This window comes from Alosa pseudoharengus, unplaced genomic scaffold (genome assembly GCF_046254945.1).
Source record: "Alosa pseudoharengus isolate Yale_2024_CS ecotype anadromous, Long Island Sound unplaced genomic scaffold, YU_APseudo_1.1 YU_APseudo_1.1_scf_2, whole genome shotgun sequence".
Lineage (NCBI taxonomy): Eukaryota > Metazoa > Chordata > Actinopteri > Clupeiformes > Clupeidae > Alosa > Alosa pseudoharengus.
The window spans coordinates 46,233,890-46,305,978 of NW_027468663.1; the positions used below are offsets into that span (position 1 = coordinate 46,233,890).

At 43.0% G+C, this 72,089-nt stretch overlaps 1 protein-coding gene across 1 annotated transcript; it reads right to left on the reverse strand.

Moving 5' to 3' along the window:
* Nucleotides 1-634: 634 nt before the first annotated feature.
* Nucleotides 635-37,308, reverse strand: brinp2 (bone morphogenetic protein/retinoic acid inducible neural-specific 2). The gene is made up of 7 exons (XM_076296028.1): nt 37,046-37,308; nt 29,940-30,130; nt 28,603-28,784; nt 24,776-24,881; nt 20,896-21,132; nt 3,731-3,953; nt 635-1,760 (listed from the first exon to the last, which is right to left on the reverse strand). Exons 1-7 carry the CDS (start codon nt 37,306-37,308, stop codon nt 635-637), a joined length of 2,328 nt encoding a protein of 775 aa, XP_076152143.1.
* Between the last annotated feature and the right edge of the window lie 34,781 nt (nt 37,309-72,089).

Consider the following 72,089-nt stretch of genomic DNA (forward strand, 5'->3'; position numbering starts at 1 on the left):
TGTACAGGATTTATCAAGATGACACAGAAAATGAAGAATGCAAATTTCATATCGATTGTTATCACTGTTTGACCGTTTAGCTATTTTTCTCTCCTCCTGGGCTGATGCTCTATGTGGTTATTCCATTCCAAACATAATAATGATAAAATGAAAAAATAACCTGCAGTGTATTGTGACCGAGAAAACAAGTGCTTCCCATAGCGATTCATTTTCTTCCCTTTTCCACCTCTGTAACATAATAATCAACAAGCAATCCATTGCAAAATCTCTTTTTTGAAGGCCTTTTTTGTCCTCAGATTGAGTCTCAAGTCCAGAGATCCATTGATATGCAGTGTGCTATGACTCGAGGATGACAAATCTCCACTGTTTTGTGATGCCGAACAGCCAGTGTGTGGACAATCAGTTCAGGCCGCCCCCACACATACCCACACAGTCCTCCAGAATTGTCCCCAAACGCTTCATGTTTGCCTGCTCGCGGTTAGCGTGGCCAGAGACACACTTGTGAATTTGTTTTTTTGCACACAAACACACACACACACACACACACACACACACACACTCACACACACACACAGACACACACACACTGAAACACAAACAACACACACATGCGTGCCAGAGGGATTTGTCCAGGCTAGCTGCATAACTGCCCCAGCTCGGGCTCCGGGGAGTTGGGCAGCCTGGCGCTGAAGCTCTGCAGGGAGTCCCGGAGGCGTGCCACCTCGCTGGCCGACAGCTTGAGCCGGTGCCGGAGCAGGCAGGAGAAGAGGTCCAGGGGCTGGCCGCCCGGTCCTGGCGGAGACAGCCTGTTGATGCGGTCGCGCATCTCCAGCAGCATGAGGAAGGCGGCGTCCTGCGAACCCTGTGTGTACGGGTAGTCTAGCTGCAGGATCAGGTCCTTGATGCCCTCAGGGTCAAAGTGCATGCTGTAGCCGAACACCTTGAGGCTGTTGATCTTCATGTAGCCCAGGTTGGAGGTGTGGTCGTCCAAGTCCAGCGGCTCGTAGAAGAGCGTCTCGTTGGCGGCCGGGTCGTCCGTGACGATACGGCTGCGCAGGTAGATGTGCACCGTCTCGAAGAAGGACTTCCACTTGCTGCCCATCACCAGCGTCCAGTTCTGGCACTGGAGCGAGCCGTCCAGCTTAGTTCTTTCCCAGTCGGGGAAGTCCTGCTGGTTGACTGGCATGAACCAGCTCTCGGAGTGGCTGCCCCCGAACGGGTTGACGTAGATGGCGGGCACGGGCTCCAGGGTGCTGTTCTTGGTGGCGCAGATCTGGAAGCTGAGGCCCATGAGCATGTGGATGAGGTTGGACTTGTTCTTGTTGCTCTTGAGCGTGAGCAGCATGCGCTTGCGCCAGCCCGGATTGAACCAGCTGCCCAGGCGCACGTCGTTGCTGATGTAGATGGCGTGCACCTCCATGCGGCTGTCCAGCCGGCCCAGCAGGTAGCGCGTCTCTGCGTCCGGCATGTCAAAGTCAAAGTTGACGTAGTGGTCCAGCGAGTTGGCGATGCTGGGCCGGCAGGCGCCCGCGAGCAGCACGCTGCCTGGGTGGCACGCGCCGCAGCGGGTGACGTTGTCCGCCGCGCAGGTGGCGCACGAGGTGCCCTCACCCACCTGGCACGGCACGCTGCCCTGGCATGAGGTGGCCTGCTCAGACGGGCAGGTGCAGCTCCGAGTCTCCTCGGAGAAGGTGCCCAGGAGTCCGTGCTCGCTGCAGTACAGGAGCGACTGTGCGCGGTTCAGCCAGAATCGCAGCGCCCTGAGCGACAGACAATAATTACCACAGACACAATTAATCACAGCAGGACACCTGGCTGCTGGCATTTGCTAAATGGTGATGTGAATCAGGGGGAGGTGGAGGGGGGGGGGGGTGAGAGGGAGGAATTGGGGCAAAAAATGACATGAAAAATCTTTTCCACAACAACACGAACAGTCACTCAGGACCTGACCCTGGTTTTTATTGTCAGGCAATGAGGCATCCTAGTCTGACCACTGATGAAGAAGGATTTTAATTTTGCACGGCTGAGCTCTCCGCTGACAGAAGGCAGCCATGTTCTCTGCGGCAAGGTAAAGAGGTTAGGAACTCACACGCAGGAGGTGAGAGAACGCAGCATTTTACTGATGTTCGCCATCAGCCAGTTCAAAGAGTTACTAATAATGAAGGGGTTCGGCAAATTCATTATCGAGCTACTTAGTACAGAGAAAGTCAACAGCACAAAGCCTTTGCACATCTCAGATACAGTCTAATGCAGTTTCCCCCAGAGGTTTCATATTTCCTCTGGGCCATTTATGTATGTTTGCAACCACTAAGAGGCTTCATTAAATTAAATGGCATGTTTGAAAAGTGTGTTATGCTAATTCGCACAAGCAACATTACATTATTTCCCTATAGTGTGACTATAGGAAAGATAATTAAGTAGTTTATTAATATACACTCAGTTTCCCCGTACATGGATTTAGCCTATTCCAAGATAAAAACACATTTTTTTCAGTGGAGATTTTCATTGAAGTTTTCTTTTAATCTAGGACTAAGATTAATCCATATGTGGGAAACTGGCCCATAATGTCCATAGTACCGTCGATAATTACATAATCTTTTTAGCAGAATGAGATCTCACACCTGTTACTGAGGGTGCAAGATTCTGCTGAGGATCTTAATAGACTCCTTGCTGTGTAGGCAATGCAGTTTTAATAATATTGAATTCAGAAATTATATGGTTTTGCTTAGAAGTCAACCATCACATATCACTGTTAAAAATATTGTTCATGAGTAAAACCTAATCCTCATCTGGGGCCGATAGGGATCTTATAGGGATCTTATTTACAGCGGCGAGCACAAGGGCACAGCAGGCTAGCCTTTGTTAAAGGAGCCAGACCCAGGAGGGGCCTGTCAGGGGAGAGTGGAAGGCTTCAAAGTAAAGGACGTTAACTACAAGCTGTCACTCTCCTGGAGCACTTGATTACAGTGTGCCAACACTGACCACACACTACAAAAGGACCTCTCAATCTCCTCTCTCTCTTTGTCTCTCTCTCTCTCTCTCATGTTCCCTCTTTCTGTCTTACCTTCTTCAGGCTGTGTAAGACCAGTGTTCTTTCTCTCTTTCTCTCTCTCTCTCTCTCTCTCTCTTTCTCTCTCTCTTTTTGTTGATAGTGTTGACTATGAAATAATTGTCTTGAAATGACAAACAGCCCAAGCATGAAGGGGCCTGGCAGCCTGGCCTTTTCTCAGCTTAAATAAACTCTAGATCATGTCACATAATTACCTTGCGGCAAACACAGTCATTAACGGCAGGGCATGGGGCTTGATAGGGAACGGGTAAATACGTTTTTGAATAGGTTTAAAGGCTATGTCGCGCTGCTAATGCTGAATGACAATAATTGTGGTAGTTACATACGCTCCCGTTTTGCGAATGTTAATGACTTATCTGTTAAAGACATGTTGGCATATTTAAAAATGCATTCTAATCCTTTGTGCTAACTGCTAACCACATTAACTTGCTCCCCTTAATCCCCGATCTTAACCATTTCAAGACTATCCATAGTTATACAATCACCCCCTGCATATAAGATATGCAAGGGCATATAACAAAACTGACAAGTGGGCTACCAACAGAGACCTCCAGGGCAATGATTACAGCTGACCACGGCTCACACAGAATTGCTCTGTTGGGGCGCTGCGGGAGCGACTGACTCACAGATTGACAGACAGATTGACAGACAGTAGCCTACCTCTCTCTGGGTAGGCTGATTCTGGGCTGCTTGGGGCAGCGCTTGCTCAGGGTGAAGAGCTTGCGCACGATCTTCTGGGCCTTGCCCGTCACCAGCTTGGTGTTGGCCTCCAGCTGCCCGTATCGCCGCTGGAGAGCGCCGTCCGACGTCCAGAACCTCAGGATGGCCGAGGTGTTGAGGAACCGGTCTGTGGGCAGCTTATTCAAAAAGGACTTGAATTCATCTGAGGAGAGAGAGAGAGAGAGAATTTGTAAGGTAAAGTTATGTTATAAGTGAGCACACAGAAATGTTTTGATATTGATATTATGTTGTAAAATGTAAAATTATAGATTTTATATTTAATGTAAATTTGAATATGCATTCCCAAAGGAACATTTATTGTCTAAAAAATTATCTTTCTTTGTCTCATGTGAAATAAATCAGTTCTTCTTGAGATCTCAGGTGAGAGTATTTTGAGATCTTCAGTTGAATTTAAATTGGACCGTCTCAGTCCAAGTCTGATTTGAGTTCAACTTCAGATCTCATAAATCTTTTTTATCGTGCCTTATTTCTCCTAATGGTCCTTTAGGACAAAAATGTGAGATATCATTTCAAATGTTGCTTTCCTATGTGTTGCTAATTTCTATATACACTATGTAATATGTACGTATGTTAAACGATTTTGTGAATTTCCCTTCCCTTTTCCCTTTTATTAACATTTAGGCCTAAGCAATTAATTCTAACCAGAACCACAACAAAGGTAGCCGCCTTGTGAACACAATACATGGAAATATATGAGTATGTTAATTTTGTGTAATTATTCCTTATACTGACCGCATGCTACCACCAAACAATGCATGGTAACTATCTCACTCTCTCTCTTAGAGCTACACTTCCCTACCACAGTGCTCAGTATAAGTAAGACCCTGAATTATTTTCAAGCTCATTTGAAAAAAATGTCGCCCACAGCCATGGGTTGCTCCTCCAGATAGCAGGTCCAGTGAGAACCTAGGCGTAAGTGCTCTAAGGCTGACCAAGTGTACAGCACTCTCAAGTCTGGGCTTTTTTTTCTGCCCACCCCCTGCGTGTTTCCTGTAGCCATCAGACACACACACATCCCCTTTCATTGCCCTCCTCTCCCGGGCCATTACAGTATTCAATGGTCCTGCAAGTGTGGGATGCCCACGGGTTCTGGCCACTACCAGTAAATGACTGGAATAATGTTAACGTTGGCTCAAAGAGTGAGTGAAGCTCGTTTCGCCCAGTGCCACCCCACTTTTACAACTGCAGCTGTTGCACTCTGCTCAGAGGACCCCTGAGCTTGGCAGGACGCGGGCTTGAATGGGGAACACCATTACAGTACATCCAGTTCAAAGGAGGGCACGCTTCCCATGAAAGGTTTTTGTGTTTCAGATTAGGAGAAGACAAGGTGCTTTCGTTCTCATTAGATATACGGTTAATTAAAAAAATAAAAATAAATAAAAAACAAGAGACCTGCACCCAATTGGCACGTGTGGAGATATGCGGAACAGAATTGTTTATTTCCAAGGCAAGCACGTTATGTATTCCCTACATCAATCGCCAGGCATAAACCCAGGGCCGACATATGGTAATGCAACCTCATAAAACCACAATCTCTCACCTTGTACCTTATCTGTGCAAATCAGAAAGCATTGACCTGCCTGTCAGGTGTCTCTGCAGTGCTAAGTGGAACACTGTGAGTCACAGCTTGGCCATTAATTGGTTTGATGGATCTCTTGCCCACCCTTTACTCTCTCTCTCTCTCTCTCTCTGCCTCCGTCTCTCCCTTTCCCATCACCAATTTATTTCTTCCACTTCTCTTCGTATTCTTATCTGTCTTTTATCACCCATCTTTTCATCCCCGTCACCTCTGAAGCCCCCTGCTCATTTCCCATCCTTCTCTCTCTCTCTCTCTCTCTCTCTCTCTCTCTCTCTGTTTGGTGTGAAGTTCTACTCTCCTTCGTCTTCTTCTCTTCCCTCCCTCTCTCCCTCTTCTCTTCCCTCCCTCTCTCTCTCTCCCTCCCTCCTCACTGTGAGAGAGTATTGCATTGGCATTCGGAGCACTCCTCTTGTCTGCCTATTCTCCTCTTTTCTGGCATTTATGACTTCATGTCCAAATTTATGGACAATTTAGCCCGGTTGAAAATGTGTCAGCGAGAAAGATGAGGTTAGTTTTCGTAATGAGCCCCACACACTCTCAATCTCTGAGTCAATCTGATCATTTAAATGAGAGTGAGACAGCAAAATGGCAGATGTCGAATCATATCCATTTAGCGGTAAACACCTATTAAGCATTGTTTGACATTACGCTAAATGACAAAAGGACTTTAGCAACATATAACCCATTTAAATGACCGGGACGTAAGAAGCTTCCTGTATAAAATGTGACCAAAGTATTCACATGACTGAACAAAAAAATTGTTGACAGCAAACCATTTTCATTGTGTATCATTTCTTTGTAATTTGCTTATGTTTAGTGGTCCAGTTTATTACAGATCTACACATACAGTACTGTATCTCATTCTCCACGTCCCGGGGGATCCTGCAAACTGATGTAGCAGTAGTGCTGCCACTGAGCACAGACTATTTAGGCTTAGTATAGTGCTCATCAGTTCTACCACCTCATATCAAAATCTCAACACACATATCAAAACACAGGGCAAAAGCAATCCTATTTAAATTGCCTATTATAGTTTGGCCTTATGCTTTTTCATCTGATGCAAATAGGCTCTTCAAATTCATTATACTTGTAATGAACTACTTTGCATCTAAATAGCACTAAAAATGCAATTATAATCTTCCAGTCACAGGCTGGACTTAATGTGGCCAAGTTACAGTGGAGCTCTAGAAGGTTGACACTTCTACTTCCCTACTACCTGATCTTGTAAGAAAACACATTATTCAGTATTTATATATTCAGTAAACTTAAGCACTAGCGGGATCATAAATGGCATCAAGGCTGTGGAAGTAGAGTCTGTTGTCCTTCGCCTTAGCTTCTGTATATATTTACAAGAAAGAAAGCAGAGCATGTACTTGTGAAATCTCTACAAGGGTAGAACGCTTTGTGGGGCTAGGTCTAGTTTGATGTCAAAGTAGAAAACAATGAGTTCAACTGCTAGCCTCTTTATCCTTCGACAGGGGTCCCTTTTTAGGTTTCTTTTTTCCCCTTCCTCCACTACTCCTTGCCTCCGGAGATGCGGACATTAATCACGGATTGATCAGAGGGTTTTGCGCTGAAGGGTGCTGAATTATGAGCAGTCTAGAGGAGCTGACGGCTGATGGAGCGCTGATTAGACGCTCCCTCCAGCTGCAGCACAAGGTGAAGGATCTCCTCTCAGTTAATCAGTGAAATGGATCAGCTCGGCTTTTCAAGTCATCACAAATCGCTCGGACCGCCCTCGCTGTCTGTTTTTGTAACGCACCATCCACAGTTTTTTTGGCCTTAATCTTCAACACACGGTATCACATGGCTACACTAACTGTCTGCATTCTATGTACTTAGAATACATGTTGTTCCAAAGTGTAAAAACTATTCTTTCTTTGTAAATACAATCTTTAATTGCAATGCACACCCTCTACCTAAAGGTACAGGCTGTGTATTGCAATTAAAGTTAGTAACATACATTGTGCTACTTAGTATTGTTTATTACTAATAGTAATAGTACTGTAGGATATGTATTAAGAAGTGGGACCACTTCACTTTCCTTCTCCAAGTACTGTATCTTTCTATCTATTACACCTTTCATTATCTTCATCTTAAAAGACTTGATGTGTCTATGCTGGTCTGGCCCAGAATGGCTTTCTTGGTGATCACTGCATATATTGTTTGGTTTATGGACACCTGAGTAGTGATTTGTGAAAAGATGCTGCACCAAAGTTGGTGTATCATAAAGAGCTTGCTGACGATGGGTGCTATTGATTTGCTGCAGCGTTGTTCTGTCTGCTGACGGTGCATTGGATTTGCCAGGGAAATGGCACCTGGAACTGAATTGCTCGGTTACAAAAGAACTCATAAGAGGACCATAAAATACAAATTTGCACTGTCTCACGTCACCATTGCCTTTGCCATTTAGGAAGCCCTTTCAGAAAACAAACCAAATGCTAATCTCTTCCTCTAGAAGTTTCTTCAGTACAACTGAACTTCTCCCTCAGTTGGTGATAGTAACCCTAGGTCCATAAATATACCCTCTTTCTGGTCTCTACAGTAGGATTGCCATCAGATTATTGTACCCAAGTGGGTGTTTCTTTGAAAGCAATGCTTTCCAATCCAACCCTTTGGCTCCTAGAAAACTCGTAAGGAGATCAATCTTAACTAAACCCAATGATTCCCTCATTTCAAGGTTGCAAATGGAACATAAAACTTCTCCTCATCTTCACCTTGATCAATAGCTTTTAAGGAAATCCCCTACAGTGGTATGGCAAGATGTGTGGTTTTGAGTCTCTCTATTTCTCTTTCACTCTCTTTTTCTCTTGTGTGTGTGTGTGCGTGCACCCACATGTGTCAGTGAGTGTGTGAGTGTGTGCACAGCACAATGGCACTGAGCACTTCACATTCCATTAAATCCTGCAACATGACTCTCTGCTGTTGTCATTAAAGGGTTTATGTTGCATGCTGTGAAAATGGTCCAGCTGTGTAATACTCAATATTAAATAGTAATCCAATAATGGGTGAAATAAAGCACCGTTAGATATTGCGGCATGGTTACAACATGAAAGGTTATAAGTCTTTGGTGTTGTGTTGATGGCCTATTATTGCATTTAAAAGCTGACCACATTCAAACAAGAGTTGTGAATTTCAGTGGCATACATTATCGAAAGATGATCTCTTCATATAATGCTGAATAATGGGACTCTATTTTAAAGGACACACTGTAACTGTTACAGACAAATAACAGATATGTCTTTTATATCACAGAATTTCTCTCAAGCTAGCGCAATTTCACCTCTATTAACTTAATTATTGTTTACTGAGTGTGCTAGAACTCATGTTGTTATCGCCTTAGCCATATTGAACAACAATTACATAACAAAACATAACAATTACAACAACACTTTGGCAGAAGATGTTCAGATAATGCTTCATGAAACAACTAGATGACTTGACTTTCATCTTTAAAATGCGCAGAGATTAACTAGTGGTGAAAAACATACTGGTAGTCTTAAAGGCGAACTATGCAGGTTTTTTTAGCTTAATATGCAGGGTTTTTTTTTTTAAAGCTTAATTTACCTTCACTTAACAGCTTCAGAGTCATTGGAATGGTTATATGACTTTTTTCGGGTTGAATGGTGGCCGTCCCACTTCCCCCCTACGCCTGTGAGCGGAAAAACCGCCCTTGCAACTGTGGGCCGGCGGCCTCAGTGTCAGGAAGTATAACGAGTGTAACAAATTGCTTTACTGCATTCAAATACACATACACGCCAGGCACCGGCTAGAAAAAGGTAGCGATGGAGTTTCTCAGACATTCGTCATGACAGAGCCAGCGAAAAAGAAGCAAAAACCGAGAAAACAGTGAGAAAATTGCCAATACTGCATAATTGCCAATACTGTTTCTCTTTAAGATCACTGAGCTACAGTGCCAATACTGGGGGCACATTATACAAACCATTTGACACAATCCAGAGGAACCCTGCCTTTCTATTCAAACCAGAGGAATGCAGTGTCGTCTCAAAAGGCATTAAAACGCAATGTAGCTAATACACAATCATGACAGAATTACATACAGGGGCACGCTCACTTTGTGAGAGGGAGTTTAGGGAATTTCACTTCACTTTAGACAAGCTGAGAACATGATTGTACATTCAGAAATGTGGCATTTGATGTTCTGTTCGGTTCTTTGATGCACACTGGGGGATCTGTGGAGTTTATAATATTAGATATTTTTTTCTCTGAACAACTGCAATAGCACAATTCAGTAATTGCTGCAACAAAACCTTAATAAGTAAAAGTAAACAAAACAATGCAAGTAATAGTTGGTTGAGGGGTATTTGTTGCAAATGTCTGATGTCTTTACTTTACTGACAGGCAGCAAGATAAAAAAAAAAATAGATAATAAATGTACCAACCAGAACTCCATCTTTTGAAGCCCAGTGGCCATATAGACCCATGGAGAAAATAATTCCCTCTCTGAGCCTTAAGCCGACTTTTGATATCATCTAGAAGAAGCAGCCAGTCTCTCTAGGAAGAGGTGCCTTTGGCCTCTTGAGTTAACCCCGGAGGGGGTTGCAGTGAGCCTGGGTAGCTGCCTTGCCCTCATCTAGCAGTACTTAAGAGGTATCATAAGTCTGTGTCACAGAGCCCATGGTACCAGCAGAAAGCCTGGGTGTCATGGGTAGGGTCGCAAGCCACAGACATGACTGGATCATACCAAATGCATTGCCTGGGACTTTCCTCCAGTCTCTTAATTAGACTGCAGACTGCCTGGCTTGTATCAGACAAGGCGAGCGATAAGCCATTTCGAGATGATTGCAATGTCACAGAGCGAACACAACAGACACAGTCGCTGCGCTTGCTTGTAATCTGAGCTACTTTTAAAAATGATTTTACAAGGAAATCTCCTGTTATTTCCTTCCTGGGCTCCAATGTTCACCCACCTACTGTCCTAACACCTATTTCCCCTGAGCCATTATGACCCAGTATTCAATTTTCTTAACTCACATAAATATTTCAGTATACAGCTATGCAGCTTGGCACAGTATTACAATTTCCTGTATAGACAAACAAATAGGTGTTTGCCATGTCAGCTGCTTTTTTTAAATTATATACCGGTATATATATATATATATATATAAACTAATAATATATCTATATATATATAATTTGCGGTTTTTGCCTTTATTTGGATATATATATATATATATATTTGCGGTTTTTGCCTTTATTTGGATAGGACAGTGAAGATTGACAGGAATTGAGTGTGAGAGAGATGGGATATGACAGCAGGTTGGATTTGAACCTGGGTCTCGGTGGACACTTGCATGGTATGAGGGCTGTAGCCTGTTGCGCCACAGCGCCCCCCCTCATGTCAGGTGCTTTTGACTCACTCTAGCACTCCTAGAATGCCACATGCCTTGCAAATGTATGGGAAATTATATGAATATAGGTAAAACTATGATTCAGTGCCTCACACATATTACTGTACTAACACTCATTCTCATCCACTCATCCATACAAAAGTCTATATTTGAGAAGCTAATAATTATGTGCAGTTACCAGGGAGGCTGCCGTTCATCACTCTGGTGGGTCCTACACATTGGTGGTGAGGTATCCCCTACAATATGAAGCACTTTGGGTGCCTTGAAAAGTGCTATATAAATGCAATGTTTTGTTGTAATTATAAGTATGACTTCATTTAGCTTGTTCTATATCAAAAGTTTAAAGCAACACAATGCAGTTCTTCTACCTTAAAATAACACATTTTGATGCTCGATGGTGTTTTATGCCCCCAATGTCGTCTTCCAGGCAGCGCTGCCACCGCTGACTTAAAGGCACCTAATCCTAAACCTAACCCCAACCCTAATCCTAACGTTAACCCATGCCTAACCCTAGTGCCTTCCAGGCAGCGCTGCGTTGAAGACAACGTTGGGGGCATAAAACACCAAGAAACACATTGCTCGTAAACTGACTAACAATATGGAGTCTCTGACATTGGCAATATGCAGTACACCTGCACTATGTAACGTTGTTGTCACGGGTAGGAGCACAACCCTTTTTGTTGTTTATTGGAGAACTGGATCCCTCAGTTCCGCAGCACTACATGGGAATCCAGTACATTGGAAATGGATGAAACGGGCAATTCCTACTTAGTGTTACTTTAAGTAGGTATATCAGAAGTGAGGAAGACTTTGTTTCTTAATAAAGCGCATTTTTGGTGTCACCAGTTTCGAGTCACTATGACTCCAAGAACAAACGGAGGGTTAATTGCCGTCAAGTGTACATGAATTCTCACACTACTCTGATGGCATCTCCGCACTGAATCACTTCACGTGGCCATGGGCTAGAACGCTTCAGGCAACACTTTGTCAAGCTAGTGCTAAACATAGCTTTCACTTCTTTTGTTCTGATTGTATTAATGAGAGACATTTAATAGAGAACTAGGCCTGTGCCCTAAAACTCTCCCAGCGGGTTGACTTGACAAACAGGTGACTGGCATGAAAGGTATTTTTTTTATATTTTATCCATTTATAACAAAATAAATTCTGTTCCCAGTGATCAAACTCAGAAAGAGGAACCTAAACGGTTGTGGCTGATCCTGGGTTAATATGGTTTTGGAAGAAGCACAATCTGCAGAAGCTTATACTATGCAAGAACAAGAGCTGCCACACCTGAGAGACTCCACTGAGGCCTTCTCACTGTCCTAACGTCTAAATCAGGACGCTCCTGCTCAGACCTGTCGATGATAACACTTTATTGAGTGGCCAGGGTCCTGGGGGAGAATGAAAAGGGTCCTCTGAAAGGCCTCAGGCTGTCGCTGCACAGATTACTTCCAGTGGAGGGTGATAACTCATTCAGGAGAGATGTCTTACCTCACATACTCTTTCTTTATGTGCACTCTGCAAGCACTGTCAACTGACCTTGATTTTCTCTCTGTGTGTGCGCATGAGTGTGTGTGTGTGTGTGTGTGTATACTAACACTCTGTGAATGCTAAATCTTTTTTATTTATCGATCACAGAGCATATATTATTCACCAGAGTTGGTGCTAAGGAAGTAGAGGATACCTCCAGTGCAATGTCCTGTGACAACATACCAGCAATTATATGTAATTCTTCAGAAACAATAAGGGGCTTGTACCAAACCATAAATCTTTACTCTCACAGCAAGTCGGGAAACAGAGCTCACTCACAGCTGCCGTGGAGCACTCTTATAGCCCTGGGCTATAGATGTGCTGGTTTGTGTGCCAGATTTTTCAGTAACTCTCCATTGAAGCAATTTAGGGATTTCCAGAGGGTGAGACCAATAAATGTATAGTTTCGGGATTGCATTAAAATGGATGTGCATAGATATTTTTTAAAGATATGTTGGGTGTTTTACAAAGTGGTTAAAAGTTTTCCGTCAATGGCTTTTGTGTGTTTAAGTAGGCCAGTGTGTGTTTTTTTCAAATTTCAATTCAGGGTTTAGGTCTGTTTTAGTCTTCTGCTGACAGATCCATCTTTTACCAATGCTGCACTGCTTCACAAGTCATTTATCTGTAATTGAATGGAAACTTTTGAAGTATCGAGTTCAGAGTGAGTGACCAACTACCTCCTCTGCCTCAGTCACACTGCTCTCCCAGTACCACTGGGGATTTTGCTATAAGAAAATGAACTGAACCATTATGATGTATTTTGAAATAGCCCCCTAAAGTCAAAGCCATTGGAGGGATTTTTCTGTGCATTTGTCAGAGTGAAGTTTACATTTTGGCAGGGCACAGTGAGCACTCATATTGACAGCACTTACAGAGAACATCACAGTGTCCAGTTTGGTAGTAGCAATACTCCACGTCCAAAGCCATTTCTGCTCGTTTTTGACTCCAGGCTCTGATGTAAAAGCACATTCAGGATGGGCTGTGGAATATATTTAATATTGGGGGAGAGATCTTTTTTATCTCTTAAACACTGCCACAGGCACCACAGCCACCATGCTGGCATGTTCTTCACGTATCATTCACAAACAAGAATGTCTGTTGTTGCCATGGTCACAGCACATCTCACAAGCCCCTATAGGCAGTAGTCTTGCAGTTGTTGCCATAATGTGCAGAAAATAACTATTTTGTGTTGGGTTTTTGTTTCGTTTTGTATTACCTGATAAAGGTGCATGAGATCAGCAGGTGAAAAAGGCATGTTCAGATTTGAAAAGATCCTAATTAGCAAGATCAATCAATGTTCTGCTTCATGTTACAATTTCGTAGAAACAAAGACATGTTCACTTTACCTAAAATGATCAAGCTTTGAGCAGTTTTAATATTTGAAAGAAACACATGTCAAACAAGAAGTCTCATTTATTGTAAATCTAAAAATCTGTACTTTAATACTCACATTTTTAATATTATAGAAAATAAAACAATTTATGTGCACTCCAACCTGCACATAATGCCGCTTCAGTGGTATAGAGCCAACAGCCTTGTGTTCTGACTATTCCTGATATGCCTTTATACTAAGTAACTTTCACATAACTCTTGGAAGAATGACACCTATTTCAATTATTTACACTTCAATCACTCTGAGGTGTAAGAAATGCAAACAGAGGATAGGGACACTGGATTATGAGATTATTATCATAGATATCTCATCATCAAGTCATTCAAGGGTTGACTGTGTAACAGTTAATAGTCTTTCTCTTGCTTTTCCATGCACTGAAACTTCCCCCCTACTGTTATTGTACTCATCTAGTACTGTACATAATTATTTACACAAAGTATGCAATATGTGTGTCCACAATGCTATACATGCACACAGAGATGTGTGTGTGTGTGTGTGTGTGTGTGTGTGTGTGTGTGTGTGTGTGTGTGTGTGTGTGTGTGTGTGTGTGCGTGAAAAAGGGGAGAATATGCATGTGCGTCATGTCTCCCCAGACAGACATGTGTACTTAATAGCACACCGTAGGTAATAGCTATGAGGAGTGTGACCTGAATTGAGACATCCCTCACCTGTCTCCGATTACCCCTTGTGGATTTGACGCACCCCACCTCTACAGGCACGCCGTGCCCACCCTGTACAAGATGAACTGCCATTGTCTTTCACATTTGTCAGCAGCGGGAGGGAAGACTAGCCTATTTATAGGGCCATTTGGCAGGCAGTCACATTTTGACGTCTGATACAGTTGCTGATAAATATGATGTTCCTTTCTTGCCTTTTTCTGCCTCTCTTTCTAACACAGAAAAGTTTCAGAGTCGTGCACATAATCTAACCAAACCCACCTCCATTTGTATTCCTTTTCTCCTTGGCCTCTATAGTAAATTGGAACAATCCGACTTTTAAAATAAACAGAAATTGATATATAAAATCCTCGGTTAAGGCGATCGGAAACGGAAGAGACCCAATAACCTTATTTGTACCTTATCAAAAGTTTAATGTACCTTGGCATTCTGAAATTGTATTGTGTCCTTGGTCTCATTTTGTGGATATAGTTATCTTCTTATACAGAATCACAACTTGGATTAAAAAAATGAGTGGTTGTATGTGGCAGAGTATCTTTCGGGCCAACTCAAGCCCTTCATCAGATGTCTGATGAAGGGCTTGAGTTGGCCCGAAACGTCACGGTAAATAAACTAAAACTTGGGAGCATATACTGGTGTTGCGGACTTTTTTCCCCTCTCTCTCATCGTAAGTGTTTTGTCCAGCACCCAGGATTAGATTGGGATGTGCGTGCGTTTTTTCCTCTTTATGCAGAGTATCTTTCCACCTCACCCGATGTCTCTCTCTCTCTCTCTCTCTCTCTCTCTGTCTCCCCCCCCCCCCCCCCATGGGTGCTATATGTATCTGCTGCTGTGGCCTGAAGTGAAATAAGTATCAGCGAGACGCAGAGCAGGTGTTTTCTGCTCCGACATCAGGGGCACCTTCTGTGCTCTCTCGTGCGATACGGGACGGAGGGATCTGAGGAGTCCTCGCCGTGGACCTTGACGGAGTGAGTCGTCCTCGGCTGGGGACACACTGACAGTCTGGGGTCTCCCAGGGGGACGGCAGTGAGCTTCAGGGGTCACTGCTTGCAAGGACACCAGTCTAGTTCCTCAATTGTGGCGTGTGGGCTGGGGGGTTGTTGGCTGGCTGGGTGGAGAGGGTAGGGGGATGGGGTGGACTTGAGTTGGGGGGTTGGGAGTGTTGGCTGACTGGGTGACAGGACTTCAAACACTGTGTGTCCTACAGAGTTGTGTCTGTCACCACTGGGCTGTCCTGATCCATGGCCTTGGCTGTCTACGGCCAGTGAACCCTGAAGCTCTAGAAGAGCAAATTGTAGTGTGTGTGGGATGTATTCTGATTCTCTGTCCTTTTACAAAGTTCGGCGCTCTTGTTTGAAATGCATCACACAAACTTTTTGTCTTTGTGTTTTGTGTGTGTGTGTGTGTGTGTATGTGTCTGTGAGTGTGTGTGTGTGTGTGTGTGTGTGTGTGTGTGTGTGTGTGTGTGTGTGTGTGTGTGTGTGTGTATCCTGCATATATTTCTGTTTGTTTGTCTGTGTGGTATGAGATTGTGTGAGGGCATGGGTGTGTGTCTGTGTGAATGTATTTGTTGCCTGTGTGTGTGTGTGTGTGTGTGTGTGTGTGTGTGTGTGTGTGTGTGTATGTGTGTGTGTGTGTGTGTGTGTGTGTGTGTGTGTATGTGTGTGTGTGTGTATTGTGTTTGAGGGGGAGTGCTGGTGTGAGGCCTCTGATGGTGTGTTTGTGAGCTCTCTAGCCCTCAGCGCTGACGGGAGCTGTCTGCACTGAATGTGGAATCAGAGGGATCGAAGAATCCCAGAGCAGCACTTCTCCCCCCCAGGCTCAGCCCGCACTTTTCATGATGCCTTCATAATAATAAAAACCTTTCCCTATCGCCTGCCACACACTGGGTTTTAAAACCCAGAGTGAAAAAAGGCAAAAGGGATTTCATCACAGCCTGTTGGCCTAACATGAATAAAATATGCAGTGCATTATGCACTAGAGATAAAAAAGAAATACTGTGGAAGCCAACATATCCTACAACGAATCGGTGGAGTCATATGGAAGCATCGATAGGACAGGATACATGCTATCATGGGACAAGTATTGGTATGCAGGGTGTCAGACAAAAGTGAATGTATAAGTTGGGTTTTGGTTGTCCTTGTCCATGAAAAACTCACATTAGCTATATCACCAACGATGTGCACATCAGCAAAATGACACATTAGTTAAAAGGCATGGACAAGACATTAGAGACACATTGGACATCAGCAGAATGACACATTAGTTAAAAGGCATGGACAAGACATTAGAGACACATGGGCATCAGCAGGGACAGAGGACTGAAAAACAGTCAAGTAATGAATAATGGGTGACAAGGTGTTTTGGTAATGGTGGTAATGTGGCAACAACGTGAAGTGGAGTGCTTCTGTTACCTGAACGCTGTAAAGTTCATTATCCTTATACCACCGTTGGCTGGCACTAATTTGCTGATGTAATTCCCACGTTTTGATCGCTAAAATGGTCTTGTTTGTAGGGCTACTTCTTTCCACCACATAAGATCAACTAATTTCTCAACTTACATAAAAAACTTCCGTTACTACCGGTAGTTCTAAAGTTTATGCTCAAGTGAAACTGTTTAACACTGATGGTATGTACAGCATTTCTATAGTGGATAAATGAAGAATAAGCTGTTGTTGATTAGCTGTGTTATATTCTTCCATTATGTTTCCCTAAATATATTTCTGCCATACAAAATGCGTTATCAAGTAATAAAACCATAAATGGGCATAGAATCAGTGAAATTCACCATTGGCCGGACTTTACGGGAGCTGGTGCCAAGATTATTTGTTGTGCCTCCTCTGAAAGAACTGTGTCTTGAAGGCATGCTATTTTTAATTAACATAATGGAGCGTTTGAGACTATTAGGGCTTGAGTATGTGTAGAGAGGGTTGAGGCACAATATCTCTCTGACAGTAAGGAAATGTTGGACTTTTACAGCCTGAATTTATGGTGTGTGTACAATCAATCAATGGAAGTGCTGACATAATTCTGTAGCATGATTCCAAAAGCCATCCTTGTAATGTACACTGTTGAAGGCAATAAAACCGACACATGATTCCATTAAACTTGCTGGTACAACTCTTACCACTATCATAAAGAGTTATTGGAATAATAAAGGAGGTTCACGTGACCTAAGATTTTCTTGCACATTACCTAAAAGACCACCCATTATCACCTGTGTTTCCCTGAAGTTACAAATAAGGTTATAGATAGATAGGTAGATAGATAGATAGATAGATAGATAGATAATATTTTACAGACCAAGCGTCACAGTCACACTAGGTTTTCCACCGGCCGCGCCTACCTCCTCACTCTCCTGAAGCTCCCGCCTCCTGTTCACATTCCCCAGCCTACTGATGAGCTGCACCTGTGTTCAGTCAGACTCACTCCCCATTTAAACCCCTGTCTCCTCTCATTCTTTGTCTGGCCTTGTTTCGGGTGACACCAAGAACTGCCATGAGTGTTCTCTCCTCAGCCAGACTCCTGGACTGTCTTTTCTACATTTCCCCATGCCTACTCCTACGTCTTCCTGGTCTCCTCCTGTGGGTCAGCCACGGGGCACTCGGACTACGCCAGTGTAGTACCTGCTACTCACTCCTCAGTTTGCTTGTTTGGAATAAAGCCAGATTTGTTGTGAACTTCACCTCCCGGTCCTGGGTCTGTGTGCCCTGACACCGGGTTTGACTGATCTATGAGCAGTTCAATAGCTACTGTGCTTTGGAGATCAGATGTTCCCTTCACAAATGTGTGTATTCCCTGGGTCCTGCTGCCTCCTGCCTTTGCCTTACATTATGTCTCACACCCTGTTTCAGGATATTGGCAGACTGCCACCAACTCAGCTGTAGTCTCTTTTTTTTTATCTCTTTTTCTCTTTGTTTTTAATAAAATGTTGATTACCTAATATTGTCTGCTTGCTTGGCTTTTCTCCAGTTCACTGCTGTGAACCTGTTGGGGAACAGGCTGACGTTCCCTCAGCTTTGTATTCTGGGAGGTCCCCCCCCCCCCCCCACACACACAAATGATTTCTTTGAATCTCAAAAAAGTGTTTGCTGTCTGTCCAACTACACATGGTGGTTGTTGCATTTTGCTGTTTTTTTTTTTTACAATACTGTATTCACAGTAACAGAAAATTAATTGGAAAAATAAATATATTTGGTGTCAATATTGCTTACATGTTTACTGTGTACATACTGAAATATAGAGGCTCATTAAACATAGACATAAGAGCTATAGGTTTAGAGCAACAGTGTGTACATGATGCATCCAAAAAAATAATATTACAGACAAAAGTGTGTACAACGTGAGGCAAATGTACGACGGAGTATTAGGGCCACACTTGAAGAAAAAAATATTTGCCATGACGAGATTAAACTCGACATGCCGACTTTAAAGTCGCCATATCGAAATTAAACTCGACATTTCGAGAATAAAGTTAAAATGTCATGTCGACTTTAATCTCGACGTGTCGACTTTAAAGTCGCCATGTCGACATTAAAGCAGTTGCAGTTGATAAATACTGTAATGAGCATCATGAATTCACAGCTTCACTGAATGCTCCTATAGATACCATGGACTTCAAGATGTATATTTGTGTTTGAATGTTTTATTCATATTGGTATCTTCAGAGAAAACCTACTACCAGAGCATAATGAGATGACCTGTTGATAGAATTGATTTAAAACTAGAATGTTGTACTCGGCTCAGATGGCGCAAAAGATAATCCACAAATAGTATGCCACTAATAGATAATTTACCACACACAAGGTCAACAAATAATGACTGGGTTTCACCACACATCCACAGTAAACACCCCTCGTTCAAATAGGCTTTCATACAGTCCCTATGCCTCTTAGTAAATTCCGGATATTAGAGAGAGCAAAACATACTTCAGAAAGAATACAAATGTTATGAATGAAGTGACTTAGCTTGGTCTAATTCTCTAATGTATCCATACTATGCAGAATGTGTATGAAAGAAGGTCTAATTCTGTAATCAAAACTAGGCACAACCTCTGTAATGTATGCATAGTATGCAGATCCTAAGGGTGAATAAAACGAGGAAGCAAGAATTCAGCTCCGTACCGTATATCATTATATTCTTTCATTAGTAATATATTGCAATTTGTATTCCTGTTCAATTTCTATATTGCCTATCAGTATTCATGGTATACCTCTTGTCTAATGTAATTACATAAACAGAACCAACTGTGGTATAAATATTACTGATTGCACATGAAATTTCTAATCTCCCTTCAGTTTGTGACTGAGTTTAGGTATGGATGTCTCCTCGGCGCATTCATGCCTTTTGATGCCGCAGTAAGGGGATTGCGGTGTATTTTAGGTAAATAAAACTGCTCTGCTCGGTGCTGTTGCTGTGCTGTGGTTGGACGAGCAGTGTGCTGGGCCCAGCTCTTCACCTGCTCGGGAGAGATAGGCGCTGCGATGAGAGCAGCGGCACAGTTAACAGGATTTGAGCTGCTTTCATTAATGCCCCATCACAGGCCAGGGGATTCTTTTGAGACAGAGTGAGGGTTTATCTCGCCGATTGAATCGCTCTTTGGATGGGGAAGCACCGGGGCGAGGGGGAAAACATGATGTGCCAGCAATCTCAATCATTCCTCTCTCTCTCTCTCTCTCTCTCTCCCTTTCTGTCTGTCTCTCGCTCTATAAATCTCGCTGTCTGTCTTTCTTCCAAATGCCCGCGTGCACACACACACACACACACACACACACACACACACACACACACACACACACACACACACACACACACACACACACACACACACACACACACACACACACACACACACACACACACACACACACACCAATTGATGTCAACCCAAATTTATCTCAGTGAAATTCAACCGATCCCTGCATGACTAAAATAGTTCCTTTGGACCTTCAGTGAGTTGTGTTCAAGTACAGTCCAGAGTCTGTGCTGTCCAACAGAAGCGTACACCAAACCAACAACTAAAAATAGTAGTGAATTCTCTGTACTTGAGGAAATTATGTTCATACTTTCTATTACTTGTGCTACTACTACCTGTGCTGTCACATGAGAATTCCTTGGAGAATGTGAAGAAGGTAAACAACAAATAGGTAAATATAACAACCACTCCAACGGCTCCCCTGGGAGATTTAGTCTTCTTATCCTTGTGAATTGCCCAGGCTACAAAAGACACATCTCTGCATGGTGATGTATTACATATGCAACCCTTTAAACAACTTTACTCTAATTCAGCAAGAAGATATTCGCCCACTCAAAAAAAATAAGCCAATAACGCATTATCTAAGGAAGCAGATAAACTGAACCAACAGTTCTATCGCTGAGAAGGGCAAGGGGAAGCACCATACAGGCACCAGGTTTGTCAATACCTTAGAGACCTGGCCTACAAACCACTTTGAATCTCCAACAAAAGCCAAAGACAGAGCAGAACAGACGTGACTCCGTGGGAGAGGTGAAAGGTGAAAAAACCTGTGGCTTACCTGACCCCATGAACTCATTGTTGGAATTGGCCCAGGCATCCTTGCTCTTGCGGAGGCTCTCCTCCATGGCTTTGATGTCGGCGAATGGGCAGTTGCACTCGGGGTACTTGGGCGAGCAGTGGCACCAGCAGTCGTTGTTGCGGCAGAGCAGCTCGCCCTCCGAGTTGCACGCCACGTAGCTGAGGGCCGCCTCCACGAAACGGCTCCGTAAGAACTCGGGCAGCACATCCTGCAGGCCTGCACGCGCGCCGACACACACACACACACACACACACAGGGGGGAAACGGGAGGGAAGCTCATTATTACGCGTTATATAATCAAGCAGTGCAGAGACACAGATAGACCCCTCATTAGCACATTTGTCCCATGCTGAAAGGTAGTCTGCAGCTCACTTCCCTAAAGGAGCTTTTTGTTACTTTGTTCTTGTCCCCCTTTTCTGAGTGCAGATGAGGAGGTGGGAGGTGGAGTGAATGCGAGGCTCCACTGAAGGGCCTGCTAAGTGATTTCTGGTCTCGGTTTCCAGAGCTCAGACCTACAGTAAACCTTTCTGTAAGGACACTTGCCATAGCTATTAGAATATTTTATGTGCTACTCATTTTAAAATGATTATTCTGACATACAGTACATGCATACTGACATGCACAGGCGCACACACACACACACACTCACACACAAACACGAGTGTCAGAGTATATATGTATATATGTAATCTAAAAATAATTAATTATGTATGCACTTAAATCAATTTATAAGTGAGGTATTAGTGTGCTAGTGCATTAGACTGTACATGATTGATTAATTTCATACCATTGACCTATGGTATGAAATTAAGGTTAGTACAAAATGAGACAAGTTTCATGGAGTTCAGCATAATTAGTCTGATTTAAATGTTTCCATCATGATAACGCCGCCTTACAGTAAATTGTTCTCCACACGCTGTGTACTGGAGAATTCAGCCTATATACACAAGATAGATATTTCACACACACACACACACACACACACACACACACACACACACACACACACACACACACACACACACACACACACACACACACACACACACACACACACACACACACACACACACACACACACACACACACACACACACACACACAAGATAACAAAGAAGCAGGGATCCCTCTCTAACTCAATTATGCCCCTGAGTGTGCTTTAGCAAGAAGAGCGGGAGCCAGACAGCAAATGGAAACCAAAATAGGTCACGCCAAAAGAGATGGCCGCATCCACTCGGAGAGTTATATTTGGGACGGTGGACTGGCATGCGACTGGCGTAATTGGGTAATGGGATGTGTAACGAGCAACGATCTCACTAGCGAGGTTGTTTTGTCTATAAACTACTGTCGTGGAATGACACTGATCTGGACGGTGGTGAGTCATGGCCACAGCTGAGGCATGCGCTCGACTGCCCGCTCGCCCGGACATCTGGACGACACTGGAGTGGTGGGGGAGGTGGCGAGGGTGGGTGGATTCTAACATTTACACGTTGATCTGCTAAGATAGCAGGAATCAGATCAGCGATGCATGCACTCGTTATTAGGTGCTATGTGACACAATTATGTAACATTTGAATAGAGCTGCCAATGGGAGGAGGAAACAAGTAATCCATCCGTGGCTTTGGAATGGCTAAATATTCAAAAATCACACCTCCGTCCATCCTTTCAAGCGATTTTGGCAGTTTTTTCCTCCTCAAGGATTTTTGTATCAGATTTCATTTGGGGGTGTTGGGCACCTTATAATTATTTTATCTCCAAAGCTGCTACCCTCAATTCACGCGGATTTGACACATCTCAAGAGGGAATGAATCTCCTCGCCTTATTTTCAGTAATGTGAGCCTTTTATTTTTTCTCTCTCCCTGATATGAATATTTATGATGTGTTCCTTGGTATTTATACTTTGAATCATTGAAAAACAAGAGACATAATTAGACCTAGTCTTTCCTCTGCAAGCCATGGCTTCTGTCAGAGACGTTGCCAAAAATGAGGGGAGGCTCACAAAAGAGACTGACTTGGATGGCTTTCATTCCGGAGACAGCTAAATAACAGTCATTCTAGCCTGCGCTCCTCCGTCACTGCATCTACAGGGACAGAATGAGAACTACTTGTGTTTTCCTCCAAGCTTCTTCCGCCTTCACTGGTATATACTGTGAGCAAACATTTTAAAACACCCCCCCCCCTCTCTGTGTGTGTGTGTGTGTTGTGTGCATGATTGTGCCTGTGTGTGTGTGTGTGTTTGTGTGTTAATGGCTAGATTGTGGCATCAGAAAGAGCTGTGAATATGTTAATCACAGAAAGTCCTCTGAAAATCAGTAAATAAACAGACAATGCGGAGTAGCCAAAGCGGCACTCTTGCTTCCTCTCTCTCTTCCTCTCTGTTTCTTGGCATAAGCATTTTCACACACACACACTCACACACACACACACACACACACACACACACACACACACACACACACACACACACACACACACACACACACACACACACACACAGTCACCACACACACGCATGCACACACACAGTCACCACACACACACACACACACACACACACACACACACACACACACACACACACACACACACACAGGCACAATCATGCACAACTAGTCATTCAGTGAGCTCATTAAAGTAGTCACAGTAGTCTCAGGGACAGTCTCAGGCTGCTGTGGGGCGCTTCCTTCAGGAGGTGGTTGTGTTAAGTGGGCCAGGCCATTTAAATGTCAGATGTGAAGAAACAGCTGGAAAGCGGCATTGCAGAAATGTACAATTAGTAGGAGCTTGGACAGAGGGACTAAAGTCTTTTATTTTGCTGCCCCTTTTCTTTCCCTGTGTGTGTGCTCATCATGCCTCTGCTGTGTTTGAATTAAGCATAATGGAAGACACTACAGTACATCTACAGTAAAGTAAGTGGATTTGATGTTGTTGGAAAAAACAAGACAAGAGACAAGAGTGACGGATGACTCAAGATTGTAGAGGGTTATGGGTGTAATGAACCTTAGCAGTGGGTAGTAATGACCTGTAGACTCTATAGTGGTGCTTCATTGTCATACTTCTCGGAACACAATAGATCAGAATGCAATGCACTGTCACAAGTGTCAAACCAAATGTAAAATAAAACACGTAAATGTAAACATATCGCTACCTTATTTTGCATGCCATCATCTAGGAAAAATGACTATGTAACTAAAACTCTTTCTCTGTATTTTTTTTGCTTTAGTAGAGATGGATGTGATGAGATGGGAAGAATCAATAGTCCTAAAGTATGGATGATATGGACTTAACGGGTGAGCTCCACAGCACTGATCTCATGCCAGCACAAAGGCCAGGATCAGAGAGCCTGTGAACTGTGACTGACGCTGGGGCAGGAGAGCAGAGCAAGGCACCCGTGTCTGACAAATACATCCATGAAGTTCTCCTCATCAAAATGAAGGCTGCCCCAGTGTCAGTGGCACTGAGAGATGCTGCTTTTAAGCGCTGATGTTTTTGGTCTCTGGCTCTCTCTTGTCTCTCCTGCCCAGCCCTGGAAGAATTCTCCTCTGTATACAAATGAAACAATAAAGCAGTACAGCAAAAAACGCTAACACAGGTTTTCAGTTCTTCCTGATACAGTATGTGGCATGGGTTTTTTTCCCGCTTATAAAGCCATATTGCACACTGAGCCACACTCTATGGCTTTGCTATAAGGTACCCATCTCTATGGCTGTTGCAAACTCTTAAAGACTTCAGAAATGATAGTAGAGCGCCACACAGAGATGCCAGGCTTTTAGAGGGTTCTGTGATTGGGCACAAGGGGAGAAAGGAAAGATGGATGAAAATGAAAGAGGTGGTGGTCGATGGGGGAAATTGTGCTTGCCTTTCAGATGGATCTTATTTTCAGGGCTGTGCACTAAGACGGAGCTCACAGAATCCAGACTGTCGTAGTTGCTGCATCCGAGGGGCCCCGTTCTGGTCTCGGTTACCTAGGAAACAGGGAGATATTTTAATGTCTTATTAGTGGCGTCATCATGCACCTGTTTGCCCCCCCCCACCCCCGCCTCTCCACTGATAAAGGCTGGAGATTGGGTGTGTGTTGATGTCTTAAACAAACCAATAATTAAAAAACGGAAAACACCCCCACAGCAAACCGTTTAAGCAAATACATAAATGTCACCACTCACACAAGCACACTCATCTCATCTCATCAGCTCATCATCTATCAGACCTATCTCTGCATTGTCCATGGAAAAGTACTAATGGAAGTCATAAAAACTCAATATTAGGCTGGAATCATGCTGTGCCATTGATGTCATCATGAAGCCTCTTAACAAGAAGAAACCAATAGCAGTTTGTGCAGGCACTGTGAAACTGAAATAACATTCCCATGAACCCTCTAAAACTAATTATGTATTTACTATATCGTTTTATATAAGGGTATATATAGGGTTGATAGAAATGTTAAACATTCTTCTAAAATGGCAATTGATTAATTTACCATGTATACAGCATTTGTTTATCAAAGTCATTAGATGCAGAAAACATTGCACTGAAATACATAGCATGCATCCTTCTATGTGCTTTCATATGTTCTCCAAATGCTTATTGTGTGTCTTCTATGTGCTTTCATATGTTCTCCAAATGCTTATTGTGTCTTCTATGTGCTTTCATATGTTCTCCAAATGCTTATTGTGTGTCTTCTATGTGCTTTCATATGTTCTCCAAATGTTTATTGTGTCTTCTATGTGCTTTCATATGTTCTCCAAATGCTTATTGTGTGTCTTGTTTAACTGATTTTGGGTTCTCTAGTAAACTTGATGACATGAAAGTCAGAGACGTGTACAGGATTCTGTCTTTTTGATGCAAAATCAATAATATTGGCTGAGTGGTAACATTAAAGGTTGGGTGTACACAGCCACAGCCACAGTTTAAAAGGGTGCTCTTCCATCCAAAAAATACATTGCCATTTCATGAGAAGGCTTTTGTTTATGCAGTTCAAGTGTCTTTTTTTTGCTGGTTCCAAGAGCTCATTTTACTGCAATTTCCATACAAACATTCTCGTGAGAAACAGAGGCTGAAAATTTATTTGAACGCCTCAGCGAGGCCAGAGAGAGCCTTGAGGTATCCACCCAGGCGGACTCTGCAGCTCCATTCTTCCCCTCTCACGGGTGATTAGCTCGGCTGGCAGGGAATTGAGTTGCAGGTGGAATGCATATCAAGGAGCCTCATTTATCAGCGGCATAGCACTTGACTCAACCAGATGCACTTCTAGGCTAAAGACTCACAAGCATCAACTCAGGAACCCCCTCCCCCTTCCCTCGCTTATTTTGCGCTGCTTTTCGCCGGTTCAGGGAAGGACAGGGGAGGATGGCCGCGGACGCCTCATTGGTCTTGACACCTAACGTCAATCAGGCCGTCAGTCAGCGCCATTGGTGGTAATCTCTGCCTGTTTCAGCTTTAGTGAAGCCTGTGAAACTGGCAAGGTGAGAGATTCCTTGGCCCCTCTTTGCTAGTCGCTAATAGCTACTTCATGTCTGATCTCTGCTCTGTTATTGGTGTCAATTCAGGTCACACTGGCATAAAGGAGCATAAATACCATAAATGCAGACTAGTAGCATCCACCTTTCTGCACCACTAATTATTAACATCTGCCAGGCATATGAATAATATGTATGCTGTATGCTAATTCCTTCAATACCATTGAGCCATTTCATGTTGTAAGGCTAAAGTACTGGCCATCTAATAAATATCCCTTGCCCTTGTCAGGCTCAGGGTTACTGTTAATATCTTGTCATTATGACAAAGTAATATAATTACATAGGATGTCTTTAACCAGGATCATTCAACCCCATTAAACGGCACAAAGAGGCTATTCCCAAAGTTAAAGTTGACAAACACTGGACAGGGGATAGATGCATTTTCGGCTATACAGGTTTATATTCAGCTTTGATTTATGTGTGAAAACCTTCTTTGACAGAAAAGATCATCCATTTATTAATATTTAATTTCTGTGAGACTGTGCCATGGAATGATTTGATGATTACACATTTATCAGATGTACTGCTGCAACCACCTTGTAATTGCACTGTCAAAATCGAAGATAAAACTGACATGCCAGATGACATCTCTGTTCATACGAACATTGTAAATGATCACACATGTTCACTCTATGACAACTGTAAAAATGTATGACAAATTTACATAAAAAACTAGCATAAAGACTTATTCTGTCACACATGACTTAACAACAATAAACAATAAACAAGACAAATGTGCAAAACTGGCGAGGATTGCTTAGGTTCTGTTAGCATGTCCACAGAAGCAGCTAGCCTGAGAGCTCTTCCATTTCCATTTAAAAGGAAGCAATCGACTGTTTAAATGGCATTAGTGATGGGCTTCTTATAAAAGCGGCATCACCCAGGCAGCTAATTAATCAGCAGCGCTCACACTGACACACGTACCCAGATGAGACAGAGTCCACCATTGGATGCCATGGGCAGACACACCAGGCAAATCGGTCCACTTTGCGGCCAGTGAACACCTAACCCCACCTCAACCCAACCCAACTAAAACAGCCATGTGTGAAGGTCTGACTCCACACCACAGCACATGGACTAACTCTCCCCACTTCCATTATCATGCTGTGTTTCAGACTCAAGACAATCACAACAGTTTTTTTTTTTTTACTCTGACAGCGACACTTGAAATTGAACAAATCTGCCACATGGTTTGTCCACACAGTCATTTTCACTTTTCCTCAGTTTTGACAGACCTTTGAAAATGTCTCTTTTTGAAAAGTCGCACTTTGTGGGTGCTGCGTGTGGGGTAGAGGGAAGATAGAGAGATGGGGTGAGAGAGTAGGCGGATGATATGCATGGTGGGCTCCCCCGCCTGGAGGCAGAATGATTATCTCCCAGCAGAGCTTCTGCTTCATGCTCTTGTTCCAGACAAGCAAACTTTTGGACTTTTTCCTCAACTTGCAATTTTAAGCGGGCCCCTACAGATTTCCACCACAAAAATGGCATTCATGCTACTGGCTTGAGGTGGTAAGAGACACACAAGAAAAACAACAAAGAATCAATAGTTGGCCACCAAAAAACTGCCTGTAGCGATAACTACTACATGAATGCGTAAAATACAGTGTGGAGGTTTTGAGTGTTTTCTATTAAACTGACAAGAATAATAAGCATATTTTCAATAGATTTTAAAGCCACAGTCTGCCATCAAAATCAGACACAAAAAGCAATCCAGACAGACCCTCTCACCGCCTACTATTACAGCAGAGCGCCACTTGACAATATGTCCTTGTAAGGACAGTCACAGGCCTTAAAATAATAGCATCATACTGCACATGGCTTAGAGACTAGGAAATCAGAAATATTGTACTAACATGTTGAAAGTCTGTGCTTTTGTATCCGTACAATAAATGTGGGAACAGTGCCGCATTCCATATGTATAATCCGTTAGAGAAAACCTGCCCTGAAGGTAAGTTACTATGTACACACTACAACACAAAATGGCCCCCTTCCCCAGTCACACAAATGAACAGCTGTTCAAGACCCTTGCAAGACAAGTAAGGGATAATGCATTGTCCATTGATCATTATCGGACAATAAGTCCCGACGGGGAGAACAGGCCCCCAACGAAAAAAACCAAGTTACTTCATTTCTCAACTCAACTCAACAATATTGCTCCATCTTGCGTTACCTTGATGGCAGAGGTTGCGATCTGCAGGTGGTGGAGACGCCTCAGGGTGCTCTCCCTGTCGGTGAAGTAGGAGGCGGCCAACTGGTGCAGGATTTCGAGGGAGACCACTGAGCTGTTGCCATTCCCCTCTGACTTTTTGGTGAGCTTCTGCTTATCCAGGAAAATTGTGAGCGATTCCTCCCCTTTGAAAAGAAACAGGGTGTAACTTAGCTGCGTCAGGCCTCCTTGACTTGACTGCAACCTCAGTTCACATTGACTCAGTCTCTTAACTTAGATACAAAAAAATGAGAGAGAGTGAGAGAGACAGAGAGAGAGAGAGAGAGAACTCACTTCTGTCAGTTTAAAGTCAGTATAAATTTCCTCATATATTTATGTCACTACAATACTTCTAAACTTACTCAGAGACTGATCTGAACCCACAACCTTGCCCCTGCTGCTACCACGACTCACCACTGCTGCTACCATGCTTGACAAGAGAAGCTCTGTGACCTCGCCAGTGTCTTAAACAGGAACCCGAATGTCCTCTGCACGGATCTTTAACGATCAATGCGTTGTGACCTTTCCCGGGAGAGAAAGCTGTTTCCTCTGTGTGTTCAAAGTAAAAAAAAAAACAAACGGCACAGTCCAGTCTGACCAGACAAGACCCGGTGTGTGCAGGCCTAGGGAGACACTGGTCCTCCGGGCTGCCTAACACAGGCTCGCCTGCATTTCCCAGACACAGATGAGCATTGTTACTGGGCTCCATCTGATTAGTATGCAGTCATTATCCTCATCCTCGTCTCCCCAGCAGTCCTGGCCGTGTTTGAGTCGTTAATTACCAGCGCTCACTATAGGTTTGCGACTACATTCATCTCTCTTGTCACTTAGACTCTGAAGCCTCAGTGTGAATATTCACCAATTAGTGACATCATAATTAGCATGTATATCTCGGTGCCAGAGCCCTGAGTTAGTGTCTTTGTGAATGTTTAGACAATGAAAGTGGGACAGTTTGCCCAATTGATTATTTAAATGAGAAAGAGACAGGGGCAAGAAAGGGAGTGGGAGAGACCAACGGAGAGAAGAAGACAACTGAAGACAACAAGAGACATTGCATACAGTAGCAACCACATAGCACCTCATTGGCAGCTCATCATCATTTAATATCATAGACAGTTGAGATGGTATTCTTAACACTTATGCCAACAGCCAGGTTATTGCCAGGCTGAATCCTATGTGTGATGGATATTTCTCCCTAGAACTAGTATGCATTGAAAACAAACATCAACACTTCACATTTTCACCACACTCCACTCAATTTCTTTATTTCCACCAGCAGAAGTAGAACCAACAGAACTTACCACCAAGAGTAGCGGACACTAAGAAGTGGGTGCCATATTTCTTGATCAGATTCTCGTTGATCTGCTGGAGAGTCGGCCTTCGTCCCAGCAGCCGGAGGTTGCGCAGGAACTCGGGTGCCAAGGGCAGCGAGGCCTTGAAGAAGTCTCTTTTCTCCGTGGCCAAGCTGTTCACTTTCCAGTGACTGAATTCCCTACAAGAGAGGTGAGAGAAGGCCAAACTCATCTGGATGCTGGCTGTTTGGGGAATTTTTCGAGCCCACTCTTTGATTTAGAGCGGGTAGTTTGATGAATGTGTTGGTGTGTTCACAAGAGTGAGCATGTGTACAGTTTCTGTTTGTGAGTGAGTGAGTGAGTGAGTGAGTGAGTGAGTGAGTGAGAGAGAGAGAGAGAGAGAGAGAGAGAGAGAAAGAGAGAGAGAGAGAGTGTGTGTGTGTGTGTATGTTTCTGTCTGTGTATGTGCATGAGTCGTGTGTACAAGTCAGGAAGTGCACACATCAGCACATAAAGTAGTTCAGCATGTATTAATATGCATTAGAATATGCTTCTGAATATTGATGAGATTGGTTATACTCCTCTATCATAAATATGATACTCCCATGAAATACTCTCAGAATGATCACTGCTGACAGTTAAGTTAGCCAGCCCCAATTTCATAAATTAGTTTCCCCTTTGCTCCAGTAAAGTGGAAAGTGCTTATACTGTGGTTTTGTTTTTTATACTAAATGTTGTTTACTTTGTTTAATGATACCTGCCATTAGTATTTGAAATGCTGATGAAAGTCTCATTACAAGGACCTTCGCTGATTTGTATGCACACATTTATTTACCATGATTAAAGCAGGAAATCAAATGACACATGAAATTGGGACACCACAATCTCATCTCCCAAGATATGAATGGTAAAATCCTAAATGATAAAGCAGTGTCACCTTCATGTGGAAAGTGAAAATATATATGCCAGTCAATCTGGGACTTGCTCCAGGGCTTCATGACAGCTGTGTGCAATACTTTGATGATTGAAGATTTTTTTTAAATTATTGACAATGACGAGCTCAATTGGATAATGACGCACATACTTTGAACTTTTGCACTTTGTGTGTGTGTGTGTGTGTGTTTTTGTGTGTGTGAGTCATGCTAAATGTAGGGCAATTAGGACACACGCTAAACGCTAAACCACCAACACGGCAAGCTTTTCGTTAGGCATTCTGAGTAAACACGGAAGTGCATTCTCGTCGTGTCCGTGTGGGAAAGATTTTCCACCGGGCCTATAACCTTCTGCAGTGTTTTCCAAGAGTTCATTAGCGAAAGGCCCTGCTGTCCATGCATTTGCTAATGATGATAGATGGACTTAATTACAGGCCTTTAAACACAAGCTGATCACACCTGCAGCTCTGTGGGATTGTGAGGTCTTTTCATTCAATGCTCCACCACCAGTCTGCTGCACCATCACGGGGGTGAACCCCCCAAGCCTCCTCACTCCCCACATCTGGCCAACATGGATGCCTCAGCAGTTTCACGGCTCACTGACCTACTGTACAGTCAAAGCTGAATTATTGTTACTTACCCAAAGTGGGACATTTTTGTTTATTTAGTACAACATTTGTATATTTTTGTTTGTAGTTGACAAATGACTCATTGGATGTCCAATAGACCTAGCAGAGGTTTGCTTTAGTGCCTTTACTTACTTAATGGTATTACATTTTGACCCACACGCAGTCACTCCTAAACATCCATGCATGGTAATTTAATTTCTTGAGTTGTGAAATAACCATGACCTTCTGGATATAACATGAGCAGCGGCCGCCCTGAAACCCTGTTTGTTCTTCACGGCACAGTGGAGTGAAGGAAACAGGATGTAACAGCGGATTCTGAGTCACTTCATGGAACCTAGTTAGCCCTAAGTGGGTTCCACTCATGCCCAGCTTCAGCTCAATTCCTGCTTCATACAGTACAATGTATCAATGCAATATGGATGCCATATTTCTGAACAGTAACACAGGCAGCTTAAAATATATTTTTTTCTTTAATTATTTCTTTTCTTTCCGGAGCCATAAATAATGCTCGTCATAGGCAGGAATGTCACAAACTGTATTAATGTGGCTCTATAAATGTCGAAGGTGTTAAGTCATTATTTATACAGTGTTATCCCACACAAAGGAAGACTCATTTCATGCAGTTTGGTTCATGGGGGAGAAAAAAAAGTCGAAAAATAAAGCCAATTAGTGGCCATCCCCTTTCCCCAGTTGCTGTGGTGCTGGCGGTGCATTCTACCAGACTATGCTCAGCAGAATGTGGGTGCCTGGCCATATTCTCCTCTGCCTAATTTGAGACACTTAAAACATTTCATCACAAGGTGGGAGATAGAGGGTAGACTGCCTCCATGAATCTTTAAAGAAAACGTCAAGAAACACTGCAAGAGATTTTTATAAGCATTTCCTCCCTCCTCGTAATTGGAACATTTCTTCTAAATGGGATAATGTATTGTGCAGTGCACCAATGGCTCTGGGCATTTTTTTCCCTGTCAGAGTTGAATAGCAAAGACTCTGATCCTTCTCTGGAATTAGACTGAATCTTGTTAATTGCACACAAAGTCACAGTGCTGAAAGCTATAATTAGATTTTCCACCTTTGGCATCTTGGGGCTCACGACCAATGGAGAAATCAGGGGGATAAATATATGTATTTGACATAGTAGTCGAATAAACAACTGAATGTGAAAAGAGAAAAGAACTGATGGAAAAAACATAAATCCTGGATACATTATACAAACAATCAGCTGCCGGCCACCGTATGGGAATCATGCATGTGTGAAGTCACCTTAAAGCATACCAGAAAAATAATATGCAGCTTTTTCATCAGCTATCTAACATCTCTGAGTAAATTGGTTGTGCTTCTCCGAATCTGATCTCAGACAAACAAGAAAAGCCACCAGTCCAACAGAGACCTGTGGTTTAAACACTAGGGTCCAAACATTAGTTTCCATATTTATTTGGTCTTTTGTTATTGTGTATATTGTATTTATTTATTTTTGTACTTTTTTCTTATTATCTGTAACCCACAAGAAAGGACTCCTACACTTCTTCTACAATAAAGGAATATTCTGAAATATTTCTGACAATTAATGACAAAATGCATGCATCATTGTTTATATACACTACCGCAAGTTTGGGGCCACTTAGAAATTTCCATTCCACTCCATTATAGACAGAATATCAGATGAAATTACTTGCATTGTTTTTTTTTTTTTTTTATCAGGGCATCAGTTTTCAGGTTACATTATGTGCTTATATAATTGGGTTCTCCAATGTTTTCTCAGTTAGCCTTTTAAAATGATATCAGATTGGTAAACAGAATGTGCCTTTGGAACATTGGATGAATGGTTGCTGATAATGGGCAATGTAGATATTGCATTAAAGATCAGCCACAACAGTCATTTACAACATTAATGATGAAAACAAGGACATTTCTAAGTGACCCCAAACTTTTGAACGGTAGTGTACATTTGGTGGCGATGAGTGGGGAGGACAGATGCCTCTGTGGATGTAATCGTTTTGCAATAAAGGCCAAGCAACAACCGTTTTTTGGAAGTGCTTTTCCGTTGCCCGTCTGAAGTCCATCTATTCTTACTGTGTGTGTCCATTATCACGCCTTGCCGCACTCCATAGGAAATGAACTGAATCCGTGGGATGCAGTGGGCTTGCCATGATAATGGACACAAGGAATAGCTGGACTTCAGGCAAGCAACTACTTAAAACAACAAACTTTGCTGTAGATGCACATGGCACACAGTATCATTTCAAACGCTGTGATGGGTGATTGAGCTGGTACGTTGTTTGACGTGTCCGCAAAAACAATACGAGTATACTTGGGAAACACCAAGGAGCATGAGAATTATACCTTGTATGCTGCTAGGTTGAAAAGATAAAAACTATATAGCATGATATGGCAAAATCTACCAAAAAATGTTTACATGATCAATTTAGCTGGAAACTTTCAGATATGAGTTTTCAGCTTGCAGGCTGTAGGCCTGTCTTAGCCTTTTTTTGTTGATAACATCATTTTGAAAATAAGCTTACATACCTATTCCGTGACTTGTACTTTATGAAGTCATAGTATACATTTTTAAAAGGGCACAAATCAGGTAAGGTAAGTAAATAAGAAATGACAAAATCATGTTTTCAGCAAAAAAAACAAAAAACTTGATTCACGAAACACAGGAAAAATAACCACTCAGCAAAACCCAGGCCCAACTCAAGGATATCAATACAGGATGTAAAATTTGATTTCCGTCAGAACAGGCTCAAGTGAGGTTTCTGAGACATTCTACAGTGAGTGATTGAAGTGCTAAATTACATTAAGTCAACTGAACACAAAAGCACTGCTCTTCAAGGCATCCCTCACTTCCAAACAACAACAACACGCCCCTCACAAATCAAATTTCAAGGCCCCTGGACCCTGAAGTTGCCAGACATTTTCCTCATTACTCTGCAAATATGGCCCAGCATTTTCCTACATAACACAAAAACCCCATTCATCTCAACACTCTCATCTCTTCTGAGTCCCTCCATTTCTAAAGATCCCATTTACATTTACAGGCATTCAATCACAGATGGCGATGTCTGCATACATGACCGTTTTGCTGACTTATTTTCTTGGCCACACTACTGATTGCTTGTGGTACACAGCCGTTACTAGGCTACAGGACCCCGGAGGATGAGAGGGGAAGGGGGCCATAATCCGCTGGGTCTCGGTTGCTCGTCATCGTCTCCATTTCGCCGGATACCAAGGGCACGCTGAGCCGCAGGTAATGCCACACAGGGGGGGCCATCCGTCTTCCCAAAACCTCTCCAGAGAGACCTTACGTCATAAGTATTTTCCTCTCAGCTGACTGTAAACATCCCTTTTCTCTTTGGCAGCCCGGCTTGTAAAGTGTTGCAGGATGTAAATTATTAATACAGGGTACTTACTTTTCTTCATTTTTTTTTGGAGGGGACTTTTTTTGCCTCTAGCTTTTATTGTTTACCAATTAAAGGAAAAAACTAAATTTTAATTAATCTTCAGACGAGCCATGTGTGCTTCACAGGACAACAGAAAAGAACAAACAGACACACAAGCAAACAGTCGAACAGTCGCAGTGTCCTCAATATTTCTCAGTAACCATCTCTTGATGAACAAATATGCTGGCATTCAGTCATTTCATGCACCTTCCAGATGGATTAGACAGGATCGACTAAGCCTTATTTCAACTTACCAATCAAACTCTGTTTACTTGCCACTTTGGCTGGGTAAACAGACCAAATTGTCTAAACATCGTACGATTCCCATATTAAAATCCCCCACCACCAGTCCTTGTATAAGTAAGGACCATTGAATGTTATCTGGCAGGAGTCGTTTGCTTCAGCATAACCTCCTCCAGGGAGGAACTGTGACCAAGGAAACGTTGACAAGACTCCCTCAGAATGCGCCCAGCTGGTGTCCCTCCACCCCATGTGTGGCAACTCGGACACCCCACCGGGCCCAGTGCACGGAAACAGCTTCCTTTCAGAATACCCATTGGGGTGGGGGCAGGGGAGGACAGTTAACATATTAGGTCCTTCCACAGAAAACACTGCTAGCAGGAGGAAAGGGTTCCCCCTGATTTCATTCTAAAGCTGAGTTAAGGTATAGCCACAAAACATAACATAACATAACAGGCACAAAGACACCTACTTCCCACTGCTTATTTCCCCCTGTCTTTCAAATCTTCACTCATACACACACACACACAAACACACACTCACTCACACACACACACTCACACACACACACACACACACACACACACACACACACACACACACACACACACACACACACACACACACACACACACACACACACACACTCACACACACAATCAAATGCAGCCTCTCCCACACAGACACACACACACACACACACACACACACACACACACAATCAAATGCAGCCTCTCCCACACAGACACACACACACACACACACATGCCACCACCAAATCACCCGCATGCACTCACACACAGACACACACAATTGACCCTGGAAGGCAGCCTCAGAGACAGTGCTGGCGGTGCTCTCACTCGCACTCACAGTCCACCACAGTGCTGCAGGCCTTTTCTCTGTCCAGCTGCTCTGCTCATGCTGGGCTTTGGAATTGGCGTGTGCTGGGAGTTGGCCAATGGCAGCCCTTTGCGGGCAGGGGGTAGAGGAAGCGGGCAAAAAGGCCAAGCTAGACCCACACGGATAATTCAGTCCACTGCAAAACAACACGATGTCCCTGATAGCTGCCTGATAGGGCTGACATGTTCTTTGCAGCAATTAGCTATGTTCATTTTCCTGATTCCTTATTGGGACCAGAATAATATTGAGTTGTCTTTGTTAAAAAATAGCAAACAATTAGACTTTGAGTGAGGCAAATGTTATTCAAAATGATACCATTCGGGCAGTGTGACTCAGTGCTTCTAAGTAAAAAGCATCCATAACTGTGTGTGTACAGTATATGTGTGTGTGTGTGTGTGTGTGTGTGTGTGTGTCACTCACTGTCTTAGTCATCTCACACTCTGTCACCAAACATGAGTGGGATGCACTGCTGATTTCTGCCCCACTTACATCATGAAAGCAGCATCCACCCTCCCTTAGCATCGCTGCATCAATGTGCACAATATCCATAAGATAATGTTGTTACAGCAATCTGGCAAGGCTGTTAGAGAACTGACATTAAATCACATCAACTTGGGAACAGAGTTTTAATCCTGTTGTGCCTTCCCCCCTCCATACTGGCTGTTAATCATTGCTGGGAGACTGGGAGCTATCTCCTAAGATGGCAGGGAACAGAGCTCAGCTCAATCCTGTAATTTCCCCAGTATTTACTATTCCTCAAATGTGTGCAAATGATGACAATCCATCAGGCCTACTCTTATCCTGCTGTTGTTAGTCTGTTTGCCAGGTACTTAACACAACACAGAGAGAGATAGAGACAGAAAGAAAGAGTGAGAGACAGAGGGAGAGAGAGAGAGAGAGAGAGAGAGAGAGAGAGAGAGAGAGAGAGAGAGAGAGAGATGGCGAGAGAGAGAACGAGCAAGAGATCCTACCTATAGATTTTGTAGCGGGTGGTGAAGCCTTGCTGGAAGCGCTCCTTGAACTCAGTGTACTCGGGGCAGCGGTGAAAGGGCCCTTTGTCGGAGAGCAGCCAGTCCAGCTGGCCGCTGGAGCGGCCGGACACGGAGGAGAAGGGCGAGGGGTTGGGCTCAGCCAGGGCCAGCACCCAGCTGAGGGGGCCCAGGGATGCCCACTGCCATAAGAGCATCAAGAAGAACCATCTAACGACCGCAGCTCTCTGCCAACGCAACGACATCCTGCCCCTGGGCACCCGGGACCAGCATTCTTCTGCCACTCCCCTCTGACCTGGGACAGGAAGCAGGAAGAGAAGCAGAGAGACACAGGGTTGTGAGGGACAGGCTGGAATCCCACTGAAGGAGGCTGGTAAGCTGCTGCACATTTCAAGTTATTATGGATACACTGTAAGCATACATACACATATACACACCAAAGTTAAACAACAAAGTGACGACAAACAAATGTTGATGAGAGCAGACACCAGATCACATTTTTTACTCCTATTCCAGAGGACTAGAGGTGCATGATGAGTTATCTTGCTTGAAATGGGAATTATAAGTGAGTTAATCATGCAATGCTTGTCCATTTGGTTTAGACAATCTGAGCCTACACCCAGGAGGTCTGATCTGTGGTGAGGGCTACCATTCTGATTCCTCTAAACAGTTTGTGAAGCAAGACACATATAAAATTATTTAATCCACAGTCGGGGGGATAAGACAAAGAATAAATCATCAAAAAGCCGGGTTCTTGGGGGACCTCATATTAATGAGTTGTATGAGAGTATCAGCAATGCACAATCAAACCCAGAATACTGATGCATGTACAAGGGACATTTTATACAAAATAGCTGGGACCATCAATATTCCCAGACATTGTTTCTAATCTTCTCCAAATTCACAATAAGAATTGATTTCACAGGGGGCAGATGCATGTTGGAGTACTAAATGATGCATGCAGCCATCTAGCTGTTGTTCACGTTTTGCATAGCAATAGACTAAAATATTAAGACTATTTGCAAAGCCTTAAACCATAGTGAAATGAGAAAGTAATTAAATATAATGAGTGAGGTTTAGACTGAGGTCTTCCAGCATCTCTTTCAGACTGACACAATGCAAGACTTATGCCCCTAAAAATAACATGTGTAGGCTGTAGTTTTACCCTGCTGATGATCTGTTGTTTCAATGGTAGCCTAATGCTGCTTAGAATGTGAGGAACTGCAGGTTCAGACATTGTCTCTTAGAAAACAGATTTTTAAGACTCTCTGGTCCACTCTCTCACTTCTGATACATTATTCATTCCCTCATCTTGCTAATACTGGGTGCCAGTCCAACCCTGTGTCTGTCATGATCCTATAGATCAGTCATGCTCCCTCTCAGTCTGCTGTCTCTTTCCCCTAAAACAAAATTCTACATCTACATTTGTTTTCAAAACAGAAAGAGAGAGAGAGTAAAGAGTAAAGGAGCGGAATGTAAAATTAGTTTCAGAATACCAATGCAGAAGGCCCAGCCAACTTTTTCAAATTTTTAATGTCACCATCCAGAACTAGTGGCTAATGGTAAGTTGAAGGTTGCAATGTTTTGTGAACTGCAGAGTAATGAACCACATTAATGTGCTGACAACATTCATCACCACTCGCGCCACTGGTGGAGTCCTGAAACGCGTTCCCAGGGAGGATGAAACATCATGCTATTTGTCACACCACAGCGGAGTAAAGGGCAACGGGGTGTTTTCCTAAGAAACAGCCTTTAGCTATTACAGGACAACAAGTGCAAATGAAAGTCTCCACTCCCACTGTGACAAATGGGACGTGCGGTCTATAGCAGAGGGCAAGGTATAATATGCAATAACATATTGGCTACTCCGCTCTGTTATACGATTTCAGCCTCTAGGTCACAAGTCCACTGGGCCTGGCCCTAACCTTCTCTTCTCCCCAACGTTGACATACTCAGCTTCACCTGCCTTTTTCTCTTGAGGAGGAATTCATGCATACACCCACTCGTTGGAGGCGTTGGAGTTACGACTTCAGTTGAGATCATGACCCCTCCACATGACCCCTCTGTGGAACTCTCCTCCACAAAGCCGCACTCATCCATCTCAGCTCCCGGCAACAATAGCAAGTCCACCATGCTAAGCAGGAGATGAAAGATATTAATGCTAATACTACCACGTCAATGCTGGAACAAATGAATATCGGGTGACCTTCAAGAGTTACATAGCAAGTACCAATTCAAGGCTGCTTACCATATTTGACATTGCCCACTGCTAAATGAGCGAGGAGCAGAGAAGAAAAATGAAATAGCTCAGCTTATAACCCCCCCCCCCCCTCTTTACCCACCTTGCACAAAATTTGCCTTTCAAATGAACCTAAGTTCTCAAGTGTGACACCCTGCGTTGAGACATCCCCACTCTTCCTTATTGCATCTCCATCTCTCCTGAGGTTAGACCTAATTATAAAATGCATTGGAAAATGCCAGCGAGACAATGGCAGAAATGCTGAATTTTAGCCTTGACATTTAATGTTCATCTTGCATTATTCAGATGCCTTTATATTTACTCTCCTCACATAGGAGAGAAGCTGGGAGAAAAAGGAGATTCTTCCGGAATGCAGTCTGGAATAACTGAATGACAAAAGAGAAAGTTGTGTGTCCTCATTCCTTACGCTGCTTGTGCGTTCTATGCAAAACAAACAGAGAGGGGAAAAGTTTTGAAGAGTCACTTGATTATCTCCAGATGGGATGTCATGTCACAGCTGCTAAATCTCAGCCACTGGCAACTCAGTAATGCTACGTAGGTTGGCAAATATGTCTAAATGATCACGTCCTCGTCAGCTGGTCTGCTGCACACTGGAGCACAAAGATGGACGCTGTGAAGTCCCCTCAGAATTAGGAGAGAGTAACTGATCTTTAAACAGGTGCGCTGCTCCTAAAGTTGGTGGTTTGTATTGCCGTTTGTCCTCTGTGGGTTGAAGCAGGTGTGCCATCTGGCACGGCATCCATTTGGCAGGCAAAGGGAAGCATTAGTGCCTCCTAATACACCATGTGGAGTCTGGAGCTGACTGGCTGTATACAAGCCATTTGTCTCTCATGTGAGGGACAATATTTTATTCTTCATGTTCCACAAAAGTATGGACATAAGCATATTTACAGTAAGCCACACCCCTAGTCTTTAGAAGTCAAGCAACAAGATAGAGGGAGTATGAAAAATGATTTCTGATGTTCTATTAATACAAGAACTGGTTACAACTACCCTTGTCATGGCAACCAACTAAACATGACAACCGATCAAAGCATTCATTTGAAGCTTTTTTTTTTTATCGTGAACAAACAACAAAGAACAACAAAGAGATGTGGTGAACTTCAGCAGGACTTGCAGCACCTCATAGCAGGCTGAATTATGTAGGCAATTCATTCACAAAAAGCAGTCACCTTTATCAGTGGTTTAGAGGCTATTTAACTAGACAACCCTTTTCTTTCGTTGGAGAAAGTACCCTCAGCACTGAACATTTATTCTAGTTCCTATTTCAAGGTAGGTGCTTAGGATGAAAGGAAGCAGAGTTGTGTTCATGATGCACACTCATCCACATTCATCCACAATACACAATACAGTGAAATTAATTTAATCCACTGTACTGGGCTGCCTTATGGGTATCACCCTTTGACCGTACATATACGGAACCCTTTTCAACGAAGACCAGGTGGTGTTCCCTTGAGCACAGCATGCGCCTCCGGGGTATAAATTCCCTGCATGTGTGTACTTCGTTCTCTTTTAGCATCTACCGACTATGTTGAACCTCTACTCAACTCTACCACCGCTTAAGATTTTAAGAGCTCATGTGCATGCAGGTTCTTGGGTACTGTGTTTTTTAAGACGAAAAGCTACCAACATTTATATATTTTTTAATTATCTGGACTCAGTACTCACAGTAATCAGTAATTGTCTCTGCATTTTTTCAGACACTATGGAAGCCTGTGCTGTGGCTATCATGGAAGCCGTGACAAAACAATGTCTATGCAGGAATTTCATCCCACTGGCAGACCACCATGCTCTCTGTGTCATGTACTCATGAATTTGCTCATGCACAAGCAACCCACTTGCCTGGCGAGTGCCCTCGCTGCACAGTCATGAGATCAATTACACTAAGTTTTCATGTCGGTTTAGTCGGCGGATGACAATCCAGCCTTATGCCCTGTGCACAACCAGTGGTAATGGTGCCTCACTGTTTACCTCCTTGCGTGGTAAAGAAGACCCACCCTGGCCTGTTGTGTATGCCCCCAGTGGCTGCTTTTTTTTATCCCCTCCGACAGCCCCATGGTGAGGTAAACCTACGCTCCCCTCCAAGTTGTGCAGATACACCTCTAATTTGGGAGATAAAGCCTACGCCTGAGTGGGCCAGTTGAAGACTGTAGCCCTGCTCAAAGTTTACCAGGCAGACCTGCCACAATGATTGGGCTCTAAGGTCAAAGAAGATAACATCACAGAGCTGAGAAAAGCAACTGATTGGTCCGTGTGTCTGACAAAATACATTGCTCAAGCACAAGGTAAAGCCCTGGGGTTTTTAATGATGCTGGAGCGCCATCTTGGGCAATGTCAGCAGTGTGGGCAGTGTCAACCTCACTCAACTCCCTGATCGAGAGAAAGTCTCCTTAGACACCACCCCTCCGACTGCCACAGGTTTGTTTGGAGCTGTGGTGGGAGCAATGGGAAAGAGGCTCAAAGTGGCTCAAAATTATGGGCACAAAGCGGCTCAAAATGAAGGCACAACCTTACAAAATCTTTTGCATCATCGCCTAAACCAGTTTCGTGCCAGCATATCACAAATTCCACAGGCCCCTCAGACACAACTACGGCATCGTTCCCCCTCAGACACAACTACACCATCGTTCCCCTTCAGTGCACTCTTGCCCTCCAATGCAAGCAATCACACCCCAGCCCCCTCTCCCCTTAACGCACGTTGCGGTCACATTCGATTGGACATCATCGAGTGCGAAGCAGTGAACAGAACCTTTGACTAAAGCAGCCACCCGGAACACACCCACACAAGCACCTCTACATCAGCTGCTACATGCCACACATTTTCCCTCAAGAAGCTTTATCTATCACTCGCATGACACAAATAGCAATTAGACCTCTTTGCCTATAAGTTTAAATCTACTGGTAGAAGTCACACTCAACACTGCGGTCCAAATGCCCTCACCTCTCAAGCACATCAGGGTATAGGCTACCCTCGGTCAGGGCTACAATCCAATGTCAGCTGTCCACGAATCTGTAATGACCACAATGAACCTTTATCTCTCACAAGAGCTTGGAATGTTTAAAAAAACTTAAACATAAGCATGGACACGCATGTCCCCATCTGCCCGCCCGTATCTGCCCCGAAGGTTATGTGGTGCCAAATGTCGCATCACACACATGCCATCACAATAAGCCTCGAAACTGAAAGCACACTGGCACCAACTGGTCCCAGTCAACCCACGACCCACATTATGTCAATTATTATGAGGCCACGTCTCTTGTTAGAGCTTGGTATCCATATCAACTCAATGGCCCTTCTGCTCAGGTGCACCTGGCCGAACATCTGGAAGCTTGATGCACATGCCCAGCGACTCCCTGGGTCCTGAATCTTGATGACCATAATAACAGATTATGTGTTACAGTTTACTTTCCCAGCCTCGATTCAACATTGTCCTATGCACTGTAGTACCAGCAGATTGAGTGGAAATATTAAGATAAACGAAAAAAAAGCAATCCCCCATGGACAGCCTGTAGTGCTTTTACTGCCTGTATTTCACTGGACCAAAGAAGGACAGGGACATGAGATCTATTTTCGATTTACATTGCTTGAACGGACATCTGAACAGAAGTTGCACACAGATAAAAATAACACCACAACAATTGGCGTTCCCAGTTTGTGCATGGTCAACAGTCTTAGTTTAAGAGTGCACATCTATGTATTTTAACATATTCCATACTCCATTTAGGTACTGGATAAACAAGTGTGTTCAGGAAAACGTCTGCATTTCAGACTTTTTCCATCCCTGTGAGAGTTTAACAGGTATAATTCAAAAACCCCATGTTATTTTCCCATAGGAAAAATTGCCCGATACCCGATCTCAAAGATGGCAGCTTTTTTGTAGGTGAACTTCCGAGGTCTATAACGGTCGTGCTATTGAGAGAGCTAGCATCCTGGGCTTTTAGTACAATTGCTAGCATGCTCGACTTCCGATCCGAGGTGTTGTTGTTTGCGGGTTCAAGTCCAGTCGAGTGCAAGGCTGAGCTGCGTGGTCAACACAACGCAGGTTACATTCGTGCCATGGACCGGAGAGACAGTAGCCTACTACAATGTTAAGTAAGGGATAATGTATAGAACGATTATTACACAACATCTTGCCAAAAAGAAAAACTAAACTCCACATGATATGAATGACTCTTTACATTTATTTGTTACTTTTTCATTGTGGCTTTTGCTGAGAAACAAATAGTTAACAACACACGCTGAACTTGAATCAAACATTCTTTAAAACACAGCTGATCAACCGTCTGCTTTCATTTTTGAATGAAGTTCCATTGCAAGAAGTGACCAGACTACCTGCTGAAGTTCAGTAGGCTTACATAAGTTCATAAAAGCCCATGTCAGACAAGTAGTAGCTTATAGCTCTGAGGTCTCAGCACAACAATATTGCCATTCTCATTCTTGTTTCATACTGCCATATTAGTACAGTAAACATTGATTTAGTATTATCTGTAGTTTAAAGTGTGTCTTCTTGTCATCAGAAATTTTGTAGACTGCCAATGTCTGTCGTAGCCATAGCAGTCTCACAACTAAATATTTAGGGATTACCTGCCTGGTTATTGGACTAGCTCCTCTCTTTTGCGACAACATCTACAGTACATAACCCATCTTATTCTCAAGATGAGGACAAGTATCAGCTGCGCTTTCCACTATCACATGAAGATGTCCATTAAATAGGAGGCGTTGTGGGGAGATGCTGCACCTAGCCTACAGCTGTGGGCTCTCACAGTGCCTGATTGTGTGTGTGGGTGAGCAGGTGTGCTCTCTGCACCACCCCAAGGCTGCATGTCTCTCTGAACTCAGGCTTTTCCACACTGGGTTCCTGCAACTCAGCACCCCACCAGCTGTCTTTGCTACAAGCTCTGGATTGCTGCTGTGTAAGGACTAGATTTCGTTAATATATAACAATGGCAGAAAGAGTTTTGTTGTCAAGAAAAAGTCTTCATCGTTATTTTTTTCAGTCAGCAGTTTGTTTGAAGGTGACTTAATTAAAGCATAGGAGCCTTCATCAGGCCTAGCTCAGACTCAGAACCCTATCTGGCCTTGTCCTGTGCTATCGCTGATGATAGCAGACAGAGAGATCTCTAATGCATGCAGCAGACTAATATCCTCTGAATGTATAGCCTACTATACCTTGTGTCTCATCCTCACCCCTACCCTCCACTCCTTCCATAATCCCATTCACTGACAATAACCACCAAGAGAGCGAGAGAGAGAGAGGATAGCTTGAGGGTGTAAATCTTATTTAATGGAGACATAAGGGAATGAGGTCATGGGATGAAAATGAATATACTGCATCACGCAACTCTTGCATCATTGCCATTTTGATGAAGCACATGTGTGCAGGATTAAAAATGTCAAGGTTTTTGTCTATTGAATCGAGCAAAATGGAGCACAGTAGGGGGGTTTAAAATAAACTATTAATAAGGTTAGTCATCCTGCCTCAGCCTAATCCTGAACGGTGATGTGGAATATGGTGATTAGTGATTTCAGACACACATTCTTATTTGCCTGTCATTTGCCAAGTATTTGGCAAGTAACCATATAAAGCAAGGATACAAGGATTAAATCGGAATTAAGTCAAAGTCCAGAGTCTCTGGTTAAATGCATGACAAGGGAATTGACTAAGATGATTAGTAATGGAAAAGATTACAGTTTGCTTTGAGCACGGACATCTGATTCTTGTCTGTGGACATGCAAAAGAATTGTGTGTAGATGATGGTTGTGTTATGTGTATGAAAAAGTGAGATGACCTTGCCTATGTCCCCAGCTTAATAAGCATGGCAGCTTAAATCAGCAATATGTAGTCCAGCTGATCTCCAGAGACATTAGCTGAGAAATGGCCAGAAGACGTGCTCAAGTAAAAATGTACTCTGCAGTAGGGATTAAACTAGATAACACAGAACCATAAACCATACAAGTACAGACAATTACCCCTCATCACTATATACATTGTCTCTTTGACATGTACTTGATAATACGGTTGCAACATTATAGGCTAGAGGGAACAGAGTGTAACGCAGCTGTTTCATCACACATAGAAAAACAACATCAACCAGAAAACTACATCATCCAAGGATCAATAATCTGTTATTGCTTGGCTGTCCAGCTGTTCTATCTCTAAAAACACACATTGCTGGTTTCCACAGGGTGCAATCACTTCACTTTGAAAAACTCACACCCCAGATAATTACTCAGGCTGCTTATTAGATTAATGCTACACCGTAAAAGCCCATCTGCATATTCCAGTGGCTCTTTATGAGCTGGGCATCTCATCTCCAGCAATGTCCTGGAGGACTTTTTGGAAGCCTTCGCAGAGTTCAAGGAGGTTGCTGTCAGGGTCTATGCAAACTCAACTGATAATTTGGAGAAAAGTGCATGGTACCTGTGCAAATATCCATCCTACGTGCACAAATATTAAATATTCTCAATGTTAATGTTTGCATTGACCTTAAAAATATGGAAGAAATATGGAAAATCTTTTGCAGAAGGGCAAGGACACGCTGACCATTAACTATTATAGATGCTGTATGATTAAACAGATGCTTTATGATTAAAAAAGTATTCCATACTAATTGGAAAAAACGTTTCAAAAGCAATTTTGCCCTTGTTAAAAAGGACAACTTCAGTAGATTATTTTATCCTCCCTTTAACACTATTGTATTCTAGTTAATGCAATTTTGACAGGAGATCTTTGGTTAAAAATAAGTAAATAAATGATTAAGAGTAAATTATATAGTATAATGACAAAAGTAGATTATTCCACTGTTTGGGATCCAGCTGTGTCACCAAGTCCATACACCAGTACATCTTAGTTATTGCATAGGTAAGTGTATTTATTCGTTCCATACTGAAAAGGCTCCTTCTTTCAGTTTGCACATGTCCTGTGCATGGTATAAGAGAACTCTTTTAAAAGCCTTAAGATTACAGTTTACAGGTTGTACAATAACTGACCATCATTATCTTTATAAATCACCAGTGTACAGTAAAGGATGGCACAGACACATCTCAGCGTGAGAATTGCGTTGGCCATCAAAGGTTTAAACGTGTATTGAACATTAAAACAGAACGATGAAGCAGTAGTAAATATTACAAGAAATTATGATTAATTTGACTCCATCCAATTAAGAACTTGAACTCGAATAATTACCAAGTATTTTATCAACTATAGCAGAGTAGTAACTCAGATAGATCAATATACTGTAACAAAGTAACAAAAGATCAAAGTAAGCTTAACCAAATAGTAAACTTAAATGTAAACTTAACATTAGGATGTCAAATACATCAGATAAAACAATTCATCAAGTATAAAGAAAATAAAACAAACCCTTAAAAAGGGGGGAGAGAGAGAGAGGTCAGAGAAAGGACAGAGTGACCTCCAGCCAGTGGTAGACCAGAAGAATCAAAAGAGAGAATAGAAGAGAAGGCAAGGAGAGAAAAGAGTGAGAAGAATCTGGTGTTCTTCCCCTTATATCTAAAACAACTTAACATATTAAAGGTGCTCTAAGTGATGCCACACGTTTTTAGGCTAAAACATTTTATGTCACTTACTGCAAACATCACCTAACCAACCGCTAGCTGTCTGTGTCCTGAATACACTGTAAAAAAAAACGTAATCTCTGCGGACAGCCCAGGCTCCAAAAACGGCAACAAAAACAACCTGGGCAAACCTAGCTCATGAAAACATAAACTGTTCCAGCAAATCACAGATGAGATGCGCGTTTAGGAGAGTTTCAATTGCACGGGAGCAGCACGGGAGGGAGGGGGAGGAAGTAACGAGCTAGCTCTCTGTTTTTTCAACAGAAGTGACGTTACCCAGCATCGCTTAGAGCACCTTTAACATATAACTTATAACTCATTATATAGATGACATGGATCTGGAATCACAAGGGCATCTCTCTTATCTGAAAGCAGGGGGTGTGGGCGCATCCCATCAGAGAATGCATCAAATATCCCAGGTTACAGAAACATCATATGCATTAACGTACATTAACATCTACAACTGACAATAACATCTACAACTGACAATACTATATATCTCGCTTGGAGACTTTTAAAATGATACCAGACATGAGCAGATTATAATTTCTCCTTTGACAAAATATAGTTAGAGCTCATGTATTTTCCTGTGGTCCAGGAGCCCAGGCCTGAGTTAGGCCCTCAGCAGGGTAACGAGAACCGAGACCAAACGGCAGCTGAAACCAGAAACTTTCTAGTTCAGTGTAACGGAGGTGCTGTTAATTACAAAAGCTTTTGTCAATAAGCTTACACCAGCAGTGACAGATCACACAGTTTTATGATTACATGACCTATTTGTTGTAGATGAAGTAAAGAGCAGCTGCTCTGCCTGCATTACACCCACTGAATCCCAAAAACATATATCAATAATTAACAGTAAGAGCCTCTGGTCTGAAGAGTTCATCAAAAGATGGCTTCCGGACCTGACGAATAAGGCACACATTAACCTTTAACTCCCTGAAGGTCAGCCTGAGCCTGTGTTAACGCACCTCTCCATTCTCATACCCAGCTTTGTGGCATGAGCTCTGACAATTCAGCTCATTAAATCGTATCTGTGTGACAGATGCCCTGCTGTATCTGGGGGCCTAGGGTTTTCTGACTACATTTTAAAAAGTGGTGTAAGCTAGGTCTCAAGCTTAATGTTGTCAGTATGTGGGTAATATATAAAATGCTGTATGTGGTGTATTAATAGATTTTTTCAGTACCATCCCCATATAGTTCTGGTTGTTGATCCTGTATATTTATTCGACACAAAGAATGCTGCAAAATGCTGTAACCTTACTTAGATAAATAAAATATGCAAAAATGCTTTCTATGAAGGTCACTGCTAAAATTATTTATGTATAACACAATATAATGTATTCGTAAGTCATTGTAATAATTTTTAGAATAATTTACAAACAAGCATGGGAGACTTTATAGCAATGTTCACCTGTTGCTTGTCATACTAGATAACATTATGGGCCAAAGATCAGGTCATTTTCCAACATGCACCGTGCCTACTCATAACTACATCCCCTGGTTACTCTGACGATGCATTTGAACAACTTATGCCTACTAGTGGTTTCACAAGATGGAATAATACTTTATATGACCGAGAACAGAGCATATATATGTATGTATCATGCACGTAATGCCTAATGCATCATGGCCAAACTGGCTAGTAAGTTTTTTGCTAATTTAGAACCCTGTTTATAATCGATTATAATGTGACAACAGTTTGTATTTGACTTTATGCTCCTCCTGTGTTTGTGCTTGCTAATTTGAGCGTTAATATATGTACCCTCCCTGTTTGAGATGATCATATCTGTATATAATTGCTTCAGCACACGAATCCCAGCATGTTTATACAGAGGTGCGGGGATGTAGCAGTTAACGCGGGTTGATCGGCTGACTTGGTGGGAGTATGGATCTTTTTTAATAGGAGCTGGCAAGGCACTGGGTGATTGCTCAGCCCAATATGCACATGTCCTAATGAGCAGAGACAGATGTGGCGTAAGACACACAGGGAAAGGGCTTCAGGGTGCTGAGGTAGTCGATGCATCTAAGAAGGAACAGTTAGAGGTCCATTAGCCCGTAGCACTCAGGAAAACGGGTAGTAAAGATTACTCCCGAAGCAAAAAACAGCTTGAACTTTGAACCCCATTCAGTCTTATTGACTGAAGCAGGAACAACATGGTACACACACACACACACTCACACTCGCACACACGCACACACACACTCGTACACATGCATCCACCAGCTTCTGGGAGTAAACCATTACAATGACATGATGACTTGCAAAAAAATGACAGCTGAACATAAGAGAGTTAAGTTGACCTGGAAGTATTTAATATTTGATTGACAGAGCTTTGTGACATATCAGAAGAGGCCTTTTTCTTACTACAAACATGCACAGTAACTATACACAGAAACAGGGCTGTATGTTGTATGTTATGTTGTATATGATGTACAATAACCTATCTAAAATCTAAACATGTCAAATGTAGTAATGTGAACACACAGCAGAGGTGTGGTAGTTATGCATGATGTTTAAACTACACAGAATTATGTATGCATTTATCTTGAAGGTACTCAAAGCGATGTTACACGGTTTCTAAGCTAAAACATTTCTTGGCACATACAGCAAACATCTCCTCACCATCCACTGGCTGTACACTGTAAAAAAGTGTCTCTGTGGACAGCCCAGGCTCCAAAAATGGCAACAAAAACAGCTTGGTCCAGCCTGGACCATGAAACAAAATAAACTGTTCCAGCCAATCACCGACGAGATGCGCATTCAGTTGTATAAGAGGGAGGGATGAGCTAGCTTTCTGTTTTGTTTGAACGTCAACAGAAGTGACGTTACCCAACATCGCTTGGAGCACTCAGGCCAGATGTACTAATGCTTTTGGCCCACTTCAGGCGTATTTGTTTCGCAATGTGCGTGTAAAAACATTGCGAGGTATGTACAAACAGGCCGCATTGAGGTCAAAGCGCAGACTGCCTCTCGCGGGAGCTGAAAATGGCAAACTGCGCTTTTCGGTGTCATGCATATGCGTTCATGGGAAGATTCAGGGGAAAGTAGGAGTTTAGCGTATGGGAGGGGACGCGTAAAGAGCACCTAATTATGTATTCCGTACTGTACAAAAACTGCTCGTGATAGCGCATGTCTATTCTGCGCCTAAAAACTTCCGCCTTGTAAAAGGTGTTAATACAAATTGCAGTTAAATGCTTCAATAAGGGAACCTTTCAAAGACAACAGAATCGCTATTTAGAGCACCAGTTTTGTGTCTTTGTACTATATCAAAAGCAACCTTAACTTTCGTTGGCCTTTCGAATGTCTTTCACTTCATCCACTTAAACTTTCCTACTTGCTAGATTTGACCAATCTTCCATAGCCTACATGAACAAGTAGTTTGAGTAGAACTACTAATCTTCATTAACTCCCTGCTTGTTGACATCTTATCATATATGGTATTATTTCATGATCGCTAAACATTTTATTCATTCAACTGCGCTTGTATGTACTGTAGGCTCTGCCGTTCAGTTGTGGACGTTCGTAAATTGCGGTAGGGGGTGGAGAAAGGCAGAGAAAGGGGCAGATTATACTATGAATTGAAAGTTTGATAAATACGACATAAACTTGGGTCTGACAGCGTTCGCTATCTGCGGTTTGTCCATGGCGCTGATAACGATACGTTCACAAATGTACGTACATCTGGCCCTCAGAGCTTAGAGCACCTTCAATGTCATTAGCATGTGAAAAGTCTATGTGTGAAATGTCATTAGCATGTGAAAAGTCTTACAGCGGCACCATCAGTAACCTAGAAAGCTTCCAATTTCTAAAACCTATGAAATTTGACCCACACAATACATGTAAGTATACTGTTGGTTGATGAAATGTCACAGGTTATGGAACCAAAGGTGTTTGGGCCCTTCATCGCCACTAGCAGCTATATTTTTACCTGTACTTATTTTCACTTTTAAATATTCCTAACTCTGTCAGTTCTATCTCATTGTATGAGGGTACCAACATCTACTGTAATCCACCTTATTTATTTAGTGTTCTTATCGAGGGAACCCATTACCCATGCAAATGTTATTTTTTCTTCTGGTTCAGAGATGATGCATTTATGTCAATACACGCTCAGAGAATTATTCCTCTCACAACATGTAAATGCTTTGCATTGGTTGATCAGAAATGCACAATGTGTGTATAAATTCCATCTCCTTATAGGATAACCTAGATTCTACAGCCAAAGATAAAATCTTTGCTCCACATTCTGGGTCCAGGAGATCAGGAGAGCACCATTACTGCAGTGAGCAATAACACCAGCTCAATTTCCAAAACTGACTTAAAATGACTTAAAACTCTTTCTGTATGTATCAACCCAATCCTAATGTATAACGGTACCTTAAGATTTGGAAGCTCCCGGCTACTGTATAAAAGTTGTCATTTAAAATAGTTGTAATTTAACAGCACTAACTGTTGCCAAGCAACACACAAACTGTGTGAACGCTCTGTATAAGCAGTGATCCAACGCGGAGCATAGTGCTGCAGTCAGCCTTACAGCATGTAAGGGATAACGTCCGAGGAGGTGACCTGTTCGATGGAAATAATGGTAAGGTGTAGGCTTAGAACTCCGGCGACGTGCGCAGCACGTTACTATTATTGCCCAAAACTACACTGTGTGTGTTACATAACCCCTTTGACTGTAACTCTGTAGTGCTCGGCCTCTTTAGTGAACATGCAAATACCCATAAGAAAAAATGTGAAATAACAAGTAACCAAGCCAGCAAACCTGCAACTAAATAAGAACATTAAAAGATGACTTGTGCCCCTACTTGTCATACAGTATCTACAGAGGGTCACAGAAGACATAGACTACATAGATACAAGTGAATGTTCCCACAACTAAATGCATTGATTAGGCTCTCTTCTTACTAACACTGAGGTTAGCATGAAGGTCACCATTGCCTGCCATCCAACTCATTTCACAGGACGAGTCAGTCATATTTCACAAGGGGCCCACAATGAGCTGTCTTTTTGTCCTAGCACTTGAGCATTTTCTCAGTTGTTTTGATTTTATCCCCCACACAAGTCTGTACATGAAATGTGATTTTCAGAGAAAAAGAGTGTCTGTGAAGACACAATAATTATGGAAAGCTGAGATGGTAATACTGCGAAAAAATTAATCACCCAGCGATTAATTTTAGAAAGCTGCATGACATTCGCAAGAAAAGGAAATCCACTGGGATTGTTGCATCTGACTGACAGCTTTTGTTTGTTGGTCCTGCCAATGTTATTGTACATCCAATTACATCTACTTTCTCATTTACATAACAAGTGCACTTCAAATGGTGTCTTAACCTGTTGAGGAGTGAATTATTTTCCTGGTTCCTTCTAGAATTCTACACAAACGATCTATAGTTTCAGTGTTCTTTATACAGTCTATGGGGAAAATCTCTGAGGGTAATTGTCGCATCATAATATGGAACTCTCGGATTGCAAACATTCTAATCACATATTTGTGACCGTACTCCTCAAAAGGTTAAAATGGTAGGAGGAAGCGTGCTGCAGTAGTGTGTCAGGTGAACAATAACTCACAATGGCAGCATGGAGACGTTAAAAAGCGGCAGGACAATAGAGACTAAGGTGTTTGGTGAGATAAGTTAATTAACTATGATGAAGGTCATAGCTTGACGCCTGACCCCTATGAAAGGGTGTTGATAACGGCAGTGATGCGTGAAGAGGCTGTCAAGGCAGACGTACTCTGCTCTTTACTTTCCTCACATATCATACCTGCCATCCTGGGTGGAGTGTTCAGATCTGTGCATTTTTGTCTGGAAATGACCATGCAGCACATTTGATACAATGCTAATGTCCACATTGTATTTTAAACAGAGAGATTATACTGATACAGAAATAAATGAACCAAGCCTTGCAGGGTACGTCACTGGACAAAAACAAAATAAGGAAGAGTAATTTCAAGTGATAATCAAAACACATTAGCCCTGACCTGTTCGCGCCGCCATCCTACATAGTCATCCTTGAGGAAATGCACAAGACATTTCCCGGCTTTGTTGTCTACTTCGATCAGCTGCTGCTGCTGTTTCACCTGCGCTAATGTGCTTTGTGGGGCCTGGCGTTTGGGAAGTTCACTTCCCGAAGAGTTTTGACTCAGACATTTCACTGTTTCTCGCTTGCTCATTATGCTGCAGCAGCGAGAGAGCTCACATCACATCCGGGCAGCTTACTGAGAGGGAGAGGCGGCAGAGTGGATGTTGTGCGAGCCCTATAAGCCCATATGCCATATCGTCCACTCCAGCCCCGATGACTGGACAGATCTTGTTCATTCTGCCTGTGTCTGAGTGTGGTGTGTCGGGGTAATGTGCTGACCCATCAGTGTATGTGCCTAGGATCTTCTTCATGGTATTGTAGCGATCTCACCCTCAGACAAGATTCACCTTTGGCCAGGCCGGCCATTTATTGGAACAGGAAGACTCATACGGAAACAGACAACTACATAGGGCAACACAGGGGTAGTCTCAGCCGCACATGCTACACACAATAAGGGTTTACCACACACATCAACACGAGGATAAGCACATGAGGTACAACTAAAGAGACTAACACGCTAACAAATACACAACATGCTAAACGTAACTACAACTATTATAATCGACATTACACATTCTAGCATTCACTCGCACTGCATTCTGGGAGACACTCATTCAACGTTAGACATGAACATCCACCGACGCTACAGTATTAAAGCAACAAATAGATTTTGCCCAGTTATTATGACCGCCGAGCAGCGAAGCAGCGGTCATATAGGTTTAGTCAGAATTTTTTTTTTTCTTTTTTCTTTTTCGCATGCCCAAATTTCCGTCAATGAGTCCCGGGACACTGAAAGACCGGGTTCCACGAAACTTGGTGGGCATGTAACCCCACATGGATAGCATGGAACCATCGTTTTTCGTTTTGATCTGTAGCCCCCCCGCTGGACTGGACCCCCGAAAGGAGGGTAGGGCAGACACAGTTTTCTGTGAATATCTCGAAAACCGTAGGGTTTAGGAGGACCATTTTTTTTATATGTTGATCTCAAGGGGTCATGTTAACCCATTTCATGTGCACACATGTGCATAAACAGATACACACACACACACACACATACATTCACAGTAATCATACGTATGACACATAGTCACACAGTAGACATATGTACGGGCACATACGCAGGCACACACACAAGCACGCACACACACACACATAACATAAACATAACACAAACAATCAAGAATTTCTCAGAACTAGTGCAGTGCCCGTTCAAACATGCTATTCCTGTAGCCCAATTACATGCCTGCAGGTAGGCCTGCTTTAAAAATAGGATGATAGGGAAAAACATAATTCCAGGTAAGCATTCAATAATGAATAGGCCTACAGATAATATAATAAATGTGAATTTAAGCATGGCTGCATGTGACATTTTTTACAAATCAAAATTACATAATCCTAACAGCTGTTTTGAGTCAAGGCTATATGCTTAGCCTATTGAATAACTTGATGATAGAGAAAACAAACCATTTTGTGGAATGATGCATCATATGGAATTTGCAACGGTGTGACTCAAAAACTCTCTGGTGGCCTATAAGTGACATCACACTCTGCCACTCGTTGCTTGTCGCTGGTTATGCTTTGCATGTGTGGCATTCTGAGACGTTCTTTAATTCGGGACCATTATCGCTCGTTTCAATTTAGGACCTTGCAGTTGGAACTGTTGTTTGCTTATTCAAAGTCTAAAGACAGTCCAAAGTAGCCTGGGCTATTCATATAGCATCACACTCTGTCTGCCACTCGTTGCTTGTCGCTGGTTATGCTTTGCATGTGTGGCATTCTGGGACGTTCTTTGATTCGGGACCATTATCGCTCGTTTCAATTTAGGACCTTGCAGTTTGAATTGTCATGTGCTTATTCAAAGTCTAAAGACAGTCCAAAGTAGCCTGGGCTATTCGAAGTGTCAGCTTATTGCACATCATTGTTTACGTCATTTTGAAGAGCCACTGCATATAGCCTACCTGTGTGTGTTGGCATGTTGGCGTGTTGTTGCAAAATCCGTGGAGTTATCTTTCACTCGCTTAAGTTTTTACCCGTGTAACCTACACTGATCCAATTCTGCCAAAGCCCTGCTTCTATCCTCACTGGTAGCTTACAGTCCTACAGTGCTGTGTGGGAGGGGGAGTGGCTAGCGGCGAAAGCCAATGCGTGCTTCTTTTACCGATATAGGCTATTTAACGATATCTTTTGCATTTCTTATTCAAACAACGTCAAATTCGGCAGTGCACTTACTCATGCCTGTAGCAAGACACCTGCCAAGTTTGTATTCAGTCTGACAAACGGTCAGCGAGATATGCGTGCCACAGACACACACACACACACACACAGACGCTTCTTGCTTTATAGATAGATTATGAACAGGCAAGATTCATTTTACATGTGAAATCTATGAACTAATCATGTTTTGGTACTTGTTGTCTAGCAGATACCAGTGAGAATTGAGTGTGGATAATGCAATTTAGTGAGACAGTTAGAATCATATAGGCCTTTCAGCGTGATTTCTTTTTGTGGAAAAAATGTGCTGGACTGGGCGGCGGTCATATTTTGTACCAGAGGACAAGAGCTGGGTATGATACTGGTCGTGGTGTTGTGCTGTGGAGAAGGATTGGATGTATGTATGTATGCGGTGTGGAGGTGGGGTTTGAGGTTTGACCAGCTTTGATCATGGTGGAAATCTGATATTTTCTGGCTGGAGCAGGACTCGCTGGTACAACACGCCCTGGCACACTCTCTGTACTGTAGAGCACAAGCTGAGCCCTCCTGGAGGGCAGAACCTGGCAACTGCAGTCTGAATCCTCTGGAAGGCTGCTGCCTCGGCTCTGTGATGGGTAGGTGATGCTTCTATAACCAATTCCTCTTGGGCATCTCAAGCCATTGGTGGGAAAAAGGAGGGCATCTTAACCCCATCACTCCTGAAGCGCTCCGCGGCCGTGGCACTGTATGGAAATGGAGGGCCAGGCTGTTGTCCTGGACTCCTGGCTTGAGAGCTTGTCTGTCAGAATCATCACGCTGCTCTAAATGGGCTCTGACAAATGGCAGTTACTTGTTAGCAGGCATCCGAGGAACAGAGATCTTTGAAAAGACAAATAGTGATGGAGGGAGAGAGCTGGAGAGAGAGAGAAAGAGAGAGAATGTCAGGGAGAGAGAGTGAGAAGAGAAAGAGAATGTGTGAGCGAGAGAGGGAGAGAGGGGAAGAGAAGAGATTGTGTTCATTTGTTTTTCCAGTAGACTGGGCACATTTGACTTTGTGGCCCCCAACACATACGAATGGCTGTAGTGGTGCAGGAAATCATTATCCCGGGCTGCAGTGTGAAGTCGTTGTGGTGATTCTCAGCCGCCCGCCGTAATGAGCGGAACAGGGAGCAGCACGCGGGCCGGCCGTGAGTTTACAGATAAATGCCTCCGCTGTTGTGCTGGGATCATTCCATCAGGGTCAATGAACACTAATGGAGGAAAAGCTCCGCAGTATGCTTCACGGAGCACCGCACCGGTTACTGTCACCACCGCCACTGTGCCATGACCGCTTGTGACTTTAGAGGTGGCACGAGGAACACGTCGGTAAACATACATCACCATGCAGTGCACCACAGACGGGCAGCAAAAAAAAAAAAAGAAGAAAAAAAAAGAGCACAAGCCATCTTAGTCCTTTGTTTCTTTGTTTGTTTCCTAGTTTGAAACTACAGCAGACGTGTCATCCTCATTCGGTTTTCTTTGCTTGCTTTGGGCTGTTGTTGCCGTGTGTGTGTGTGTGTGTGTGCGCGCGTGTGTGTGTGGGCATGCGTGCGATGAGTGCGAATGCATTTATTTGAGTGCTTCTGTATTTTTTTCTTTTTTGAAACTGAAAAACAAAATATCTGTGATTTTCCACGTGATGTGCAAAACCCTTTTTCCATCATTAAAAGGCCATGTCACCTTTTTAAAGCTGTGGAATACATGAGTATGAAGTCGAGTGCACAGGCAGACCCTACTCCTCTCCATGGGGAGCTCAACCGACACACTGCTCACCTAGGGAACGCGTGGCCAATGCTGCTATGCCAACTCCATTTCCATCGCTCTCCTTAAGCCATGTATTTCCCCCAGAGGCTGTGGCTGTATATAAAAAAAAAAAACAAGCTTCCAAAAAATGTCTTCTGTGTGGTTGTGCGAATGCACTCATTTGTGTGTTTGTGCACGTTCGTGTATGTGTGTGTGTGTGTTTGTGTGTTTATGTGTGTTCAGGGTGGGGGTGGGGGCTGCAGAGAGAGACTGTATGAGTATCTTTTTCTGCTTATAGTTCAGTGATCAGCCAAAGCCCAAACACAGCCTCTAATTTACTGCACTGCACAGTGCTGATTCTATTTTGACGGTTGACAGCCAGGGGAAACAGCAGCACATGCGCACTGTTGCAGAAAGACTGACATCCTGCACAGTGAGCCAGAAAGGCATTAAGTGGGAAGTACCAGTCTATAGTTAATTGGTGAAATGTTCAGTTTAAGCTGACCAATAGCAATGTCACAAAATTGAATGACAAATCTCAGACTATTATATTTGTGAAATCTCAGATTATAGTGTGTAATGACAGTGTAATCAGGGGGTGTGGACAGTGCTGACCAGTAGTGATTTTACAGGGACTGCAGTGCCTCCTCTGTTGTTCTAAACAATTAAATTCATTATATCTAGACAGCTAGACCTGTTGTAAATGTTCCTGCCACATCACTTCCATAAGATGTTGTAACTGTAATCAGAGTATGGGATTTGGAGCCCATAAAAAAGAGTGTTTTGCTCACTTAGATTCCATGACCAGCTTACAGTATTTTTGTCGAGATCAATATAGCCTATTTCAAGAGAATTCATTTAGGCCTGGAATCTAAAATGTCCAAACAGTTATATTCAATTTAATGATTTAAATGCACTTAATGGAGTTTGCAGCTTCAGAGCTATATACTGAGACAAAAATGTGGAGGGGGTCATAGCAGCTCTGTATTTTGTATGGACATAAAAGTATTTGGATGGAAACCCAGGTTTTCTTATCTGGTTACGTTCGCTCCTATCCTCAATAAGATAAACTACATACGGTGTCGTAATAACAAATAATGATGTTAAACTTTTACTACAAAAGCATATTAAGGTTAGTCTCAGGGAATTCTGGTTCCATGCTAATTAAATTGAAATCTTATCCTTTACATGGCTTGTTACTTGGAATTATTCTGGGAACAAACAGCAGGCTATCTGGGGCAGTCAGTGCTTCCAGAGCCCCAGACTGTAAGCCTGTTAAGGTGCACTCTTGCAATAAAGGAAAGATAAAAATTTTAGGCAGTCTAGAAATGGCAGTGGTGATTTGTGATTTGAGTATTCGAGTATCCCCTGCTGAAGGAGAATATGTCACCATGCCTTAATAAAAATAAAAATCCACATCTACAATTAATTTGTCATTGTTGATATGTTTTGTAGTACTGTAATAGTTTACATTATTTGCTTAATTTTCATGAATATTGATTTTTGACTGTATCAATGTGAATCAAGTGACATCATGTTTCATGTTGACATTTGTAAGTGTAGTGCAACTCGCTTGCTAAAGAGACATTTAAGATGGTGACTCGCAGTCATATCGGCATACCCACGACGTTCAGTGTATTTAACGTTTCTATGTTAAGTTACATGCTCATGTTTAAGAAGATTCTAGGATTTCCATATGGTCTTTTCACATCTCGGTTGTGTGTAGCTAGACAGGTTTGCTTGAACATTGTTGTGTTATGTATCTAATTTGCATGGAGTTTGTGTCTGAAGAATGTATGTTTTTGTTGTCCTGCTGTTGTTAAACAGTTAGACGGTGCATTGAAAGTGCATTAAAGAGAAAAAATAAATTCATCAGTATAAGAACCAAGGCCTCGTTTATTTTTTCGTGGGAGTGCTACTGAGTTTAGACAACGTGCCTGGGCAGAATAGGTTGTTTTTTGTTTTTGCTGACTTTTTTTGCCATCAAAATAGGACCCTCTGACTCTTCTTCTTCTTCTTCTCCTTCTCTTCTCTCTCTCCCACTCTGTCCTACTCCTGCATACACCCACCCAGCTTTTCTGACAGCCAGCAGAATCAACAGATCTCTTTTTATTCTTTCCAGCTCAGGCGCACCTTCTATCACAGAAGGCACCCTTTTGTGGGCACTGCTTATGAGGTGACCATAATGGCTGCTCTAAAGGGTGGCTGTCTGGTGAAAAGACGGATGGAATATTTTCTGCTCTGTCGTGACACTTCCTGCATCATGTGTCAGATAACAATGGCCAGTTCATTTTGCATATTGACAGTCTTCATCCCTCCCTCAGTATATTAAGCCCACAGGCTATGGAATGAGATTAAAAGTATTTTTTATATTACATTCTACACAGAAATTCTATACTGACAAAAAAGATATATGAGAAGCATTAGCGATAAAAGAAATGCAGCAGACTCTCTGTATGCAAAAAGAGGGTCTGTCCACAGGCGGTTTTGACCTTCTTTTGCCTTTTGCAAGTTCAGCCGAGGCCTTCATTCACAAACTTCCTGTCAAGGAAGCAAAGTGAGATCTGGCAGCGAGTGCCCTCCCATGTGTACATAATGTGCCTAATGACAGCCCATCCATTTCAATGGCCATGGAACTGAAGCACGCATCTGTGGTGTAATGCAGTGACCTAGTTCACTTGACAACGAAACCCCTCTACTCCTCACAGGCAACCTAAAATAAAATGTTTTACAAAAAAGGGGCCCAGAAAATGTTGATGTGAGACTCACAGAGAGAGAGAGAGATTCTCGTTACAAAAGTAGGTGAACGATGGACACTATTTTTCGAAGTGAAAGGTCTTCTCTCATTCATTCTCATTTACAGCAATAATGACCTCTTCCAATTACTGCATGCTAAGTTGTATGTGTATTTGATGAGCTGACTTCCACACAGGATGGGAAGTCAGAGTAATTATTCAATCGCTGCTGAGTAGCACTAAGGACTAAAGTGTCAAGACACCAATGATAGTTGATTTTGGCTCGGCATAAAGGTGGGCAATTGCCCACCGCAGTCATTATAGGATATTTTCAAGGGTGATTTGCTGACACAGCCCAGTAGGCTGAAATAGCCCCTGATTTGCAACTTTGTGAAAGTCAATACTGTTCTCCTGTGACATCAAAGATAATAGTGTAAAATTTTTATTCTGCGCATTATTCTTACTTTTTGATGTTATCTTGATATATTGGGGCTATCATGCCAGAGTAATTTAGTAATGTCTCCACATTGCTGATGGTTCAAAATATTTAGATAAAATAATAATAATAATAAAAAACAATCGAAAATAAAGCAAAGCTACAATTACAACCATAAAAGGATTTCAATCATAATGTACTGATGAATTATTCATAGTGCTTTTAGAGAAGCTTTAATGGCAGACCTTTATAGATGAATATAGCACCTGGACGTACACTTCCACCCATGAAGAAGCTGAGAGATGACTCAGTTATTGTATAATTTCTCTTCCACTGAACGTGACTAAACAAGTTCATGAAAAGTACATAGTGTTATCTTTGGAGCATGCCATTTTACACTAGCATCAGGCTAATCAGGCATGAATTTTCTAAAATGATGATTTTTAGAATTTTCATTTCAGAAAAGTGTGTGTGTGTCTGGTGTGTGGGCGCATGGTATGACTCTGCCAAGGATTAAAAAGCTGCTTTTTTTTGGTAATTTAATGTTTTGTGACATTTATTAAATCTTAGATGAACTCAGTTACCTCCAGTTATGTAATTATGAGGGGAAAACACATTAAACCATGCTGTAATGTCAAAGCATTGTTATGTTTTTTTTTTATGGAAGACTATTTCCATTCCCTGGCACGTGTTCAGTGTGTCTGTGTGTTTGAGTTCACACTTGGTGGATTGCCTCCAAAACACACACGTCAATGCTCATGCCCACACAGCCATAAGGATGGTAGGACAACTTTATGGCATTTAGTATGCCAGAGTAAATATGAGGCCAAGTCTGGCAGCTGCTAAGTACTCTACATTAGAAAAACGTCCCAAAGTGATTTCAAAAAGTTGGATTCACAGTCAAATTCTTGATGATTTTGATCGGGGTGCTAAGTTCTATGAGGAAGACAACCCAAACATAAATCGTTGTTTGGCAACCACCTCCCCAGTGTCCTTGAAGTAGGCCAGTGAATTTACAGCCATTAAATGCTAACTGAAGTAAGGACCTTCAATAATATTGGTGTGTGTGTGTGGGGGGAGGGGGGACTGAAGAGGAGGAAGAGGAGAAGAGGAGGCGATGCTGCAGAGTGATTGAAAAGTCTATACCTCACACTGCTGGGCCACTGCATCCATCTCCCTCTTCCCCCTCCAGCCCTATAGCCAGGTTCAACATAGGCCTCCACCATTCTCTTCCTCTTCCCCCTCCAGCCCTATAGCCAGGTTCAACATAGGCCTCCACCATTCACTTCCTCTTCCCCCTCCAGCCCTATAGCCAGGTTCAACATAGGCCTCCACCATTCACTTCCTCTTCCCCCTCCAGCCCTATAGCCAGGTTCAACATAGGCCTCCACCATTCACTTCCTCTTCCCCCTCCAGCCCTATAGCCAGGTTCAACATAGGCCTCCACCATTCACTTCCTCTTCCCCCTCCAGCCCTATATCCAGGTTCAACATAGGCTTCCACCATTCCTCCTCCTCTTGCCCCTCCAGCCCTACTGTATATCCAGGTTCAACATAGGCCTCCACCATTCTCTTCCTCTTCCCCCTCCAGCCCTATAGACAGACAGGTGCAACATAGACCTCCAGCATTCTCTCTTCTGCTCTCTGACATTGTGTGTGTGTGTGTGTGTGTGTGTGTTAGATGCTGGAGAGCAACAGTCGTCTTCCCTTTGTTTCAGTCAGAGGGAAAGTACTGTTCTGTATCAGTTGAGAATCCATTAGCTCTGTTTTTGGTGCAGGATTTGAAATGTCATCTCATTGTTTTCTGTGCTCAAGAAGATTGTGCTATAATACTGTGTGATATCATTATCATGATTGGTGCACAGTGTTGGTGAATGGTGAAACAGACTGCTTTGATAGAGTGCCTTTGTTTGGTCAGGCATTCAAAACACAGGGAGTTGATGATGCACAGGCCATCTATGCTAAACATCAAAGGTGTTGTTACAAGGCTTTTATCGTCCTCTCCAAGGCTATCATTATGCGCAACAGCCAAACTCCTAAACAGTGATGCTCCTCAATCTACATATCCTCATTTACTCTTCATGTCAGACCAGAAGTTTTACATTGGATTTAGAACAATGCTTCACAAACCCATACAAAAGACATTTTGAGTGCATAAGCATTTTGACACAAGTGTACTCAAACTTCCTCTCAACAGTTTGTTTGTAGTCTACGGTGGTGAACAAACATATCTTTCGTTTGCTAGGGAGCCAGGTTAGAAAATGCTAGAACAGTTCAAATCAGCTTTTGTCATTGTTACACTGCATCTGAAAATCCGAGTTGACTCGCGTCAGTCTTCCTGGACAAAAGCCTACCTCCTCCATCTGCTCCTGTACAACGTAGAGAACAAAGCGGCGGCATTTCCTGTTATTACCTACATTAATAAGAGAAACAGGCGCTATTATGCATGCGCTACCCGGAGAAAAAGTATGATCTCTCTGACCTTTTCCTCTTGGCTAATTTCACACAATGGTGTGACCTTTCAAAATCCAGTGTTTAAAAATTCACAATGTTGTCGTTCATCTTCCCAGCGTGGAGTTATCGAGCAACAGGAGCGTTACTTATTTGAAAGGGCTTCTGTTTTATTCTATTCTGTGTGCTCGTTTTTTTTCAAGGAGATTTTTGAAAGAGCAACCCCAAAGATTAATTTATGATTCAAATCCCAACAAAGAGACACAGATGAATTGTCAGCATTTCCATATATTGTGTGTCTTCTTTTGTTTGTGAATCTTTCACTATTCATCTATTGTGGATTTTGTCCTTTGGAAGTTGATTGTGCTGGATTCAGCGAATGTGGCTATTTGCAATTACTTGGGGCATGGTCATTACAAAACCTTTAGTAGGGTAATGATGAAGGTGCACACAGAACGTTTTGAAAAATAATGATATGTATGATAGGGAGGATTATGGCCAACTTAAGAGCCAGCAGGCTAGATATCGACCCCCAGGCTGTGGTACTTAATGGTGTATGTGTGTGTATGTGTGTGTGTGTTGTGGTGTGTGTTGTGGCGTGTGTTGTGGTGTGTGTGTGTGTGTGTGTAGTGGTCACTAGACAGAGCTAAACAGCAGTGCCATGTGAATTCTATGAAGATGTATGGGAAGTGAGTTGCCAAAGCCATTTAATCTTGCTCACATTCCGCTTAATCCTGCCGAGGCTGATTTACGCGTGTAGATACGGCAAGGCGCGGCAGCCATGAGTCATTTAGCCAAGCACCTCACGGGGGGGAAATGGGGAAGATGTGGAGACAGCGCACATCGCTTATGAACCCCTTTGATAGAAAAAAAAAGCATTGAGCCAGACTCCTGCCGGATGACTCAGTTCCCTCTTCGGCTGCTACTCTCTTGCTGTTCGCATGAAATATGTGAGGACAGGGGTCCTATATTTAGACGTTTAAAGCACTCTGTCACTTCTCTGCCATCCTCGTGCTTTCTCAAGGGTCTAGTTTTCTTGTCTTGTGTCACCAGGTATCATTGACTATAAGAGTCTCCTTCAGAGATGGGAATAAATCCATGTATGGGCCTTTTCAGTGGATCAATGAATACCACCGACTGCCACATATCAATATTGGTGGCCATTACCATAGGTAGGCCAAGCATGAATGAGCAAGACCAACAGAGATTATCTGCAGTCTTTCACATCCTGTTTGCAGTATTTAAGCACAGGATGCTGTGAGTCATTTTCCATTAGCCATAGAGATGAGGGAGGCCTTAAAAAAGCCTTAATGTCCACAATTACATATAGGAGTGCAGCAGTCTGAGCAGAGGCCGAGAAGGCAGGACACTGAAGGGGCTCCTCTGCGACTGTACTGCTGGCGGGTAACAACTGTATGAGAATTCGTTTAATCCTCCAGGCCAAGGCAGATCTTTGAACTGAAGGGCATCTAATCAGCCAAGGATTTCCATACCTGGCCGTCAGTAATCTCACAAGCATCACATGGTCTGGCAGCCAGCCTTGTTTCAGGAGGGGTGGGGTGGGGGGGTGCGGTAGATAGGACAGAAATGGAGATGACCATCTCCCTAATCCAAATGTGAACTCCCGAGCAAGCAAGCCAGAGCACACAGGGATATAATGAGGGCCGAGGAAAATGCAACATTTCTGCCAGGGAGGACAGAGGAGAGAGGAGAGCAATGATGAAAAACCTGCCTCTACTGTATCTCTTGGTCTCGCACAATATAGGCAGACCAAACAGGATAGGCAATGTTTTATTTAGCGCAACATAAAGAGAGAATGGCCTTTTCTGAACAGAAATGGAAAAATACATGCAATGCTTTTGGTGAATTGCATTACCATTAAAAAGGGGCTTCATCTGTTTGTCAGAGATTTGTGCCCATATACACACCAGGGTTGTGCACAATTCGAATTGCAATTCTGCTTCCTGTTTGCTACCTCAATTGAAATGCAAGTGAAATTCAAGAATTGAATTGGAATTAAAGAGCCAGTTTCAATTCAATTCTGGAATTTTGCCTGATACACACGTAATGAAAACTTTTCAATTAGCCTCCATTTGCAAAGCTCTATTGCAATTATAGGCAAAGTACCTGAGAAGAAAGCCTGGCGGCAGTCACAGACTGTGTTCTGTTAGTCAAGTAGAATTCTAAAGCATGGCCACAACGAGAGACTTTGGCTACAAGAGGAGGATTTTCATCAGTAGAAATTTTATATGTTTCTTCAATATCAATGCTTGCTGACAGGTGCCAGATAATGAAAATATTTTATTTTGTTTTTGACATTTTTTCAAAAAAAGTGAATTCATTCAAGTAGCCTATTTGAATTCTGTTTACCTCCAGTAGCATAATTGATGAGTAATGCCATTCGTTGGCTGATGACATAATGACACTGAGTGGACCATTTGGGTGATAACCGTCTTCTAACAAAAAATATATATTTGGAGAAATTCCCCCCTCACAACTAATCTATCAATAAGCAAAAGCGAGGCATTATCCAGTCTCTGGGACCACTCTGGGCTTGCCATTCAGGAAAGGAAAACATTGCTGACCAACAACATGCAACCAATTAGGACGGGGAAAAATCTGCACTTGGCTGTCAATTATATTCCACCACCTGTCTAGCAGCATCCCTTATTTGTTCTGGCCAAGGAAGTGCAGATCCATCTATTTATTCATGCACACAAATTTATCTGTGGGGGTGGGAGGTGTGTGTGTGTGTGTGGGGGGGGGGGGGCAGAAGGGAGGGAGTCTATTTGTTTGGCTGTTTTGTTTCAAAACATGCAATTTCCAATGAAATAGGGGATTATTATCCTGATATAGGTCACATATTCAATAGTGTTTGTTATGGTGTGGATATCTTTCATTAGAGACTCATTTTGGTGTAAGAAGAGCTTCACTCCCCTCACACACACACAAACAATGGTGCACTGATGTGGGTGAAATGTTTTCTCCTGCCTCTCTGAAGCATTCAGGTTTGAAGAAATGCACAATGCTAGTGCATGCATATCATCACCCCCTATATTCACTGATTATTGAGACAGATTGTGACATTGTGAGCAGACATTTTTCAACTGGAAGTTTTATACTGTTTTATAAAACACCCAGCATTAGGGAATCTGAGTGTATTATATCTTTCATGCTGGAACTTGCAGTCATTTTAGGATAACATCCCAAAAGAGCCCTTTTCTTTCATTATTTTTCAAATTTCGGTCTCCAAGTCTCACACAATATCACAGGTGCCTACACCTTAAGATTGGGCCCACAGCACATGTTCACCAGGGGCAAGTCTGCACAGTGCCTTCTTCCACTATGTCACTGTAATCCTCCCTGACATGGAACTCAATTCAGAACTCTTATCTCTCAAACCTATCAGTGATCTTGCACCCTCAATCTCTCTCTCTCTCTCTCCCTCAGAGCGATTGGTAGATGGAAATAGCACCCCTGTGAGAGATTCTGGTCACGAGATGATCAATAGGTTATCTGCGTCACTGTACCAGATGAAAAGGTCATTGTGCCCAAAGTGAAATGCCATGGAGTGGGATAACCAGTCTTCTCCATCTTGGTGCCCTATAGGCCTGGGTAGGAGAAGGGAGGGAAAAGGGTTAGGGGTGGCTCATGAGAGGGGGAATACAATAAGGGCTCCATGTCTCTGGAGGTTGGAGCTCTGCTCTAACCAGATCCCCTGTCGTCTCACCAAGTCACTGAGTAATAGATAGCCACATCCTGAGCCATATCCATTCATCCGTCACCACACAGGTAGATGACACCGTAGAATCACGTCCATGTTTCACTCCGACAGCAGTGAATTTTCATCTGTTATCGGCCTCATCATGCATCATTCAAATAAAGACCTATCACCCTGTATGTGTGTGTATGAGAGAGAGAGAGAGAGAGAGAGAGAGTGTGTGTGTGTGTGTGTGTGATAGTGGCTGCATGTCAGTTTGTCTGTAGGAATGTCAGCGACCATGCCCTGTCCAGAGATCCTGCTCTCATGCCTGCAGGCATGAAAGGTACAGCCTGTCACTGGACACACTCTGCTGTTTGTACGCGTGTCTCCGGACACCAAGCCCATTTGCCACGGCGCTCCTCCGCTAGCGGTCAGCCAGCGGTACAGGCCCTCTGTCTGTCTGTCTGTCTGTCCGGTGCACAGAGAGCCCAATTAAAGAGCGGGAGTGAGGGCCCTGCTGTTTGGGTTGATTGGTGGAGGCCTCCTGTGTGCCCGGCTGCCGGTGGAGCTCGGAGTGCCCCAGTGGCACGGCTTCTTTGATCTCTGACTTTCTGTCAAATAAATCATTTGTTTCTCCTTTCCTTTGCAGGGCCCTCGGAGACAGAAGTGTTTTTGGGGAGGATGTTTACTCTCCAGTTGTACAACATCATGACTTTATTCGACATGACATGTGGTCATCTGCTACAGTATGCATTATGCACAAGGTGAGACTCAGGTGGACTGTTGTTTTGTTTTGCCTGACGGTAAATTCTTCTTTTTTTAAATAAAGACTATTTGTTTTTATTTTGCATGATTGAGAAGTTCACATACATACAGCACACTTTGAGCTATAGATTTAGTTTAACTTGTGATTCATCTTCTGTTAGTCCTCCACTAAAAGGGTCACGTTGTTCTGCTTGATCGTAAACACCCAGCCACTTTATTAAAGCAATCCCATGCAGTGAGATATCTCCTTAATTATCTGCCACTTCATTGCAGGGCATTCATCTTTGCTGGGAAAAGGATTTATGCTGTTCATTTGTAATAGATTTCCCCTCTGTTACAGGAACAGGACTACCACCCCCACCCACCCTGACGCACATTTTAAATTAGATTGTGGACTAGTAGAGCTTATCTAATGTACAACTTAATATACTAAATGATAACCAACATAAAGCCTTAATTGTGTCACTTTGCTCGGTATTATGGCTGGATGAGAAATTGCTACTGTTAAATCATTTCAGTTGATTACTCTCACGATTATTTTGACTGTCACACGAAGTCTAGTTGTGAACCCCCGTTTTTATATTAGTCACAGTATGGATGTATTCCTTCCATGCTAAAACATCTATGTTCTCCTGTTCCAATAAATTAAACATCCCTTTTCATTTTAATGAAACAAAACAAAACATAACAAAACAAAAAAAAACAAATGTAAAAGTATAGGAGAGAACCGCAACGAACATCAATGCTTATTGATGCACTTTTTTCCACTTGGAAAGAAACGTTAAAGAAATGCAAAGATATTCCACCTCAGCGTACTCTTCGTTGAACCACATCTGACACCTGTGTGCTCACTACATGACACGCTCGAGTAAGTTCAAAGAAGCACACGTTGACAGGCCAGACAGTGGTAGGAGAGAGGTTATTAGGCTATTTCCCCGGTAATTTCCTTCATGAATTTTACATCTAATTAACCATTCAAATGAGGGAAACAAATCATGCTTTTTAACTTGATGAGTGCAGACTGATGCTGAATTTGGACAGAAAAAAAATGGAGACAGAAAAAAAAAAACAACCAATGCCTCAGCCCTGCATAAATTAACATCTTATATTAGAGTGCTTCCAGCCCTGCTCTCACATGTATTTATGTCACATACAGTATTAGTCACTGTAGACGACGCCATCTTGACTTAGTACATAGAATTCTCTTTTCGTATCGAGGGCCTCCTTTAGTCACCCCTCCATTGTTCCCGATTCACCTTGGAGCACAAACCCCTGGCCATTTCATTCAGTGCTGCTTCACACTCCACCTCGATCATTCATTCACTGCATACAAAGATGATCAATGACCTCTGCTTTCACTGAGCGCAAATGATATGTGTAGAAGATGGGGGGAGCATTATCATGTCGGCCCAGATGGCCTTGCTCTGTGGTTTTGCTGATGTGCGTCGCTGATATCATTTTTGAGTGTTTTTTCTGGTTCCGTTTCCTCGTTCTCGGGAGCAGCTTGAGTCGGGCATATCAGATCTTTGCAGCCTCAGCTTGCTGTGCCGCTGTGCTTCTTCTCCTGTTAGCACAGACTGTATTTTTTTTTTTTTAAGGATCTGATGCACACACCCTATTTTCTATGCCAGAGCGCAGCTTGATCAATATTTCATTCATACTTTTGTGCTGAAGATGCCACTCAATAACTCATTCTGACCTGGGACTTATAAATGTGTGTGTCTCATAATCACAGAAACACACACACACACATATATAACAAACACACATACACACACACACACAGCACACGGGTGAGCACATTCACGTTTCTCCTCCATTTCCACCGAAACCCCCTCCCCTCCCATCAGCCTACCACCACCCCTCTCCTCTTTCCTCTCTTCTCTTCTCCTCTCCTGCAGGGGAAATGGAATTTGCTGTATCTCTTTCCACTCAGATACTTCAAAATAGCTCTGGGCTGGTAGCGAGCACCGGTTGCAGGTGAGGGCCTCTGGGCTCATGAACGCATGACCACCCTGCCTCTCAACTAGCTGGGTCACGTTGGCATGGCACCAGAGGTGAGCAAATAAATAAATGAAAAACAAATAAATAGATAAATAAAAAAAAAAGATTATGCCCACCAGTATCTTTTTCTACAGGAATTAAATCTCCCCTGACAGTGACTGTGAAAAATCTATCAACTGTTTGGATGCCAGGTCAAATGGATGAACCTCGGTGAAACTGTTCAATGACCAGATCGATGCCTAAACTGATAACTGTGGCACTGTCTACTCCCTGGAAGCTATTCTTATCATTTTCTCACAAGATGGCCTGGACCAAACAACTCAGCATGTTCATCAGGCACTGGTAAACAACACACTGCTGAGCTGTGTGGCGTGTGTGTGTGTGTGTGTGTGTGTGTGTGTGCGAGTGTGTGGGAGCGGCAGGCAATCGACGCGTGGCATCCTGCTCCCTCTGTAGGTGAAAATGAGCAGTGAAGAGCTTGTGAGCAAGCCGTCTCTTTTCAGGGTTTGCTGGAGCCAGAGGATGTAAGTGAAGTCTTTGCTCTGATTGGTAATGGAAGAAGAAAGGAACATTTGTTTTTTTGATTTCCCTCTGCTGTCTGCCAGTCAGGCCAAATCATTTTTTGTGGCTGCATGGAATGCTGTATTTAATTACAATGGCAAAATGTGATTATTTTAGCATTCGTTTGTGTTTGTCTATATTTGTGATTGTCTAGATACTGCATTTTGTTGTCTTTGTACTTGTACTCTGCACAATGACAATAAAGTTGAATCTAATCTATGGTAATCTAATCTAGATTGAGATGCTAGGAAGGTCTGACTTGATAATGTACTTGATGTAGGCATGTACTGTAATATTCTGTGTAATGTACGGACGCAATTGTAAAAATCTATCTGGCAGAAATGATAAAAAGGAGAGCCATCATTTTATCCACAATAAAAACAACAACAGTAAAAAAAACGTATTGTACACAGCTTACACATTCTGACAACAAATTCAATTTGAAACAAAGCTGCTTTAAATTTGCTGAAAAATGGCATTAATTGCCTCCTTGTGAGATTGAAATGTCATGCTGTCTTTTGGTCGGCCCGCGGGAGAGAGAGAGAGCAAAGAGGATTAATATACATGTATGAACAAGAGCGTATTCACGCTGCCCAGTTTGCCCACTCTAACTGTGCTGAGCTTTCGCTGGCCTTTGACTATCCCAGACACTTAGGCATGTGCAGCCCCCGTACAAGAGAGCCGGGCCGGGAGAAAACAGAGAGCATCCTACACACTGCTTGTTCGCTCTTTTCTCCTTCTTCTTTTTCTTTGGATTTGTCCAGGCAGACATCCAAGCCTCACAGTCAGGAGGCTATCCAGTGAACAGCAGAAGCTGGAGGCTGCTTTTCTGTCATGGTGTTTTTTTTTTTTTTTAGTAGGAGGCTTGAATCACTCGTATTTGGCCTGCACCACAGGTAAAGTTTGGGCAGAATCAAATGATTGCCACCACTATTCCCCCTCTCATTTTTTTCAGCACTTTGCAGTGATTTGCTGTCATATATGAAACTGTACTTCTTTTTGACTAAACTGAAACTCCAGAGGCGAGCCCCAGATTTTGTGTGAGAATTATTTAATGATCTAAAGCCTCTTTTGAGATTTGGACCTCTCCAGGCTACAGGCTGCACATAGTTAATGACGGCTCTTTCACTACGTGCACATTTAATATTGCTTAATGAGCTTGCAACAGCATGGTGCTCTGGAATCAATATGGGCTATCATTGATTGGTTCACCCACGATAGCACAGACATCAGCTCGGCATGTGTGTGCCTGTATGCCTGAATGTGTTTGCATGCAGAGCCAATCTCAAATTACAGATGATTAAAATGTATAAAATGCCACCAGCTATAAAAAGCTTTTATCACTTCCCATTTCTGTCTCCTTCAGGAGACTGTAAAGTCAGGCAAGAATATGAATGCCTTATCTAAGCAGGATGCTTTCACCTAGAGTGAGCAAGATAAGATTGCAGCATTGGCATGCTCTGATGGCAACCAGATCACTCTCTGCCGAACCACATCACCAGTCCCCTCACTCACAGAGGACCCCCCCCCCCACACACACTTAAGCACTAACCAAGGATCCTTCCCGCTCCAGGGTTCAATGAAGGGAGGAGGCATGCCGTGCAACCTTACCCAGCCTGCGAAGGGTGCTTCCACTCTTGCTCCTGTCGTGCTCGTATCCGACCAGCTTGTAAGTGTTGTCAGGGAGCTTGTTACAGAGTCCTTCCCCGGAGTGATGGAACGCCGCCAGCGCTGATGACTCCTCCTCGTCCTGCCAGCTCACTGGCCACTTCCCCGGGGCGAGCTGGTCGGCCGCGAGAGGGGTAATCCATACATTGTCCTGCTGCTGCCTGTAACCCGAGTCGTGACACGTTGCACACAACAGTATAGGGAAGGGAGTCTTCTAATGAGCCAACCTGCACCCCCTCCTCCTTGCTCCAGATACAAGAAAAATAGAAAACAAAAAAAAAAAACACAGAAAAGAGGGATTAGAGAACCCAGCTGCCTAACAACTGCTCAAGGCACCTGAGATGACTTAAACTTTCAAAAGCCAGTGGGGGTTTTTCATTGTGAGGATTCAAAGTACCGTGGTAAAGAGACACACACACAAAAAATGTCAGGAAGCATTCAGAAGGAGTTGCTCCGGTGTCCTCGGTGCCTGTGCAGGTGCTGTGGATGGGAGAAGGCACTCCACATGAAGGCTGAGAGGCAAGAGGTGCCGTTAACATCCACCAAAGAGCAGCAGCCTGTCCTCAATATCCACTGCTCTCTCCACGCAGAGCGTGCACCTGCCACAGTGACGCGATGACATCCACTCTTTCTTCGCTCTCTCTCCCTTTCTCTCTCTCTCTTTCTCACTATGTATGTTGGAGCACTGAGGCACTAGGCTGGAACTGCCTGTGCTCCAGCCATCACTCACTGTCAAAGTCCCAGCACGGCGAGCCGCCTTCAGAGGAGAGCTACTCCAAGTCTTTCAGGAATGCATCTCTTTCTTTTCAAC

Coding starts and splice junctions, on each gene's coding strand:
- brinp2 (XM_076296028.1), bottom strand. CDS start 37,308: ATGTCGTTGCGTTGGCAGAGAGCTGCGGTCGTTAGATGGTTCTTCTTG. Junction 30,131..37,045: donor ACCCGCTACAAAATCTATAG/GTAGGATCTCTT, acceptor CCTCTCTTGTAG/GGAATTCAGTCACTGGAAAG. Junction 1,761..3,730: donor ATCAGCCTACCCAGAGAGAG/GTAGGCTACTGT, acceptor TCTGTCGCTCAG/GGCGCTGCGATTCTGGCTGA.